The 72,089-nt window shown below is 48.1% G+C and overlaps 1 protein-coding gene across 1 annotated transcript; it reads right to left on the bottom strand.

Annotated features, from left to right (window-relative positions):
- Positions 1 to 23,593: 23,593 nt before the first annotated feature.
- LOC132390508 (NACHT, LRR and PYD domains-containing protein 3-like) lies at positions 23,594 to 51,002 on the bottom strand. Its single transcript, XM_059963118.1, has 6 exons — positions 50,859 to 51,002; positions 49,377 to 49,473; positions 45,945 to 46,111; positions 39,116 to 39,287; positions 38,943 to 39,008; positions 23,594 to 25,335 (listed from the first exon to the last, which is right to left on the bottom strand). Exons 2-6 carry the CDS (start codon positions 49,384 to 49,386, stop codon positions 23,594 to 23,596), a joined length of 2,157 nt encoding a protein of 718 aa, XP_059819101.1. The 5' UTR covers positions 49,387 to 49,473; positions 50,859 to 51,002.
- Positions 51,003 to 72,089: the final 21,087 nt, after the last annotated feature.

The raw sequence follows: 72,089 nt of genomic DNA, 5'->3' as shown, positions 1-72,089 counted from the left end.
TGGAGGAAGGGGGAGGGGGGAGGGAGATCCCACAGGAAGGGGGACGGGGGAGGGAGATACCACAGGAGGAAGGGGGATGGGGGAGTGAGATCCTACAGGAGGAAGTAGGACGGGGGAGGGAGATCCCACAGGAGGAAGGGGGACGGGGGAGGGAGATCCCACAGGAGGAAGGGGGACGGGGGAGGGAGATACCACAGGAGGAAGGGGGACGGGGGAGGGAGATCCCACAGGAGGAAGGGGGATGGGGGTGGGAGATCCCACAGGGGGAAGGGGATCCCACAGGAGGAAGGGGGACGGGGGAGGGAGATCCCACAGGAGGAAGGGGGAGGGAGATACCACAGGAGGAAGGGGGACGGGGGATGGAGATACCACAGGAGGAAGGGGGACGGGGGAGGGAGATCCCACAGGAGGGTGGGGGACGGTGGAGGGAGATACCACAGGGGAAGTGGGACGGGGGGTGAGAGATCCCACAGGAGGAAGGGGGACGGGGGAGAGAGATCCCACAGGAGGAAGGGGGACGAGGGAGAGAGATCCCACAGGGGGGAAGGGGGATGGGGGAGGGAGATACCACAGGAGGAAGGGGGACGATGGAGAGAAATCCCACAGGGGGGAAGCTGGTCGTGGCAGAGAGATCCAAGAGGTGGACGGTTGACGGGGCAGAATGATCCACAGGAAGAAGGGGGACGTGGGAGGGAGATCCCACAAGGGTGAAGGGGGACATGGGAGGGAGTTACCACAGGAGGGAAGATGGATGGGTTAATATCCCACAGGGAGAAGGGGACAGTGGAGAGGGATCCCACAGGGGTGAAGAGGGACGCGGGAGGAAGGTCCCACAACAGGAAGCGGGACGGGGGAGGTAGATCCGACAGGAGGAAGGGGGACGGGGGAGAGGGATCCCACAGGGTGGAAGGGGGACGGGGAGAGGGATCCCAAAGGAAAAACGTGCACGGGGGAGGAAGTTGCCACAAGAGGAAGGGGGACGGGGCAGAGAGATCCCACAGGAGGAAGGGGGACTGCGGAGCAGGATCCCACAGGGGGAAGGGGGACGGTGGAGAGGGATTCCACAGGGGTGCAGGGGGACACAGGAGGGAGATCCCTCAGGGGGGAATGGGGAGGTGGGGGGTAGAACCCAGAGGGGGGAAGTGGGACGGGGGAGCAAGATCCCACAGGGGGAAGGGGGACGGTGGAGAGGGATTCCACAGGGGTGCAGGGGGACACAGGAGGGAGATCCCTCAGGGGGGAATGGGGAGGTGGGGGGTAGAACCCAGAGGGGGGAAGTGGGACGGGGGAGCAAGATCCCACAGGGGGAAGGGGGACGGGGGAGAGGGATTCCACAGGGTTGAAGAGGGACACGGGAGGGAGATCCCACAAGGGGGAAGGAGGACTTGGATCCCAAAATTGGGAAGTGGGAGGGGGTTCCCACAGGGGGGAATGTGGACGGGGATGGAGATCCCACAGGAGGAAGGGGGACACGGGAGTCAGATCCCACAGGTGAAAGGGGGACTCGGGGGTCAGATCCCACACGGGGATGGGGGACGGTGGAGAGGGATCCCACAGGGGGGATGGGGGAGGCGGGAGGGAGAACCCACAGGGAGGAAGAGGGACTGGGGAGCAGGATCCCACACGGGGAATGGGGACGGTGGAGAGGGATTCCACAGGGGGGAAGGGGGACAGTAGAGATGGATTCCACAGGGGTGATAGGGGACGGGGATCACAAAATGGGAAAGGGGAAAGGGGGAGGGATATCCCACTGGGGGGAGGGGGATCCCACAGGGGGTAAGGAGGACGGGGCAGAGTGATCCCACAGGAGGAAGGGGGATGGGGCAGAGAGTTCCCACAGGAGGATGGGGGACGAGGAAGAGAGATCCCACAGGAGGAAGGGGGATGTGGCAGAGAGATCCCACAGGAGGAAGGGGGACGGGGGAGAGGGATCCCACAGGGGGTAAGGTGGACGGGCGACGGAGAGTACGCAGGTGGGAAGGGGGAGAGAGATCCCACACGTTGATGGGGGACGGTGGAGAGGGATCCCACAGGGGGGAAGGGGGAGGCGGGAGGGAGAACCCACAGGGAGGAAGAGGGACGGGGGAGCAAGATCCCACAGGGGGAAGGGGGACGGTGGAGAGAGATTTCACAGGGGTGATAGGGGACGGGGATCACAAAATGGGAAAGGGGAAAGGGGGAGGGATATCCCACGGGGGGGAGGGGGATCCCACAGGGGGGAAGGAGGACGGGGCAGAGAGATCCCACAGGAGGCAGGGAGATGGGGCAGAGAGATCCCACAGGTGGATGTGGGATGGGGATGAGAGATCCCACGGTAGGAATGGGAATGTGGCAGAGAGATCCCACAGGAGAGAAGGGGGACTTTGGTAAGGAGATCCCACAGTAGGTAAGGGGGACGGGGGAGTGGGATCCCACAAGGGGGAAGGTGGACGGGGGAGGGGGATCGCAGAGGGGGGAAGGGGGAGGTGGGAGGTAGAACCCACAGGGGGGAAGTTGGACGGGTGAGCAAGATCCCACAGGGGGATTGGGGACGATGGAGAGGGATTCCACAGGGGTGAAGGGGGACATGGGAGGTAGATCCCACAGGGGGAAGGCTGACGGGATCCCAAAATGGGCAAGGGGGAAGGGGAGGGGTATCCCACAGTGGGGAAGGTGGATGGGGGAGGGGGATCCTGCAGCGGGGAAGGGGGACGGGGCAGAGTGATCCCACAGGAGCAAGGGAGACGGGGCCGAGAGATCCCACAGGTGGATGTGGGACGGGGAAGAGAGATCCCACGGTAGGAAGGGGGATGTGGCAGAGAGATCCCAGAGGAGGAAGGGGGATGGGGGAGAGGGATCCCACAGGAGGAGGGGGGACGTGGGAGGAAGATCCCAGAGAAGGGGGAAACGGGGGTCAGATCCTACTGGGGGGAAGGGGGACGGGGATCTCAAAATGGGGTAGGGGCAAGGGGAGGGTGATCCCAAAGGGGGGAAGGTGGACGGGGACGAGAGATCCCACAGGGGCAAGGAGGACGGGGGAGAGGGATCCCACAGGGGTGAAGGTGGACGGGGGACAGAGAGCCCGCAGGTGGGAAGGGGGAGAGAGATCCCACAGGAGGAAGGGGGATGAGGGAGAGGGATCCCACAGGGGGGAAGGTGGACGGGGGAGGGTGATCCCACGGGGAGAATGTGGACGGGGGAGGGGGATTCCACAGGGGAGATAGGGGATGGGGATCACAAAATGGGAAAGGGGAAAGGGGGAGGGATATCCCACGTGGGGGAGGGGGATCCCACAGGGGGGAAGGAGGACGGGGCAGAGTGATCCCACAGGGGGAAGGGGGACGGGGCAGAGAGATCCCACAGGAGGATGGGGAACGAGGAAGAGAGATCCCACAGGAGGAAGGGGGATGTGGCAGAGAGATCCCACAGGAGGAAGGGAGATGGGGCAGAGAGATCCCACAAGTGGATGTGGGACGGGGATGAGAGATCCCACGGTAGGAATGGGAATGTGGCAGAGAGATCCCACAGGAGAGAAGGGGGACTTTGGTAGGGAGATCCCACAGGAGGTAAGTGGGACGGGGGAGTGGGATCCCACATGGGGGATGGTGGACGGGGGAGGGGGATCCCACAGGGTGTAAGGTGGATGGGGAAGAGAGATCCCACAGGGGTATGGGGGAGGGGGATCCCACGGGAGTAAAGGGTTCGGGGGTGGGAGATCCCACAGGTGGAGGTGGGATGGGGCAGAGAGATCCCACAGGAGGAAGGGGGACGTGGGAGGGAGATCCCACAGTAGGAAGGGGGACGGGGGAGTGGGATCCCACATGGGGGAAGGTGGACGGGGGAGGGGGATCCCACAGGAGTAAAGGGGTCGGGGGTGGGATATCCCACAGGTGGATGGGGGACGGGGTAGAGAGATCCCACAGGAGGAAGGGGGACGTGGGAGGGCGTTCCCACATGAGGTAGAGGGACACGGGAGCCAGATCCCACACTGGGATGGGGGACGGTGGAGAGGGATCCCACAGGGGGGAAGGGGGAGGCGGGAGGGAGATCCCACAGGAGGAAGGGGGACGTGGGAGGGCGATCCCACAGGAGCAAGGGGGACACGGGAGTCAGATCCCACACGTTGATGGGGGACGGTGGAGAGGGATCCCACAGGGGGGAAGGGGGAGGCGGGTGGGAGAACCCACAGGGAGGAAAAGGGACGGGGGAGCAGGATCCCACAGGGGGAAGGGGTACAGTTGAGATGGATTCCACAGGGGTGATTGGTGACGGGGATCACAAAATGGGAAAGGGGAAAGGGGGAGGGATATCCCACGGGGGGAAGGTGGACGGGGGTGGGGGATCCCACAGGGGGGAAGGGGGACGGGGCAGAGAGATCCCACAGGAGGATGGGTGACGAGGAAGAGAGATCCCACAGTAGGAAGGGGAATATGGCAGAGAGATATCACAGGAGGAAGGGGGACAGGGGAGGCAGATCCCACAGGAGGAAGGGGGATGGGGGAGAGAGATCCCACAGGGGGTAAGGTGGACGGGGGAGAGAGATCCCACAGGGGTGAAGGTGGACGGGGGAGAGGGATCACACAGGGGTTATTGATCGGGGGAGTGGGATCCCACAGGTGGATGGGGTACGGGGCAGAGAGATCCCACAGGAGGAACGGGGACATGGGAGGGAGATCCCACAGGAGGAAGGGGGACACGGGAGTCAGATCCCACACGGTGAAGGGGGACGGTGGAGAGGGATCCCAAAGGGGGGAAGTGGGAGGCGGGAGGGAGATCCCACAAGGGGGAAGGGAGATGGGGCAGAGAGATCCCACAGGTGGATGTGGGACGGGGATGAGAGATCCCACGGTAGGAATGGGAATGTGGCAGAGAGATCCCACAGGAGAGAAGGGGGACTTTGGTAGGGAGATCCCACAGGAGGTAAGGGGTACGGGGGAGAGGGATCCCACAGGGGGAAGAGGGATGGGGGAGTGGGATCCCACAGGGGGGAATGTGGACGGGGATGGAGATCCCACAGGAGGAAGGGGGACACGGGAGTCAGATCCCACAGGTGAAAGGGGGACTCGGGGGTCAGATCCCACACGGGGATGGGGGACGGGGGAGGTGGATCCCTCGGGGGGAAGGGGGACGGCGCTGAGGGATCCCACAGTAGGAAGGTGGAAGAGGGAGGAATATCTTAGTTGGAAGCCGGACGGGGGAGGGAGATCCCACAGGAGGAAGGGGGACGTGGGAGGGCGTTCCCACAGGAGGAAGAGGGACACGGGAGCCAGATCCCACACTGGGATGGGGGACGGTGGAGAGGGATCCCACAGGGGGGAAGGGGGAGGCGGGAGGGAGATCCCACAGGAGGAAGGGGCGACGGGAGGGCGATCCCACAGGAGCAAGGGGGACACGGGAGTCAGATCCCACACGGGGATGGGGGACGGTGGAGATGGATCCCCCAGGGGGAATGGGGAGGCGGGTGGGAGAACCCACAGGGAGGAAGAGGGACGGGGGAGCAGGATCCCACAGTGGGAAGGGGTACAGTAGAGATGGATTCCACAGGGGGGATTGGGTACGGGGCAGAGAGATCCCACTGGAAGAAGGGGGACGGGGAAGAGAGATCCCATAGGAGGAAGGGAGATGGGGCAGAGAGATCCCACAGGTGGATGTGGGACGGGGATGAGAGATCCCACGGTAGGAATGGGAATGTGGCAGAGAGATCCCACAGGAGAGAAGGGGGACTTTGGTAGGGAGATCCCACAGGGTGCAAGGGGGACGGGGAAGAGAGATCCCAAAGGGGGGAAGGGGGAGGCGGGTGGGAGAACCCACAGGGAGGAAGAGGGACGGGGGAAGCAGGATCCCACAGGGGGAAGGGGGACGGTGGAGAGGGATTCCACAGGGGTGATAGGGGACGGGGATCACAAAATGGGAAAGGGGAAAGGGGGAGGGATATCCCACGGAGGGGAGGGGGGTCCCAGAGGGGGGAAGGAGGACGGGGCAGAGTGATCCCACAGGAGGAAGGGGGACGGGGCAGAGAGATCCCACAGGAGAGAAGGGGGACGGGGCAGAGAGATCCCACAGGAGAGAAGGGGGACTTTGGTAGTGAGATCCCACAGGAGGTAAGGGGGACGGGGGAGAGCGATCCCACAGGGGGAAGAGGGATGGGGGAGTGGGATCCCACATGGGGGAAGGTGGACCGGGGAGGGGGATCCCACAGGGTGTAAGGGGGACGGGGAGGAGAGATCCCACAGGGGAATGGGGGAGGGGGATCCCACGGGAGTAAAGGGGTCGGGGGTGGGAGATCCCACAGGTGGACGGGGGACGGGGCAGAGAGATCCCGCAGGAGGAAGGGGGACGTGGGAGGGAGATCCCACAGGTGGAAGGGGGACACGGGGGGTCAGATCCCACAGTGGGATGGGGGACGGTGGAGAGGGATCCCAGAGGGGGGAAGGGGGAGGCGGGAGGGAGAACCCACAGGGGGGAAGGTGGACGGGTGAGCAAGATCCCACAGGGGGATGGGGGACGGTGGAGAGGGAATCCACAGGGGTGAAGGGGGACACGGAAGGGAGATCCCACAGGGGGCAAGGGGGACGGGGATCCCAAAATGGGGAAGGGGGAAGGAGGAGGGGGATCCCACAGGGGGGATTGGGTACGGGGCAGAGAGATCCCACAGGAAGAAGGGGGACGGGGAAGAGAGATCCCACAGGAGGAAGGGGGATGGGGCAGAGAGATCCCACAGGTGGATGTGGACGGGGATGAGAGATCCCACGGTAGGAATGGGAATGTGGCAGAGAGATCCCACAGGAGAGAAGGGGTACTTTGGTAGGGAGATCCCACAGGAGGGAAGGTGGACGGGGGAGGGGGATCCCACAGGGTGCAAGGGGGACGGGGAAGAGAGATCCCACAGGAGGAAGGGGGACGGGGGAAGGAGATCCCACAGGAGGGAAGGGGGACGTGGGAGGGCGTTCCCACAGGAGGAAGAGGGACACAGGAGCCAGATCCCACACTGGGATGGGGGACGGTGGAGAGGGATCCCACAGGGGGAAGGGGGAGGCGGGAGGAAGATCCCACAGGAGGAAGGGGGACGTGGGAGGGCGATCCCACAGGAGCAAGGGGGACACGGGAGTCAGATCCCACACGTTGATGGGGGACGGTGGAGAGGGATCCCACAGGGGGGAAGGGGGAGGCGGGTGGGAGAACCCACAGGGAGGAAGAGGGACGGGGGAGCAGGATCCCACAGGGGGAAGGGGTACAGTAGAGATGGATTCCACAGGGGTGATTGGTGACGGGGATCACAAAATGGGAAAGGGGAAAGGGGGATGGATATCCCACGGGGGGAAGGTGGACGGGGGAGGGGGATCCCACAGGGGGTAAGGTGGACGGGGGAGAGAGATCCCACAGGGGTGAAGGTGGACGGGGGAGAGGGATCACACAGGGGTTAAGTTGATCGGGGGAGTGGGATCCCACAGGTGGATGGGGTACGGGGCAGAGAGATCCCACAGGAGGAACGGGGACATGGGAGGGAGCTCCCACAGGAGGAAGGGGGACACGGGAATCAGATCCCACAGGAGGAAGGGGGACACGGGAATCAGATCCCACACGGTGAAGGGGGGCGGTGGAGAGGCATCCCACAGGGGGGAAGTGGGAGGCGGGAGGGAGAACCCACATGGGGGAAGGGGGACGGGGGAGGCAAGATCCCACAAGGGGAAGGGGGACGGTGGAGAGGGATTCCACATGGGTGAAGAGGGACACGGGAGTGAGATCCCACAAGGGGGAAGGGAGATGGGGCAGAGAGATCCCACAGGTGGATGTGGGACGGGGATGAGAGATCCCACGGTAGGAATGGGAATGTGGAGAGAAGGGGGACTTTGGTCGGGAGATCCCACACGAGGTAAGGGGTACGGGGGAGAGGGATCCCACAGGGGGAAGAGGGATGGGGGAGTGGGATCCCACAGGGGGGAATGTGGACGGGGGAGGGAGATCCCACAGGAGGAATGGGGACACGGGAGTCAGATCCCACAGGTGAAAGGGGGACTCGGGGGTCAGATCCCACACGGGGATGGGGGACGGTGGAGAGGGATTCCACAGGGGAGATAGGGGACGGGGATCACAAAATGGGAAAGGGGAAAGGGGGAGGGATATCCCACGTGGGGGAGGGGGATCCCACAGGGGGGAAGGAGGACGGGGCAGAGTGATCCCACAGGGGGAAGGGGGACGGGGCAGAGAGATCCCACAGGAGGATGGGGGACGAGGAAGAGAGATCCCACAGGAGGAAGGGAGATGGGGCAGAGAGATCCCACAAGTGGATGTGGGACGGGGATGAGAGATCCCACGGTAGGAATGGGAATGTGGCAGAGAGATCCCACAGGAGAGAAGGGGGACTTTGGTAGGGAGATCCCACAGGAGGTAAGTGGGACGGGGGAGTGGGATCCCACATGGGGGATGGTGGACGGGGGAGCGGGATCCCACAGGGTGTAAGGGGGTCGGGGGTGGGATATCCCACAGGTGGACGGGGGACGGGGTAGATAGATCCCACAGGAGGAAGGGGGACGTGGGAGGGAGATCCCACAGGAGGAAGGGGACACGGGGGTCAGATCCCACAGGTGGATGGGGGACGGTGGAGAGGGATCCCAGAGGGGGGGAAGGGGGAGGCGGGAGGGAGAACCCACAGGGGGGAAGGTGGACGGGTGAGCAAGATCCCACAGGGGGATGGGGGACGACGGAGAGGGATTCCACAGGGGTGAAGAGGGACACGGGAGGAAGATCCCACAGGGGGAAGGCTGACAGGATCCCAAAATGGGCAAGGGGGATGGGGAGGGGGATCCAACAGTGGGGAAGGTGGACGGGGGAAGGGGATCCCACAGCGGGGAAGGGGTACGGGGCAGAGAGATCCCACAGAAAGAAGGGGGACAGTGAAGATAGATCCCACAGGAGGAAGGGAGACGGGGCCGAGAGATCCCACAGGTGGATGTGGGACGGGGAAGAGAGATCCCACAGTAGGAAGGGGGATGTGGCATAGAGATCCCAGAGGAGGAAGGGGGATGGGGGAAAGGGTTCCCACAGGAGGAAGGGGGACGTGGGAGGAAGATCCCACAGGAAGGGGGAAACGGGGGTCAGATCCCACAGGGGGGATGGGGGACGGGGATCTCAAAATGGGGAAGGTGCAAGTGGAGGGGGTCCCAAAGAGGGGAAGGGTGACGGGGCAGAGAGATCCCACAGGAGGTTGGGGGACGGGGACGAGAGATCCCACTGGGGCAAGGAGGACGGGGGAGAGGGATCCCACAGGGGGGAAGGTGGACGGGGGATAGAGAGCCCGCAGGTGGGAAGGGGGAGAGAGATCCCACAGGAGGAAGGGGGACGAGGGAGAGGGATCGCACAGGGGGGAAGGTGGACGGGGGAGGGTGATCCCACGGGGAGAAGGTGGACGGGGGAGGGGGATCCCTCGGGGGGAAGGGGGACGGCGCTGAGGGATCCCACAGGAGGAAGGTGGACGGGGGAGGAATATCTCACAGTTGGAAGCGGGACGGGGGAGGGAGATCCCACAGGAGGAAGGGGGACGTGGGAGGGCGTTCCCACATGAGGAAGAGGGACACGGGAGCCAGATCCCACACTGGGATGGGGGACGGTGTAGAGGGATCCCACAGGGGGGAAGGGGGAGGCGGGAGGGAGAACCCACAGGGGGGAAGTTGGACGGGTGAGCAAGATCCCACAGGGGGATTGGGGACGATGGAGAGGGATTCCACAGGGGGGAAGGGGGACAGTAGAGATGGATTCCACAGGGGTGATAGGGGGCGGGGATCACAAAATGGGAAAGGGGAAAGGGGGAGGGATATCCCACTGGGGGGAGGGGGATCCCACAGGGGGTAAGGAGGACGGGGCAGAGTGATCCCACAGGAGGAAGGGGGATGGGGCAGAGAGTTCCCACAGGAGGATGGGGGACGAGGAAGAGAGATCCCACAGGAGGAAGGGGGATGTGGCAGAGAGATCCCACAGGAGGAAGGGGGACGGGGGAGAGGGATCCCACAGGGGGTAAGGTGGACGGGCGACGGAGAGTACGCAGGTGGGAAGGGGGAGAGAGATCCCACACGTGGATGGGGGACGGTGGAGAGGGATCCCACAGGGGGGAAGGGGGAGGCGGGAGGGAGAACCCACAGGGAGGAAGAGGGACGGGGGAGCAAGATCCCACAGGGGGAAGGGGGACGGTGGAGAGAGATTGCACAGGGGTGATAGGGGACGGGGATCACAAAATGGGAAAGGGGAAAGGGGGAGGGATATCCCATGGGGGGGAGGGGGATCCCACAGGGGGGAAGGAGGACGGGGCAGAGAGATCCCACAGGAGGCAGGGAGATGGGGCAGAGAGATCCCACAGGTGGATGTGGGACGGGGATGAGAGATCCCACGGTAGGAATGGGAATGTGGCAGAGAGATCCCACAGGAGAGAAGGGGGACTTTGGTAGGGAGATCCCACAGGAGGTAAGGGGGACGAGGGAGTGGGGTCCCACATGGGGGATGGTGGACGGGGGAGGGGGATCCCACAAGGTGTAAGGGGGACGGGGAAGAGAGATCCCACAGGGGTATGGGGGAGGGGGATCCCACGGGAGTAAAGGGTTCGGGGGTGGGAGATCCCACAGGTGGTGGGGGGATGGGGCAGAGAGATCCCTTAGGAGGAAGGGGGACGTGGGAGGGAGATCCCACAGGAGGAAGGGGGACGGGGGAGTGGGATCCCACATGGGGGAAGGTGAACAGGGGGGGGGATCCCACGGGAGTAAAGGGGTCGGGGCTGGGAGATCCCACAGGTGGACGGGGGACGGGGCAGAGAGATCCCACAGGAGGAAGGGGGACATGGGAGGGAGATCCCACAGGAGGAAGGGGGACACGGGGGTCATTTGCCACAGGTGGATGGGGGACGGTGGAGAGGGATCCCAGAGGGGGGAAGGGGGAGGCGGGAGGGAGAACCCACAGGGGGGAAGGTGGACGGGTGAGCAAGATCCCACAGGGGGATGGGGGACGATGGAGAGGGATTCCACAGGGGTGAAGGGGGACACGGGAGGGAGATCCCACAGGGGGAAGGCTGACGGGATCCCAAAATGGGCAAGGGGGAAGGGGAGGGGGATCCCACAGTGGGGAAGGTGGACGGGGGAGGGGGATCGCACACGGGGGAAGGGTGACGGGGCAGAGATATCCCACAGGAGGAAGGTGGACGGGGGAGGAATATCTCACAGTTGGAAGCGGGACGGGGGAGGGAGATCCCACAGGAGGAAGGGGGACACGGGAGCCAGATCCCACACTGGGATGGGGGACCGTGGAGAGGGATCCCACAGGGGGGAAGGGGGAGGCGGGAGGGAGATCCCACAGGAGGAAGGGGGACGTGGGAGGGCGATCCCACAGGAGCAAGGGGGACACGGGAGTCAGATCCCACACGGGGATGGGGGACGGTGGAGGGGGATCCCACAGGGGGGAAGGGGAGGCGGGTGGGAGAACCCACAGGGAGGAAGAGGGATGGGGGAGCAAGATCCCACAGGGGGAAGGGGTACAGTAGAGATGGATTCCACAGGGGTGATTGGTGACGGGGATCACAAAATGGGAAAGGGGAAAGGGGGAGGGATATCCCACGGGGGGAAGGTGGACGGGGGAGGGGGATCCCACAGGGGGGAAGGGGGACGGGGCAGAGAGATCCCACAGGAGGATGGGTGACGAGGAAGAGAGATCCCACTGTAGGAAGGGGGATGTGGCAGAGAGATATCACAGGAGGAAGGGGGACAGGGGAGGCAGATCCCAGAGGAGGAAGGGGGACGGGGGAGAGGGATCCCACAGGGGGTAAGGTGGACGGGGGAGAGAGATCCCACAGGGGTGAAGGTGGACGGGGGAGAGGGATCACACAGGGGGGAAGGTGGACGGGGGAGGGGGATCATACAGGGGTGATGTTGATCGGGGGAGGGGGATCCCACAGGTGGATGGGGTACGGGGCAGAGAGATCCCACAGGAGGAACGGGGACATGGGAGGGAGATCCCACAGGAGGAAGGGGGACACGGGAGTCAGATCCCACACGGTGAAGGGGGACGGTGGAGAGGCATCCCAAAGGGGGGAAGTGGGAGGCGGTAGGGAGAAACCACATGGGGGAAGGGGGACGGGGGAGAGAGATCCCACAGGGGGGAAGGGGTATCCCAAAAGGGGGAAGTGAGATGGGGAAGTGTGATCACACAGGGGGGAAGGGGGACAGGGGAGCAAGATCCCACAGGGGGAAGGGGGACGGTGGAGAGGGATTCCACAGGGGTGAAGGGGGACGGGGGAGGGAGATCCCACAGGGGGAAAGGGGGACGGGGAAGTGAGATCCCATGGTAGGAAGGGGTATGTGGCAGAGAGATCCCACAGGAGGAAGGGGGACAGGGGAGGCAGATCCCACAGGGGGAAGGGGGACGGGGAAGAGAGATCCCACAGGAGGAAGGGATATGGGGCAGAGAGATCCCACAGGTGGATGTGGGACGGGGATGAGAGATCCCACGGTAGGAAGGGGGATGTGGCAGAGAGATCCCACAGGAGAGAAGGGGGACTTTGGTAGGGAGATCCCACAGGAGGGAAGGGGGAATGTGGGAGAGAGATCCCACGGGAGGGAAAGGGGTACCGGGGAGGGAGATCCCCCAGGTGGGAAGAGGGACGGGGGAGGGGGATCCCACAGGTGGGATGGGGGACGGCCGAGGGAGATCCCACAGTTGGGAAGGGGGATGGGTTAGGAAGATCCCACTGGAGGGACGGGTGACCAGGGAGGGAGAGCCCACTGGAGGGAAGGGGTACGGGGGAGAGAGATCCCACAGGAGGGGGGATATGGGGGAGGGAGCCCCCAGGAGGGAAGGGACACAGGGGTGAGAGATCCTACGGGGGGGAAGGTGGACGGGGGAGAGGGTTCCCACAGCAGGGAAGCGGGGCGGGGAAGAGGGATCCCACAGGGATGAAGGGGGACTGGGGTGGGAGATCCCACAGGAGGGAAGGGGGACGGGGGAGTGTGAGCCCTCAGGAGGGTAGCGGGACGGGGAAGGGAGATCCCACGGTAGGAAGGGGGACGGGGCAGAGAGATCCCACAGGAGGATGGGGGACGGGGAAGAGAGATCCCATGGTAGGAAGGGGGATGTGGCAGAGAGATATCACAGGAGGAAGGGGGACAGGGGAGGCAGATCCCACAGGGGTGAAGGTGGACGTGGAAGAGGGATCCCACAGTGGGGAAGGGGGACGGGGGAGGGAGATCCCACAGGAGGAAGAGGGACGGGGGAGAGGCATCCCACAGGGGGGATGGTGGACGGGGCAAGGGGATCCCACAGGAGGAAGGGGGACGGGGGAGGGAGATCCCACAGGAGGAAGGGGGACGGAGCAGAGAGATCCCACAGGAGGAAGGGGGATGGGGGAGAGAGATCCCACAGGGGGAAGGGGGATGGGGCAGAGAGATTCCGCAGGAGGAAGGGGGATGGGGGTGAGAGTCCGACAAGAGTAAGGGGGAAGTGGCAGAGAGATCCCACAGGAGGAAGGGAGATGGAGAAGAGGGATCCCACAGGAGGAAGTGGGATGGGGCAAAGAGATCCCTTAGGAGGGTGGGGGAATGGGAAGAGAAATCCCACAGGAGGAAGGGGGATGGGGGAGAGATCCCACAGGAGGAAGGGGGATGGGGAAGACATCCCACAGGAGGAAGGGGGATGGGGAAGAGAGATACTACTGAAGGAAGGGGGATGGGGGAGAGAGATCCCACAGGAGGAAGGGGGATGGGGCAGAGAGATCCCACAGGAGGAAGGGGGATGGGGGAGAGATCCCACAGGTGGAAAGGGGATGGGGGAGAGAGATCCCACAGGAGGAAGGGGGATGGGGGAGAGAGATCCCACAGGAGGATGGGGATGGGAAGGGAGATCCCACAAGAGGAAAGGATGAGGGAGAGAGATCCCACAGGAAGAAGGGGGATGGGGGAGAGAGATCCCACAGGAGGAAGGAGCATGGGGAAGTGAGATCCAACAGGAAGAGGGGGCAAAGGAGCTGAGGACTCACAGGAGGAAGGGGTTAGGAAAGAGTGATCCCTCGGAAGGAAGGGTGATCGGGAAGAGAGATCCCTCGGAAGGAAGGGGGATTGGGAACAGAGGCCCAACAGCAGGAAGCAGGATGCGGAAGAGAGATACCTCAGGATGAATGTGTATGGAAAGGACAGATCCCACAGGAGGAAGGGGGATGCTGCAGAGAGATCCCACAGGAGGAAGGGGGATGGGGGAGAGAGATCCCACAGGAGGAAGGGGGATGGGGGAGAGAGATCCCACAGGAGGAAGGAGCATGGGGAAGTGAGATCCGACAGGAAGAGGGGGCAAAGGAGCTGAGGACTCACAGGAGGAAGGGGTTAGGAAAGAGAGATCCCTCGGAAGGAAGGGGGATCGGGAAGAGAGATCCCACTAGAGGAAGGGGGATTGGGAACAGAGGCCCAACAGCAGGAAGCGGGATGCGGAAGAGAGATACCTCAGGATGAATGTGTATGGAAAAGACAGATCCCACAGGAGGAAGGGGGATGGGGGAGAGAGATCCCACAGGAGGAAGGGGATGGGAAGGGAGATTCCACAAGAGGAAAGGATGAGGGAGAGAGATCCCACAGGATGAATGTGTATGGAAAAGACAGATCCCACAGGAGGAAGGGGGATGGGCAGAGAGATCCCACAGGATGAATGTGTATGGAAAAGACAGATCCCACTGGAGGAAGGGGGATGCGGCAGAGAGATCCCACAGGAGGAAGGGGGATGGGGGAGAGAGATCCCACAGGAGGAAAGGGATGGGAAGCGAGATTCCACAAGAGGAAAGGATGAGGGAGAGAGATCCCACAGGATGAATGTGTATGGAAAAGACAGATCCCACAGGAGGAAGGGGGATTGGCAGAGAGATTCCACAGGAGGAAGGGGGATTGGGAACAGAGGCCCAAAGCAGGAAGCTGGATGCGGAAGAGAGATACCTCAGGATGAATGTGTATGGAAAAGACAGATCCCACTGGAGGAAGGGGGATGCGGCAGAGAGATCCCACAGGAGGAAGGGGGATGGGGGAGAGAGATCCCACAGGAGGAAGGGGATGGGAAGGGAGATTCCACAAGAGGAAAGGATGAGGGAGAGAGATCCCACAGGATGAATGTGTATGGAAAAGACAGATCCCACTGGAGGAAGGGGGATGCGGCAGAGAGATCCCACAGGAGGAAGGGGGATGGGGGAGAGAGATTCCACAGGAGGAAGGAGCATGGGGAAGTGAGATCCGACAGGAAGAGGGGGCAAGGAGCTGAGGACTCACAGGAGGAAGGGGTTAGGAAAGAGAGATCTCTCGGAAGGAAGGGGGATCGGGAAGAGAGATCCCACTAGAGGAAGGGGGATTGGGAACAGAGGCCCAACAGCAGGAAGCAGGATGCAGAAGAGAGATACCTCAGGATGAATGTGTATGGAAAAGACAGATCCCACAGGAGGAAGGGGGATGCGGCAGAGAGATCCCACAGGAGGAAGGGGGATGGGGGAGAGAGATCCCACAGGAGGAAGGAGCATGGGGAAGTGAGATCCGACAGGAAGAGGGGGCAAGGAGCTGAGGACTCACAGGAGGAAGGGGTTAGGAAAGAGAGATCTCTCGGAAGGAAGGGGGATCGGGAAGAGAGATCCCACTAGAGGAAGGGGGATTGGGAACAGAGGCCCAACAGCAGGAAGCAGGATGCAGAAGAGAGATACCTCAGGATACCTCAGGAAAAGACAGATCCCAAAGGAGGAAGGGGGATGTGGAAGAGAGATCCCACAAGAGGAAGGGGGATTGGGGAGAGAGATCCCACAGGAGGAAGGGGGATGCTGAGGAGAGATCCAACAGCAGAAAGGGGGAGTGGAAACAGAGAGCCCAGAGAATGAATGGGGGATGGGAACGTGAGATCCCACAGGTGGTTTGCTACCCGTGCCACGTGATGGTGAGGCTAGAAATAATGCAGCTAAATACGTGGCTGAGGGGATGGTACATGATGGAGGGGTTCATGTTTCTGGACAATTGGGCTTTTTCCAGGGGAGGTGAGACCAGTTCGAATTGGGCAGTTTGCACCTGAACTGGAGGGGAACTAACATCCTTATCGGTAGGCTAGCAAGTTCTGCTCTGGGGGTTTTAAACAAGGTTGCAGGGGGACGGGGCAGAGTTTTAGAGCAGATAGTGATGTGGAGGAGGATAATGGTCTTGCGAGGACTGCCTGTTTCGATGGTTGGTACGTGATAGAAATGTTCTCAGGTGCATCTATTTCAATGCAAGGAGTATTGTGTGTAAGGCAGATGAGTTTAGGGCGTGGATTGACACATGATGATCTCGACATTATTGCTATTAGTAAGACTTGGTTTGCAGGAGGGGCAGGACTGGCAGCTTCATGTTCCGAGGTTATGTTGTTTCAGACGTGATAGAGGGGGAGGGATGAAAGGGGGAGGAGTGGCATTACTCGTCAGGGGAATCTCACAGCTGTGTGCAGACGGGACAGCCCGGAGGTCTCGTCTACAGAGGCCGTATGGGTGGAGCTGAGGAACGGGAAAGCTGTGACCACACTAATAGGGTATTATTATATAAGGCCCAATCGGAGGAGCAAGTCAGTTGAGAGTTAGCACACCAATGTAAGAAACAGAAATTTGTAATCGTAGGGGATTTTAACTTCCCACATATTGACCTGGACTCCCACTCTGTGAAAGGGTTAGATGGCGTGGAGTTTGTCAAATGTGTTCAGGAAAGTTTTCTAAATCAATATATTGAGTTACCAACAAGAGAGGGTGCAGTACCTGATCTATTAGGGAATCAGACAGGTCAGGTGACAGAAGTATGTGTCAGCGAACATTTTGGGTCCAGTGACCATAATGTCATTAGTTTTAAGATAATTATGGATAAGGATAGGACTGGTCTGCCAGTTAAGGTTTTGAATTGGAGAAGGGTCAATTTGGTGGAAATGAGAGAGGATCTGTGAAGAGTGGATTGGGATAAGTTGTTTTCTGGCAGTGATGTATTCAGTAAGTGGAGTTACTGAACTGCGCTTACATCCTGAGTTTGCATGTTACTGCCAGGATTAAAGGCAAAGTTAACAGGGATAGGGAACCTTGTTTTTCAAGGGATATTGGCGATCTGGTTAAGTACGTGTTTAGCAGGTACAGGCAACAAGGAACAAATGAGATACTTGAAGAGTATAGAGAATGTAAGGGAATACTAAAGAAGGAAATCAGGAAGGCAAAAAGAAGACATGAGGTTGCGTTGGCAGATAATGTGAAGGTAAACCCGAAGGGTTTCTACAAGTATATTAAGAGTAAAAGGATAGTAAAGGACAAAATTGGTCCCCTAGAAGATCAGAGTGGTTGTCTATGTGTGGAGCATCACGAGACGGGGAAGATCTTAAACAGTTTTTTGCATCAGTGTCTACTTAGAAAACTGGCATAGTGGATATGGAATTAAAGGAAACAAACAGTAGTGTCATGGAACGCGGCCAGTGAGTGAGTGGGCCAGTGAAGGAGTGGAAATATGAGGCTTTGACTTGAGAGATTCTGGCAGTTTTGGCAATTGGACTGTGCAAATCAAGACAACCAAGATTTGAATAGCTCAGACTCAGCAGAAAACAGCTGATTATCCAAGCAGTTTGAAAAGCTCGAACAAATAAATAGAGGGGTAGCTCAAGCTGAGCGGCCCGTGGAAAGTGGCCAGTGAGTGAGTGGAGATTTGAGGCTTTGACAGGTCTTTACAATGCCTCCTGAGACGGTGATGTGCCTCTCCTGTGAGATGAGGCAGTCTTGGGGAAATCCCCTCTTCTGCAGAGTCACATCTGCCAGAAGTGCTTGCGGCTGGGCGATCTGGAAGACCGTGTGAGGAATCCGGAGCCGCAGCTGGATGACCTTCGACTCATAAGGGAGAATGAGGCTGCCATAGATGAGAGCTACAGGGGGGTAGTCACACCTAGGCTGCCGGAAGCAGGTCGTTGGGTGACAGTCCGAGGCGGGAAAGCGAAGGAGAGTAGACAGGTTGTGCAGAGCACCCGTGTAGCCATTCCCATGAATAATAAGTTTACCGTCCTGGATACTGTTGGTGAGGACGACCGACCAGGTGTGAGCCACGGTGGCAGGGCCTCTGGCACTGAGTCTGACCCTGTGGTGTAGAAGGGTGGGACGGAGTGGAGGAGAGCTGTCGTCATTGGAGACTCTATAGTCAGGGGAGCAGAGAGGAGATTTTGTGGACGTGAGAAGGAAACCCGCATGGTTTGTTGCCTCCCGGGTGCCAGGGTCCGGGTTGTCTCTGACCGGGTACATGACATCCTGGTACGAGAGGGAAAGCAACCAGAAGTCGTGATACATGTTGGGACCAACGACATAGGCAGGAAGAGGGATGAGGTCCTGAAGTGTGAGTTTCGGGAACTCGGCAGAAGGTTGAAGAACAGGACCTCAAGGGTGGTGTTCTCAGGATTGCTGCCGGTAATGCGTGATAGTGATGGTAAGAATTGGAGGAGATGGCAGTTGAGGAGTTGGTGCAGGGGGCAGGGTTTTAGATTTTTGGACAACTGGGATCTCTTCTGGGGAAGGTGGGACCTGTACAGATTGGATGGGTTGCACCGCAACTCAAGGGGGAGCAATATCCTTGCTGGTAGGTTTGCTAGCATGGTTCGGGAGGGTTTAAACTAATTTGCAAGGGGGATGGGACCCAGAGCGATAAAGTAGTGAAAGAAGTGCATGGAGTAAAGCCAGATCTGACACATAGAGAGGCTTTGAGGAAAGGGCAGCAGAATAAAGGGTATAAAGGCAGTAACGTAGAAGGGCTAAAGTGCGTGTACTTCAATGCAAGGAGCATGAGGAACAAAAGTGATGAACTGAGAGCTTGGATATTTATATGCAATTATGATGTAGTGGCCATTACGGAGACTTGGCTGGCACCAGGACAGGAATGGATTCTCAGTATTCCTGGATTTCAGTGCTTTCAAAGGGATAGAGAGGGGGGAAAAGGGCAGGACGGGTGGCATTACTGGTCAGGAATACTATTGCAGCTACAGAAACGGTGGGTAACATAGCAGGATCCTCTTTTGAGTCAGTATGCGTGGAAGTCAGGTACAGGAAGCAAGCAGTTACTCTACCAGGGTATTCTACAGGCCCCCAGGTTGCAGCAGAGATACCGAGGAGCAGATTGGGAGGCAGATTTGTGCCAAAATAACACGGTTGTTATCATGGGTGACTTTAACTTCCCTAATATTGATTGGCACTTGATTAGTTCCAAGGGTTCAGATGGGGCAGAGTTTGTTAAGTGTGTCCTAGATGGACTCCTGTCACAGTATATTGACAAGCCGACGAGGGGGAATGCCATACCAGATCTAGTATTAGGTAACGAACCGGGTCAGGTCACAGATCTGTCAGTGGGTGAGCATCTGGGGGACAGTGACCACCGCTCCCTGGCCTTTAGCATTATCATGAAAAAGGATAGAATCAGAGAGGACAGGAATATTTTTAATTGGGGAAGGGGAAATTCTGAGGCTATAAGACGAGAACTTGCGGGTGTGAATTGGGATGATGTTTTTGCAGGGAAATGTACTATGGAGATGTGGTCGATGTTTAAGGATCTGTTGTCGGATGTTAGGGATTAATTTCTCCCGCTGAGGAAGATAACGAATGGTAGGGTGAAGAAACCATGGGTGACAAGTGAAGTGGAAAATCTAGTAAGGTGGAAGAAGGCAGCATACATGAGGTTTAGGAAGCAAGGATCAGATGGGTCTATTGAGGAATATAGGGTAGCAAGAAAGGAGCTTAAGAAGGGGCTGCGAAGAGCAAGAAGGGGGATGAGAAGGCCTTGGAAAACCCCAAGGCATTCTTCAATTATGTGAGGAACAATAGGATGACAGGAGTGAAGGCAGGACCGATTGGAGATAAGAGTGGGAAGGAGTCCCTAGAGGCTGTGGAAGTGAGCGAGGTTCTCAGTGAATACTTCTGTTTGGTATTCACCACTGAGAGGGAACTTGATGACGGTGTGGACAATGTGAGTGAGGTTGATGTTCTGGAGCATGTGGATATTAAGCTCGAGGAGGTGTTGGAGTTGTTGGGATGGATAAGTCCCCGGGGCCTGTCGGAATATTCCCCTGGCTGCTCCACGAGGCAAGGGAAGAGATTGCTGAAACTCTGGCTAGGATCTTTATGTTCTCGTTGTCCACGGGAATGGTACGGGAGGATTGGAGGGAGGCAAATGCTGTCCCCTTGTTCAGAAAAGGTAGTAGGGGTAGTCCGGGTATTTATAGACCAGTGAGCCTTACATCTGTGGTGGGAAAGCTGTTGGAAAAGATTCTTAAAGATAGGATCTATGGGCATTTAGAGCATCATGGTCTGATCGGGGACAGTCAGCATGGATTTGTGAAGGGCAGATTGTGCCTAACAAGCCTGATAGAGTTCTTTGAGGAGGTGACCAGGCATATAGATGAGGGTAGTGCAGTGGATGTGATCTACAAGGAGGTTAATAAGGCATTTGACAAAGTTGCACATGGTAGGCTTAGTCAGAAAGTCAGAAGGCATGGGATCCAGGGAAGTTTGACATGTGGATTTAGAATTGGCTAGCCTGCAGAAGGCAGATGGTCATGGAGGAGGTAGAAAAATCAGATTGGAGGGTTGTGACTAGTGGCGTCCCACTAGGATCTGTTCTGGGACCTCTACTTTTTGTGATTTTTATTAACGACCTGGATGTGGGGGTAGAAGGGTGGGTTGGCAAGTTTGCAGACGACACAAAGGTTGGTGGTGTTGTAGGTAGTCTAGAGGATTGTCGACGATTACAGAGAGACATTGATAGGATGCAGAAGTGGGCTGAGAAGTGGCAGATGGAGTTCAACCCGGAGAAGTGTGAGGTGGTACACTTCGGAAGGACAAACTCCAAGGCAGAGTACAAAGTAAATGGCAGGATAGTTGGTAGTGTGGAGGAGCAGAGGGATCTGGGGGTACATGTCCACAGATCCCTGAAAGTTGCCTCACAGGTAGACAGGGTAGTTAAGAAAGTTTATGGGGTGTTAGCTTTCATATGTCAAGGGATAGAGTTTAAGAGATGCGATGTAATGATGCAGCTCTATAAAACTCCAGTTAGGCCACACTTGGAGTACTGTGTCCAGTTCTGGTCACCTCACTATAGGAAGGATGTGGAAGCATTGGAAAGGGTACAGAGGAGATTTACCAGGATTTTGCCTGGTTTAGAGAGTATGGATTATGATCAGAGATGAAGGGAGCACGGGCTTTACTCTTTGGAGAGAAGGAGGATGAGAGGAGACGTGATAGAGGTGCGCAAGATATTAAGAGGAATAGACAGAGTGGACAGCCAGCGCCTCTTCCCCAGGGCACCACTGCTCAGTACAAGAGGACATGGCTTTAAGGTGAGGGGAGGGAAGTTCAAGGGGGATATTAGAGGAAGGTTTTTCACTCAGAGAGTGGTTGGTGCGTGGAATGCACTGCTTGAGTCAGTGGTGGAGGCAGATACGCAAGTGAAGTTTAAGAGACCACTAGTCAGGCATATGGAGGAATTTAAAGTGGGGGTTTATATCGCAGGCAGAGTTTGAGGTTCGGCACAACATTGTGGGCCGAAGGGCCTGTAATGTGCTGTACTATTCTATGTTTTATGAAACATATAGAGATTAAAGAGGAGGAGGTGCGTACTGCCTTACAGCAAATAAAGGTAAATAAATCCCCCAGGCCTGACATGATATTTTCTCGGACCTTGGGAGAGACGAGAGTAGAAATTTCAGGGGTCCTGGCAGAAATATTTAAAATATATTTTGCCACAAGTGCATTGCCGGAGGATTGGAGGGTAGCTCATGTTGTTCCGTTGTTTGAAAAAGTCTCCAAAAGTGCACCAGGTAATTACAGGCCAGTGAGCCTGACATCGGTATTAGGTAAATTATTGGAAAGTGTTCTGAGAGATCGGATATACAAGGATTTGGACAACCAAGGGCTGATTAAAGATAGTCAGCATGGCTTTGTTCATGGAAGATCGTGTTTAATGAATCCTGTAGAGTTTTTCGAGGAGGTTACCAAGAATGCACATGAAGGAATGGCTGTGGATGTTGTCTACATGAACTTTAGTAACGCTTTTGACAAGATCCCACATGGGAGGTTAGTTCAGAAGTTTCAGACAGTAGGTATCCATGGAGAGTTTGTAGATTGGATTCAAAATTGGCTGTGTGTGAGAAGACAGAGAGTCTTAGTGGATCATTGCTTCTGAGACTGGAGGCCTGTGACTAGTGGTGTGTCTCAGGGATCTGTGCTGGGACCATTGTTGTTTGTTGTCTATATCAATGTACTAGATGATAGTGTGATAAGTTGGATCAGCCAGTTTGCTGATGACACTAAGATTGGAGGCGTTGTGGACAGCGAGGAAGGCTTTCAAAGCTTGCAGAGTGATCTGCACCAACTGGCAACATGTGCCAGAAAATGGCAGATGGAAATGAATGCAGACAAGTGTGAGGTGTTCCATTTTGTAAGGACAAATCAAGGTAGGACATAGACAGTAAAGGGTAGGGCACTGAGGAATGCGCAGGAAGAAAGGGATCTGGGAGTTCAGATACATAATTCCCTGAAAGTGGCATCACTGGGAGACAGGGTTGTAAAGAAGGCTTTTGGCATCCGGGCATTCATAAATCAAAGTTGAGTATAGGAGTTGGAAAGTTATGGTGAGGTTGTACAAGACATTGGTGAAGCCAAATTTGGAGTATTGTGTGCAGTTCTGGTCACTGAACTATAGGACGGATATCAGTAAGACTGAAAGTGTGCAGAAAAGATCTGCGAGGATGTTGCCGGCTCTTCAGGAGTTGAGTTACAAGGAAAGATTGAACAGGTTAGGACTTTAATACTTGGAGTGCAGAAGAATGAGGGGAGATTTGATAAAAGTTTACACAATTACGAGGGGCATAGACAGGGTAGATGCGAATGGGCTCTTTCCACACGGATTAGGAGAGATAAATTACAAAAGGACTTGGCTTCAGGGTGAAAGGGGAAAGGTTTAGGGGGAACGTCCTCACTCAGATCCCTAAGAATCGAAAGGGGATTGGGATAAAAAGTCCCACAGGAGGATTCCAAGGGTAAACGATAATCCTACAAGACGAGAGAATGCAGAAATTTTTGTATGTGTGTTGGGTCTGAACAGAGACCCAGAGGAGATGCGGCCTCGCTCTCTGTGTATCTGGTAGTGAGCAAAGTCACAAACAGGAAAGGGCAGGGGAGGGCAATCTGACAATGGTATTTCTTTCCTTCTCACTGGGACAGTCTGCAGACAGTCTCTTGTCCCTCACCGGGAAGGGGGTGTGAATCTCTGACCCACCTCCTGCAGTCAGTGTCGGTCTGGGTGTCAGTAACAGTGAGAAGGAACATTTTCAATGGACGTGTCACAGGCAGCAGGAAACACGGCCATTCCTGTGATTTACTACCATTAAACCAATGGTCGTTGTTCACTGATCTGATGAAGTCTCCAACATCCCTTCACAAGGAACCACAGAACCCTCCCGTCCTTGGGGAATTACTGACCGATCCCCTGGCCATTTGTCACAATTCTTCACAATCTGATTTATCACAGTTTATCCGAAATCCATTTACATTGAAATGACACAATAGAACAGTTTCACTGTTCCGAGTGAGAGATAAATCAAGTTACCTCAACTCCTGGCACTTGTGTAGCCCGGATCCCAGCCGCTGGATTCCTTCACACTGAATGTGGCAGTCCTGCAGGTTGAGGTGTTTTATTGTATCACAGAGTACGATGGCATGAGACAGGACCGCGCAGTCAATCGGGGTCAGTGTCATTCCACTGAATGAAAGTGTTTCCACAGATCCCAGTGTTTCCTGAGCCAGTCCACGATTCTGAGACTCAAACAGGTAGTGCAATGTGTTCAGGAGGCTCCTTTTACCAGCTTCACTCCCTGTGTTTCCAATCTGACGTTTAACCTCCTCCTTCACCCAGTCAATCACCCGGCAGGTTGTTTCATTTGGAAATGGACCCAGAAACTCCACCAGGCCCCGAGTTGTCATTGGGGAGGAGAGACCAGCAAAAAAACGGAGAAATACCTCAAATTGTCCATCTCTCCTGTTGTGGGCATCAGTAAGGAATTTCAGGATTTCCTCGGGATGTATAGTTAGGAATTGTGCGACTGCAGCTACAAACTCTTGGATGGTGAGGTGTGGGAATGTGTACACCACGCTCTGGGCAGAATCCTCTCTCTCCAAAAGCTCCATCAGGAACCCGGACAGGAACTGGGAAGGCTGAAGATTGTACTTGATCAAATCTCCATCTGTAAACACAATCTTGTTCTCGGACACTCCTCTGAAGGCCATCTGACCAACCCTGAGTAACACATCACGGGGTCTCTCAATCTCACGGCCGTGGTTTTTCAGGATGTTGTAAATATAGTAGGAGTACAGTTGGGTGATGGTCTTGGGAACTCGCTGTGGGTCCCTGACTCTTTGTGTGAAGAAGGGGCCCAGTGCCAGAGCGAGGATCCAGCAGTAGGAGGGGTTGTAGGTCATGGTGTACAGGATCTCGTTCTCCTTCACATGTTTGAAAACAGCTTCCGCAACCATCTGATCTTCAAAATGTCTGATAAAGTATTCCTTCCGTTCCTCATCAACAAACCCCAGGATTTCAGCCCGGACACTGATATCCGCCTTTTCCAATAAATGTAACGCAGTGGGGCGGGTGGTCACCAGCACTGAACACCCTGGGAGCAGCTTGCCCTGGATTAAACTGTACACAATGACAGACACTTCACACCTCCACTCGGGATCTGGGCACTGGTGCTTTGGTTCTGTATCTCTCCGACTGTCCGCAAAATCGATTTTGTGTTTGAATTCATCTAAACCATCGAATATAAACAGTAATCCCTCTGCGTTCTTCCAGACTTCTCTCAGGAAATTCCCAAAGTAAGGATACTGATCCAGAATCAGTTCCCTCAGGTTTATTCTACAATTAATGGTGTTTAAATCTCGGAATTTGAAACTGAAGACAAACTGGAACTGTTGGTATATTTTCCCCATGGCCCAGTCATAAACAATCTTTTGTACCATCGTTGTTTTCCCGATCCCCGGGACTCCGGCCACTGCTGCTGAGCTCCCAGATTTGGATTTACTCCGGGAAAAACTGCTCTGGAATAACTGATCAGTACGGATTTTTTCCAGCTGTCTGCGGAGTTGTTTCTCTCTATATTCCTCATGGTCTCTGCCTCTTGCCAGCAGCTCATGTTCCACCAGTCTCCGATCTCGAACAGTAGAAATGACCGTGAGCTCAGCGTAACGATCAGCCAGCTGGAAAACCTTCACCTTCTCCGTCATCAGGATCGTGTTCACTCTCAGTGTTTCAGTTCGTGTCCGCAGAGTCTCCTTGTGTTTCTGTTGGACATCTTCCATGGGAACAGAGAACATATTCAAAACGTTAAATGGCTCATCTGACAAAGAACTTTATAACGGTATTTCAGCATTCAGTGTTTGAGATTACATGAATCAATTCAATGCTTCCATGGATATTAGGACAGAAAGTAAAATTCTGTTCGCAGACACGGAATTGACAGCAATGGATGTCCCTGAAAATGTCCAATCCTCAGGTTCTGGTTCTAGTTATTTGTGAAGGTGAACATTCCCCTGATTGCACTTTCTCAGGAAGCTTAAACAAGCATCACTCCCCACTAACATCTTAACTACATTCTACAGAGGCGTGGTTGAGAGTGTGCTGACCTTTTGCATCACAACCTGGTACTCCAGCTGCAGTGCTGCCGACAAGAAAGCCTTGCAGGGGGTGGTTAGGGGAGCAGAGAAGGTTATTGGTGTCTCCCCACCTTCTTCCAAGATCTCTTTCAGAGTCGATGCCTCCATTAGACACGGTACATAATTAAAAACCCCTCACACCCTCTCCATGAACTGTTTGTTCTTCTGCTATCAGGTAAACGTTACAGGAGCATCAAAACTAAAACCACAAGGCTGCTAAACAGCTTCCTCCCACAGGCAGTCAGACTGTTAAATAGCTGCTCTATCTGACTCTGCTTTGGACACTTTTAACTTGCATCGGACACTTATAACTCGATTTAAAGCAACATGTGGCTGTTGTGTTTTATTATTTATTGTTGTGTTTATTATTTAGTGTTGTGTTTGTTATGTTATGATTGCACTGCTCCTGGGAAACGCTGTCTCATTCTACCCTGCAGAGCTGATGTACGGTTGGAACGACAATAAAGTTTTTGAATCTTAAATACCCTATTGCAATCCTGACTGCACTCCCGTTACAACAATTCACTATATTTAAAGCATTGTTTGACTCATTAACAGACGATGTTAATGTTGATCTGGTTTGGAACTATGGAGAGCAGGTCACTGTGCATTTTGGCAAGGCTGCACACTGGGGAGTCACAGGTGTCCACTGCTCTTGCATCAAAACAGGAGCAGAATACGCGGGAAATACTCAAGTCGGGCAGCGTCTGGGGGAGAATCACAGTGAAGTTGTGGATCGATAACCCATCGGAATGACAGTAATGAAAAAGGGTAGTTTTCAATCGCAGTGATGGAGGATTGGTGGAAAGATGGAATCTCTGTTAATGGAAGAAGCCACAAGGGTCTGTCTCAGTGATGTACATCGTGTCTGTGGGAGAGGGTGGTGAAGTCTTGGCAACTGCTACTCATCAGTCTTGCTGTGGGGGTGTGGGGCTCTGTCTAATGAGGCCTCCGTCTGTCAGAGTCGACCATGGATGTCCTGCCCCTGCAAGCCGGGACACTCCGATATGGAGAGGAAGCTTCTGCCGAAGTAGCAAGCTCCCTCTCTCCATGCATCTGATGTGCACAAAGGAACAGCAGAGACTGACACAGCTTGGCACCAGAGGTGTCGCAGGAGATGCCAGTCTGCGTTGAACACCATTTAACACTGACTCAGGGTCTCCAGCTCCAGGCTTTCCCACTGGGTTTACTCCCAAGCTCTTCCCCATGAGGGGTTACAGTTGCAAAGCAGTGGAGTTTTGAGATCAGAGTTTTCTTGTTCCTGGGTGAGCTGCCAATCACAGCCGACAAGCCCCATCTGCCCAAAGCGACTGGTTGTAAGGCACCAGTAACCCACCTCTGCCCCTTCTCCTGTCAGAAGAAACGCTTCCACCGGGATTAGTGGCTAAACCGCACGTGAAGGCCAAGAGCTGGACAGAGGCTACTCGACACAGGGAGCATTTAATAGGTCGTGGCAGCTCATCCGCACTGTCACCCCCCCTCCCCCCCCCGGTTATAACAATCTTAAGCAACCGAGGGGCGCTGTATTATTGACAACGAATTGATAAATTGGTTTATTATTGTGACATGCACCACTGTAAAATGGAAAACTTTTCTGCATGCGATCCAAATAGATCATTACATCACATCGGTGCAATGAGGTTGTACAAGGAAAAATGGAACAGAATAATTCAGGGAAACAGTGTTTCAGTTGCCGAGAAAATGCAGTGCAGGCAGACGATAAGGTAGAAGGCTAAAGGATCATTGGGAGGTCAGCGTTGAGTTTTTTTGGGACTATGTTACTAAACTGTAGAATTCAACAGCTTAAACTACAGTACTGTGCAGAAGTCTGAGGTGTATATTAGGACTGACACATTCTGTCTTTTGTTTTCTAGTTTGCACGTTATCCCGTTGTGATGCGGTTTGAACGGCATCGTCTGGATGAAAGGTGCTTTATAAATAAGTCATTATTATTATTATTATTATTATTATTATTATTATTATTATTATTATTATTATTATTATTATTATTATTATTATCTTAGCCTAAACTGGTAAAACTTGAGGCCCAGGCATAGCCAAGCACACTCATGTCTCAATTGATAGGAGATTTCAGACTATTCTCGTGGTGTATAATGCTATGGGTTTGCGAAGATTTACACGAGTATCGCCGTGTGGGCCTAATTTATTAACACTTTTCTGTAAAGCCTTTAGGATGATACCAGTTATCGATATTACGATTGGGATAAATAATACCCTGTTCGTGTTCCATAGTCTTTCATTTTGCCCTTTCAATTCAACATATTTCTGGTATATTTTTTATACTAATTCATTTCTGTAAGTTTGTGTGTTTGGAATGGCTATATCTATTTAAAAGGTTGCTTTTGCTTGTTTATCCTGTAAAATTACATCCGAACACAGATCATATATTATCCTATCTGAAATAATGATTGGATGCAGTATGATATGAAGGACTCCAAAAGTGGAAGAGGCTTGTATATTTAGTAAATTATGGGGTTTTTCATCAGTTGCAGTTTAAGCAACGTTTTTGTGAATGTTGTTCACCATTTTATTTTGCTTGTGCAAGTAATGAGATTCAGTTGAACTACTGCAGGATCTTTTAAAGTCGGATTGTTTGTAGTTTCTCTTATAATTTTCAGCATATATCATCATGGACCTATTAGTCGTTTATTCTGTATTATTGATAACTACATGTGTAAACAACCTTGTCCTGTATTGCTACAGTGATCTCTTCTGTTTCTGGGAAGAAGTCTCCAACTCTGAGCCAGGAGCTCGACGCTTCCTTGTCGACATCTATGTCAATGGAGCTAATTGTGGATTTCAGAAAAGGCGAGATGAGGGAGCACGACACACCAGTCCTCACAGAGGGATTTGATGTGGAAAGAGTGAGCAATTCCAAATTCCTGGCTGTCAATATCTCCGAGTATCTAACCTGGACCGAATATATCGATACAGCTACAGGGAAGGCACAACAGTGGCAATATTTCATCCGGAGTTTCCAACATCACTCGAATATTTCTGCAGATGTAACTTGCCGAGCATTGTAACTGGCTGCATCACCGTGGCAGTCCGAATGGACATTGAACCCATCGATACTGCCTCACTAATCTCTTTTTTAAATTTCTATTTCTGCACTACTTATTTAGTTTAATATTTCACATAAACACACAGACATGCACAGCTATATATGTTCAACATCCAGGCCCTGAAGCCACTTCGCTGCTCAGCCAGATCCACCGTCTGACAGGCCACATGTCTCGCATGGACAACTCCAGGTTACCGAAAGCAGTACACTACGGAGAACTCTCTCAGGGCAAGAGAGATCGTGGTGCCCCGCGCAGGAGGTACAAGGGCCAAATTAAGCAGAGGCTCTCTCAGGCAAATATGGAGGTCAACGAGTGGCAGCCGCTGATCCACGGAAAAGCCAGGAATTTTGAGGAACCCAGAAGAGCGAGTGCTGAAAAGAAGAGGGGATACAAGAAGATTCCAACTACCCAAGCGCCTGCATCCCAGCTGTCCCTCTGTCCCAACTGCTCCCGAGTCCACAGATTCGGAATTGGCCCCTACCGTCACCAACAATCGTATCGTCATCCAGTACCACCAACCCCCACTCACAGAGACACACACACACACACACACACACACACACACACACACACACACACACACACACCACACACACACACACACACACACACACACCACACACACACACACACACACACACACACACACACACACACACCTATTTGGGAAGAGAACAGGATTTAGGGTATGTTTCATGATCATTAATGCTTGGTGGAACCCCGGAATGTCCATGCCCTCAAACCCTTTTGTTCCCCGGATCTGGAGTACCTGGTGCTGCTGTGTAAACCTTTCCGGCTGCCAAGGGAGTTCCCGGATGTTATTATCACAGCTGTGTAATAACAACATCCCCCGGTTGTGTGTTATTGTCACAGAGGGGAGATGATTTCCTTCAGAAATCGGTCAGGACTTTCCAAACCACAAAATTTGTATCAACAGTTCCGTGTGAACAGCACTTGCCGTGTGACCGACTGGTTACATTGCCGGTGATCAGCAGGAGCTCAAGAAATTCAGCTCCGATCTGTGTAAAGTCATCCAGGCAGCGAAACGACAATACAGAGATCGTATTCAGGCACAGCTCTCCACCAACAACACACACAGCTTATGGCAAGCTCTGCACCCCAATGCAGACTTCAGAGCTAAGTGCAATGGTGCTGCCAACATCGCTGCCTGTCTCCCAGAGGATCTAAGTCTCTTTACGTTCGGTTCGATATCGCCAACACTGAGACCCCGGGGAGAGCCGACAAAGCGACCTGCACATTGGTCATCTCTGAGGCTGAAGTTCGCAGGTGTTTCCAACGAGTGAACAGTCGCAAGCCTGCGGGACCGGACGGCGTCCCAGGGCGGGTACTCAGGATGCGCGCGCCACAACTGGCAGGTGTATTTACGGATATTTTTAATCTCACCCTCTCCCAGTGTAGAGTTCCCTTCAGCTTCAAATCATCCACCATTGTTCCTGTACCTAAAACAACTAAGGCAACATGTCTGAACGTCTGGCGTCCTGTCGCACTCAACTCAATAATAAGCAAATGCTTTGAGAGACTGGTCAACGACTGCATCTGCAGCTTGTTACCACCCACACTGGATCCCCTACAATTCACCTACCGACACAACCGATCAACAGATGACACAACAGCCACTGCTCTGCACACCTCCTTAAACTTCTGGAGAAGAGGGATGCTTGTGTGAGAATGATGTTATTAGACTACAGTTCAGCATTCAATACCATCATTCCCTCCAGGCTTGACAAGAAGCTCAGAGACCTCGGCCTTCACCCTGCCTTGTGCAGCTGGGTCCTGGACTTCCTGTCAGATCACCGGCAAGTGGTAAGAGTGGGCTCCCTCACCTCTGCCCCTCTGACCCTCAACACAGGTGCCCCTTAGGGCTGTGTCCTAAGCTCCCTCCTTTACTCTCTGTATGCGCATGACTGTGTCGCCACCCACAGCTCCAATCTGCTAATTAAATTTGCTGAGGATACTATATTTATTGGCCAAATCTCAAATAATAACGAGGCAGCCTACACAGAAGAAGTCATCACCCCGACACAGTGTTGACAAGAAAACAACTTCTCCCTCAATGTCGCAAAAACAAAGGAGCTGGATGCAATGTTGCAAAGACAAGAGGAATGGAGACGGGCTAACCCCTATTGACATCAATGGATCTGGGGATGAGAGAGTGAACAGCTTCAAGTTCCTCGGCATTCACATCACTGAGGACCTCATGTGGTCTGTACACATCAACTGTGTGGTGAAAAAGGGCACAACAGCACCTCTTTCACCTCAGATAGAACCATAGAACATTACAGCACAGAAACAGGCATTTTGGTCCTTCTTGGCTGTGCCGAACCATTTTTCTGCCTAGTCCCACTGACCTGCACCTGGACGATATCTCTCCAGACCCCTCTCATCCATATACCTGTCCAGGTTTTCCTTAAATGTCAAAGTGATCCCGTATTCACCACTCCATCTGACAGCTCATTCCACACTCCCACCACTCTCTGTGTGAAGCAGCTCCCCCCTTAATGTTCCCTTTAAATGTTTCCCCTTTCACCCTTAACCCATGACCTCTGATTTCTTTTCTCCCCTAGCCTCAGTGGAAAAAGTCAGCTTGTATTCTCTCTATCTGTACCCATCATAATTTTATACACCTCTATCAAATCACCTCCCATTCTCCTACATGCCAGGGAATAAAGTCCTAACCTATTCAAACTTTCCCTGTAACTCTGTTTCTCAAGTCCCGGCAACATCTTTGTAAACCTTCTCCGCACTCTTTCAACATTATTAATATCTTTCCTGTAATTAGGTGACCAAAACTGCATACATTACTCCACATTCGGTCTCACCAATGTCTTATACAACCTCACCATTACATTCCAACTCTTATACTCAGTACTTTGATTTATGTTTTATGATTTATAAAGCTCTCTTTATGACCCTATCTACTTGTGACGCCACTTTTAGGGAATTATGTATCTATACTCCCAGATCCCTCTGTTCTACTGCCCTCCTCAGTGTCCTACCATTTACCTTGTATGTTCTAACTTGGTTTGAGCTTCCGAAGTGCAATACCTCACACTTGTCCGCATTAAACTCCATCTGCGGTTTTCCAGTCAATTCCTCCAACTGGTCCAAATCCCTCTGCAAGCTTTGAAAACCTTCCTCATCGTCCACTACACCTCCAATCTTTGTATCATCAGCAAATTTGCTGATCCAATTTGCCACATTCTCATCCAGATCATTGAGATAGATGACAAATAACTGGACCAAGCACTGATCCCCATGGCACATCACTAGTCTCAGGCCTCCACTCAGAGTAGCAATCCACCACTACCACTCTCTGGCTTCTTCCATTGAGCCAATGTTTAATCCAATTTACTACCTCTCCATGTATATCTAGCGACTGAATCTTCCTAACTAACCTCCCATGCGGGACCTTATCAAAGGCTTTACTGAAGTCCATGTATACAACATCGACTGCCTTCCCTTCATCCACTTTCCTGGTAACTTCCTCGAAAAACTCTAATAGATTGGTTAACCATGATCTACCACGCACAAGGCCATACTGACTTTTTCTAATAAGTCCCTGTCTATCCAAATACCTGGAGACCCTATCTCTTAGTATTCCTTCCATTAATTTACCTACTACCGATGTCAAACTTAGCAGCCTATAATTTCACGGCTTACTTTTTGAGCCTTTTTTAAACAACGGAACTACATGAGCTATCCTCCAATCCTCTGGCACTCGATCCGTGGATATCGACATCAGGTCATGCGGATTTATCTACTCTGATTTGCCGCAAGCACCTCCTCTTATTTAATCTGTATAAGTTCCATAACCTCCCTACTTGTTTGCCTTGTTTCCATAGACTCCATTCCATTTTCCTTAGTAAATACAGATGCAAAAAACCCATTTAACATCTCTCCCATTTCTTTTGGTTCCATACATAGCCGACCACTCTGATCTTCAAGAGGATCAATTTTATGTCTTATTATCCTTTTGCTCTTAACATACCTGTAGTTCTTAAAATTATCGTTCACCCTGACTGCCAAAGAAACCTCATGTCCTCTTTTAGCCCTCCTGATTTCTTTTTTAAGTATTTTCTTACTCTTTTTATACTCCTCAAGCATCTTATTTCCTCCCTGTTGCCTATACATGTTATACATCTCTCTTCTTCTTTATCAGAGTTCCAATATCCCTCGATAGCCAAGGCTCCTTATTCTTATTCATTTTGTCTTCAACCCTGACAGGAACATACAAACTCTGCACTCTCAAAATTTCTCCTTTGAAGGTCTCCCACTTACCAATCACAATCACAACCTGTCCCAATCTACGATTTTTAGATCCCTTCTCATTTCTTCAAATTTGGCCCTTTTCAGGTTTAGAACGTCAAGCCGAGGACCAGATCTATCTTTATCCATGATCAAGTTGAAACTAATGACGTTATGATCACTGGAACGAATGTGCTCCCCTACGCACACTTCCGTCACCTGCCCTAACCCATTTCCTAATAGGAGATCTAATATTGCATCTTCCCTCGTTGGTACATCTATATATTGTTTTAGAAAACGTTCCTGAACACATTTTACAAACTCTAACCCATCTAGACGTTTAACAGTATGGGAGTCCCAATACTTGTGTGGAAAATTAAAATTTCTGTCTCCTGCAGTTGTCTGTTATCTCTCTGCAGATTTGCTCCTCCAATTCTCTCTGACTATTGGGTAGCCCATAATACAACCCTATTAATGTGGTCATACCTGCCTGTTTCTCAACTCCACCCATATGGCCTCAGTAGACAAGCCATCTAATCTGTCCTGCTGAATCACTGCTGTAATATTTTCCCACCACCCACCCTTCATCCCTCTGTCTCTATCACGTCTGAAACATCGGAACCCTGGAACACTGAGCTGCCAGTCCTGCCCCTCCTGTAGCCAAGGTTCAGTAATGGCTATGATGTCATAACTCCATGTGTCAATCCAGGCCCTCAGCTCATCTGCCTTTCCCACAATACTCCTCGCATTGAAATAGACACACCTCAGAAGATTATTACCAACACACACAACCTTGCTATTTGTGACTTTGCATGAACTACCAACATCATTTATTTTTACCCCCGTTCCACTATCGACTCTGGCACTCTAGTTCCCATCTAGTTTAAACCCTCCCCAATAAAACTAGCAAACCTCCCTGCAAGTGTATTGGTGTCCTTGTAGTTCATGTGTAACCCGTCTCTCTTGTACAGGTCCCACCTGCCCCTGAAGAGGTCCCGATGATCTAGAAATCTGAAACCCTGCCCCCTACACCAGTTTCTCAGCCACGTGTTCATCTGCCAGAGCATCGCACTCTTACCCTCACTGGCACGTGATCCAGGCAGCAATCCGAAGATTACTACCCTCTATCTCCTGTTTTTCAATTTCCTACCAAGCTCTCTGTCCTCACTCTTCAGGACATCCTGACTATTTCTACCTATGTCATTGGTACCGATGTGTACCACGACATCTGGCTGATCACCCTCCCACCTCAGAATGCTATGCACGCGATCAGAGATATCCCTGACCATGGCACCCTGGAGGCAACAAACCATCCGGGAGTCTCTGTCACAACCACAGTATCTCCTGTCTGTACCCCTGACTCTGGAATCCCCTATCACTACCGCTCTCCTCTTCCTCCTCCCTCCGTTCTGCACTGCAGAACCAGACTCAGTGCCAGAGATCTGGCTGCCGCAGCTTGTCCCAGGTAAGCCATCCTCCCCACGCCCCCCAACGGTATCCAAATTGGTATACATATTTTGGAGTGGAATGGCCACAAAAGAACCCTGCATTAACTGCCCTTCCCCCTTCACTCAACTGACGGTAATCCAATTACCTGTGCCCTGTTCCTTAGGTGTAACTACCTCCTGGAAGCTACTATCTATAACCTGCTCAGTCTCCCGAATGATCCGGAGGTCATCCAGCTCCTGCTCCAGTTCCCTAAAGCGCTATGTTAGGAGCTGCAGCTGGATGCACTTCTTGCAGGGATCATTGTCAGGAACACTGGAGGTCTCCCTGACTTCCCACATCCTGCAAGAGGAGCATTCCGACATCCTGCCTGGCATATTCTCTCATCTGAACAAAAAAAAACAGAAAAACAGTTCGGTGAGATGGTTGAGGACGTTGGGATGGGCCCCTAAATGCAAACGATTTTCTATAAGGGCACCATTTTGTGTATCCTGACTGGCTGCATCACTGCCTGATATGGGAACTGTACTTCTCTCAATTGCAGTACTCTGCAGAGAGTGGTGCGGACAGCCCAGTGCATCTGTAGATGTGAACCTCCTACTACTAAGGTCATTTCGGACGGGGTAAAAAGGGCCCGAAGGATCATTCTGGACCCAAGTCTCACCAAGCACAAACTGTTCCAGCTGCTACCATTCGGGAAATGGTACCACAGCTTAATAGCCAGGACCAACAGGCTCCGGTACAGCTTCTTCCACCAGGCCATCAGACTGATTAATTCACGCTGATACAATTCTATTTCCACAATTGTGTACATAAATACAGACTCACTGCACACACTTTACTGTAATCGTGCTGATGGCGCAGAAAAACAACTTTCACGACATGTGTCCATGATATTAACCCTGATCCTGAAAATTTTTATCTGGCTGCTGTCTCATTTTTTTTAGATCTGTTATTCATCATCCTCATACTGTCCTCATTGATATCAATCCAAGTGCACTCCAGTGCACATGGTGTTTTCCAGAAATTGTTATTTAAATTCTTATTTTTTTGCATATTTTCCAGATCTGTTTCAGAGCAGGATAATTTACCAAAATTACACATCAAAATGGGCACAGTGAGTGTTTACTACCTTCGTTATATTTTTACTGTTCAGCTCTGTTTGGCAGATTTTCTTGATCCTTGATGTAAATTCAAAGTTTGTTCAGCCAAGCAGTAAATTCAGATTTTCTTCAGCCTTGAAGTAAATTTTGTTAGAAGGTTTTCCTTTATCACACGATGATCTATTTTCTTTGCTTATTGATATCCTAAATATCCGTTTCATATTCTGTTGCATTGCATCCCGATGCTCTGTTTGATATTCTACCGGCTCTATTGCACCTTTCTTTATGTTTAATCATGTTCTGTACTTTCCTAGTCTGAAGTTCATGCTTATATATTTGGAAATTAGTTCCAGTATTTGAAATGTTTGTTTCAGCTTTACTGATGCAAGAGCAAATAATTTCAAATCCTCAATGTATAGCTGTGTCAAGGTAAAATTTGTATTTTTTTCTGATTAGATACCTGATTTTTGTCTGTTTCAGTAAATTATGAGTGGGCTTAAAACCAGACAAAACCACAGTGGGCTTAGTGAGTCGCTCTGGAAAACCCCTCCATTTATTTTGATAGTGGTCGTTGTTCCTCTGTGGTTGTTAATAGGACGATTATTTTATGCGAATGCTTCATCAGTTCTAGAAATTTCACAAGCATTGTATGAATTTTATATATATTTGGAACTTCTCTTAAACACACGAGGAACAGAATCAGATGTGTTTTTTTAATTGACAATATAACACTGTAAGTTTTCTGCTTTCCACAGTGTTTGAAATAGAATTACATAATCTGTTATCTGTTGTTCAAACCCAAACAGTATTCTGTCTGCTCTCCTGTGAGTATATTGTGATTATCGAAGTTGTTATCTGAGTTGTTATTAGTTATGAGATGTACGATGCTATCATTTTCGATATAAAATTGTCTTATTATTGTTAAGAGCCAATAATAACATAGTAGGTGACCATTTAGCAGTCTTATAAATGCAGAAAAAAGCTGTCTTTGAGGCTGGTGGTATATACCTTCAGCCTTTTATATGTTCTCCCCCATGGGAGTATGACAGAGAGGATATATGAGGCGGTTTGGGGTTCAGTAGCAAGGCTTTGGTTCGGGTTTGTGTCTTGCCAGCTTGATTGAGCTCCTCCAGGAGGTGACAAAGGTGATGGATGCAGTTACACATGGATATTGTCTACTTGTATATTGGTAGAGTGTTTGACAAAGTTCCACATGGGAGGCTCATACAGAATATTGACATGCTTGAGAACTGTGGGGAATTGTCCTGGCTGCCGGGGACACAAACTGGGAGAAATTTCTTGGCAGCCGGGTGGTGAATCTGTGAAGTTATTGTCATAGACGGCTGAGTGAGGCACTTGATTGAATATATTTAACATGCAGCTCGATATGTTCCTGATTATGAAGAATGTCAACGTTTACTGGGAAAATGGGGTAGAGAGGAATTGAAGAATAAATTCACTGAGCCGAATGGCTTAGTTCTGCTACTAGGTCTTATGGTTTTAGTGAACATCGGGAGTCTTGTGTTCACTTCTGATTGTCCAGCTCTTGGAAGGATTGGAGAGGGTGCAGAACAGGTTCATCAGGATCTTGCCTGGAGTCGGTGACATGTGCTACAAGTAGAAGTTCGATAAACTTGGTTTGTTTATTCTGGAGTTAAAATAGAGATCTGACAGAGGTGTACAAGTTTGAGAGATGAGAGTTTGGTCGACAGCCTATATTTTGTTGTTTTATTTTTACATATGACTGGTGTCTGGTACCAGAGGGCATTTGGTTAAGGTGAGATGGGGTAAATTTACAACAATTGTGAGTAGTTTTTTAACATAGTTGTGGGTGCCTGGAATTTACTGTCTGAGTCAACATGGCTTTGTGAAGGGAAGGTCGTGCCTCACGAGGCTAATTGAGTTTTTTGAAGAGGTAACAAAAAGCAATTGATGAAGGTACGGTAGTAAATGTGGTCGACATGGAGACACTCACGAGAGACTCATCCAGAAAGTCATGAGGCACGGGATAGGTGGAACCTTGGCTGTTTGGATAAATAATTGGCTTACAGGAAAAAAGCAGAGGGTAGTAGTGGAAGGAAAGTATTCTGCCTGGAGGTCTGTGACTAGTGGAGTGCCGCAGGGATCTGTCCTGGGGCCCCTTCTATTTGTGATTTTTATAAATGACCTGGATGTAGAGGAGAAAGAATGGGTGAGTAAATTTGTGGATGACATGAAGATTGGAGGAGTTGTGGATGGAGCTGTAGGTTGTCGAAGGTTACAAGAGGATATAGACGGTGCAGATTTGGGCAGAAAAGTGGCAGATGGGGTTCAATCCGGATAAGTGTGAGGTGATGCATTTTGGAAGGACAAACCAGAATGTTGAGTACAAGTTTAATTGTTGGTTACTTAAGAGTGTGGATGAACAGAGGGACCTAGGGGTTCAAATCCATACATCCCTTAAGATCGCTGCACGGGTTGACAGGATAGTTAAGAACTCCTATGGGATGTTAGGCTTCATTAATTGGGGGATTGAGTTCAAGAGTAGAGAGGCCAAGATGCAAATTTACAAATCTCTGGTGAGACCGCACTTAGAGTATTGTGTTCAATTCCGGTCACCTCATTATAGGAAGGATGTGGAAGCTATGGAGAGGGTGCAGAGGAGATTTACCAGGATGTCGCCTGGTTTGGAGAACAAGTCATGTGAAGCAAGGTTAGCAGAGCTGGGACTTTTCTCTTTGGAGCGTAGAAGGATAGAGGTCTAATGAATTATGAGAGGCAGAGATAAGGTGGATTGCTGGAGCCTGTTTCCCAGGCACCAATGGTCAATAATATAAGAAAGGATACCAAAGTATATTTTTTTCTTTCCCGGTTATATAAAGAGTGAAAAAAGGGAGAGGGTCGATATCGCACCACTAGAAACTGCTGTTGTAGTTGCAGTAACGGGTGAAAAGGAAATGCCAGACAAACTCTGTGCAAGTCACTGGCAGAATTCCAAAAGGTAAAGAACATCAGCGAACAGAATTGCATGTAGTGCTATTACAAAGGAAAAGGGGCTTGAAAGATTAAAGTTCTGAAGATAGAAAAGTCACCTGGACTGGGTCATACAGTGCATCAGGAGTCTGCCTAAGGTGTGTTGGGATTCCCAGAGCGTTAGGACCTGGAGTGAAGGCTTCAGCAGAACCAACAGCTGGATTAATAGAAAAATATATTGTAGAATATTCAGGCTGCAAAGAGACACTCGTTGAACTGTTACTAAAATCCAGAGATCAGTGAATGATTAATGGCGAACTTTGATTCCCAGGTTTTGCCAAGTCACAGACTAACACTTGAGATGTGGTTTGAACTGTGCATTTCATCACTCACCTATCAGCTGAGTGGGTAATTCAGATAAACCTTGGCCGATGTTGAAGTATTCTTGTGGATCAGGACCTGTTTAAATATGAAAAAAAATCCATGGAAACAGAGCTAAAATAATTAAAATAACTAAAATGTTTATCTCAATGTGCCTTTGTGTTCAGTGCGTGGTTTTAACATACCGAGTTCCTGTATTTCCCTCAGTATTCTGTCCAACTTCGGTAACTCAGTCCTCCACATCAGAAAGGATTCCCACATCGCCCTCCGGGCCCGGGAGCCTTTGCCATTCACCAGACTGAGGAAGAGTCTGGAACTCTCTGCCCGGTTTCCCTTCTCTGTCAGTTCAGTGACTTTCTACAAAAGGAAACAATGAATTTATTGTGGAGCAGACAGACATACATGGAGAATGTGCAGGAAAGTATCTGTTCATGGCCCCCGTAGCTTCAGAACAGATGCAGTCACTGGGCTGCTGCCTCATCCTCTCTGGGTTCAGTCATTAACAGAGAAACAATAACTGAAGGAAATTCTAAATCAATAGTGTGTAAGAATAAGGATTTCCTGACACCCTGCAGTAGATGCAATGGATTAATTTCCTCGATCTGTCAATGTGCAGCATTACATCAACAAGATGTGACAACAAGAACGGGAGAGAGGGGAGAGAGAGAGCAAAAACAAATGGATGGCGGGCATCACTGAATCGTGGCTGACAAAAGTTTATAGTTGGGTGCTTAAATCCAAGGATAAATATTTAATCGAAAGGATACGCAGGTAGGTGAAAGTGTTGGGTCGAAGCTGCTGTCATTAAAAATGAAAAGTCCTGAGAAAGAGGTGATGTCGGATTAGACGATGTGGATGTTAAGTAACTGCGTAGGTAAAATGACCCTGATGGAAATTATATACAGGCATGTTAACAGTAGCCAGGATGTGGGCTACAAATTACAACGGGGGAGAGAAGAGTCATTCAAAAAAGTCAATGCTAAAATTCTCACGGGGAGTTTCAATATGCAGGTAGCTTTGGAATATCAGTTCAGTGCTGAATCCCAAGTGAGGGAATTTGTAGAATGCCTATGAGATGGCTTTTGAGAGAAGCCTATGGTTTTTTTTAAAACTTTTTTTATTGCATTTTTAAATGATTACAAAGTATGAAAAAACAATGTATATAACCCATACCCCCTCCCCTTAACCCCTCCCCCCTAACTGCCCTATAGAAAAAAAAGAAAGAAAGAAAGAAAGAAAGAAAGAAAGAAAGAAAGAAAGAAAGAAAGAAAGAAAGAAAGAATGAATGAATGAATGAATGAATGAATGAATGAATGAATGAATGAATGAATGAATGCCTGGTGGTTGGAAGATCTCCACATGCTCCATGGAATTCGTAATAATTTTAATATGTATATTTATTTCTTTCCCCTAATAACCAATTGTTTCATCTTCAAAGCATCTATATATTTAATCCTGTCTTTTGTAAATAAGGGCTCCAAATTTTCAAAAATGTTTCATATTTATCTCTTAAATTATAAGTATTTTTTCTAATGGAATACAACCATAGATTTCTTTCTTCCAAGAATCTATACTTAAATGTGTATCCGATTTCCAAGTAACTGCAATAGCTTTTTTGGCTACTGCCAGTGCAATTTTTATAAATTCTTTCTGATACTTATTTAGTTTGAGTTTCGGTTTTATCCCTTCAATATCACCTAGTAAAAATAATATTGGATTATGAGGAAATTGTGTTCCTGTAATTTGTTCCAGTAAAAGTCTTAAATTTGTCCAAAAAGGTTGAATTTTAGAGCAAGACCATGTCGAATGTAAAAAAGTACCAGTTTCCTGGTTACATCGGAAACACTGATCCGATAAATTTGGATTAATTTTTTTTATTTTTTGTGGTGTAATATATAATTGATGTAGAAAATTATACTGCACTAATCTTAACCGAACATTTATTGTATTTGTCATACTGTCAAGACATAGTCTTGACCAATTTGTTTCTTCAATTTTAATATTCAAATCACTTTCCCATTTTTGTCTTGACTTATGGACTCCTTGCTTAATTACCTGTCTTTGAATCAAATTATACATGCAAGATATAAATTTTTTGATATTTCCTTTTTGAATTAAAATTTCTATTTCATTAGATTTCGGCAATAACATTGTTTGACCTAATTTTTCTCTTAAATAAGCCCTTAATTGAAAGTAACAAAATAAAGTGTTGTTTGATATTTTATATTTATTCTTTAATTGTTCAAATGACATTAATATACCTCCTTCAAAACAATTCCCTATATATCTAATCCCATTTTGAATCCAATTATATAAAAGTTGATTGTCCATTGTAAAAGGAATAAGTCTATTTTGAATTAAAGATCTCTTTGCTAATAAAGATTTTTTTATCTCATCATCAACATTTATCTTATTCCATAAATCAATCAAATGTTTTAATATAGGAGATTCTTTCTTTTCCCGTATCCATTTAGATTCCCATTTGTATATAAAATCTTCTGGTACATTTTCTCCTATTTTATCTAATTCTATTCTAATCCATGCCGGTTTATCTTTCTCGAAAAAAGATGCAATAAATCTAAGTTGATTTGCTTTATAATAATTCTTAAAATATCGGGTTATAAAATAAATTGGGATAAAAGTGAAATTTTACCTCTTACTAAAGGAGATTATAATCAATGTCGATTAATAACTCAATTTAGATGGCCAGCAAATGGTATAAAATATTTAGGTATAAGAGTTGATAATGATATAAAAAACTTATACAAATTAAATTATTACCACTTTTGAAAAACATTCAGGAAGATCTTGAAAAATGGATGGCATTACCAATAACATTAGTAGGTAGAGTAAATATTATAAAAATGAATATATTCCCTAGATTACAATATTTATTTCAATCATTACCAATACAATTACCCCAGAAGTTTTTTCAAGAGTTAAACAAATATCTGAGGAAATTCCTCTGGAAAGGTAAGATGTCCAGAATATCGTTGGAAAAATTGACATGGAAATTTGATCTAGGAGGATTACAACTTCCAAATTTTGAGAGAAGCCTATGGTTGAGCCCACTACAGGAAAGGCGGATCTGGATTCTGTGTTGTGAATTGAACCAGATTTGATTAGGGAGCTTCAGCTGAATAAACCCTTAAGAGGCAGTGATCATAAAATAGCAAAACTCAGCCAGCAGGTTGAAAGGGAGAAAGTAAATTTAGAGGTATCAGTGCGACACGAGAATAAAGGAATTACCTCAGCATGAGAGAGGAGCTGGGCAATAATAAATTCGGAAGTGACAATAACGGGGACAATGGCAGAGCAGGAATGGCTGAAGTTTCTCGGAGGACAAACAATCACAATGATGAAGAATTATTCTAAAGAGAGGATGATCAACCGTGGCTGACGAGGTAGTCAAAGCAGCACAAAAGCAAAGGTGAGGGCAAGATTTGTCTGACTGCCAGGAAGCACAGAATGGGAACACATAGGGCTTTCTCTGGTCGAATGTTGGTGACCAGAGGTGTTCTGCAGTGGTTGGTTTTGGGACAGTTTCTTTTTCCGTTATGTCAATGATTTGTAGGCTTTATGGCCGTTATTGTAGGCATTACGAAGATATGGGGAGGGAGGGGACGTGTTGAGGAAGCAGGGATTTCGCTGGAGGACATGGACCTATGAAGAAATGGACACATCAGTGGCAATTGGAATGTAGTATAGTGAGGTACATGGCCATATAGTTTAGCAGAAATAATGAAGACGGAGACTATTTTTGAATCTGGGAGAAAATTCAGAAATCGGAGTTGTAAAGAATCTCTGGAGATCCGGTGCAGGATTCCGTGCAGTTTGATTCTGTGTTCGGAAAGGCAAATACAATGCTAGCATTCACTTCGAGAGGATCAGAATATAAGAACAAGCACTGGCCAGACCGCACTCGCATATTTTGATCCCCTGATCGGAGAAAATGTGTGATGGCATTGTGAAAAATCCAGAGAGGAATCTAAACGAACAGAACCTGTGATATTAAACCAGATTTTGATGGGAATGGATCCTGGATGCACTGGTAATAGCCGGAGTGTGAGAGGATGAGGGGGAATCTAATTGTAACCTGTGGAATATCGGAAGACATTGAGAGGATGTGGAGATGATGTTTCTAGGTGGCGGAGTTTATAACCAGACGGAACAGCCTCAGATTAGAGGGAAGTCCATTTGGAACAGAAATGAGGATATTATTTAGCTGAGGAGTAGTGAAACTGCAGAATCCATTGGAACTGACAGCTGTGGAGACCAGGTCATTGAGGATATTTAAAACAGAGGTTGGTATCTTCTTGACGGGTCAGGTGAGCAAAGTTCACTGGGAGAAGGCAGGAGAATGGGGTTGAGAGGGATAGTAAATGACTCATGATGTAATGGGGGAGCAGAATTGATAGGCCTAATGGCCAATTGTGCTCTGATGCCTTATGGTCTCATGATGTATAAAGACAAAAGAAGACAAAGAAATGTCAGTGCGGCTATCTTATAATGGAGATGGTTACTGCCTGGCACTCATACCGTAAAATGGTAATGACTTCCTGAATGCAGGCATGGGTTTCCTGATTAACTGAGGAATTATGAATTAAATATTGAATAGTCTTCAAGCAACATACACCTATGATAGGATTAAGGTAACTGACTATGGATGGGCTTAGGATATTGCTCTGAGAAATAAGAGAGGCAGCGTTTAAGGGTAAGCACAACATTGTGGGCCGAAGGGCCTGTACTGTGCTGTACTGAAATAAATCAGCAAACTTCCCTGATGGCCCACTGCACTGTAAAATAATCCTTCAGTTTCACTGCTACCAGGTCTGAGGAGTTACAGTTGTGAAAGAAATTTAACCAGTAAAGCAGACGTCTCCAGATGATGAATTTATAGATCAGCATCATATTTACAGATTACCTCTTGCCTGTGTTTGAATAATGCTTGTGTGATTCATTACAGACAGAGCCAATGAATCCCAACGAGAACAGAGTTACTCACTGGTGTAACACACTTGATTTTCTAATACCACTCATGGCTGAATAGGTCAGATCTCGGACAAGACAATCACTGTTTGTGAGCTCCAAGGAGAGTGACCTGAAATGCTGTGTCCCTGTCTCTCATTAGTCAGATATTCAGAAAGTTAGCAGATTTTTTTTTTGTTTGCCCATTCCCTTTCAGGAAATCCTATTGAACTTCTTCCCTTTCAGGACAACCTGTTGATTTTTTGGGATCATGGGTTATCAGCAAGTCACCAGATTTATTTTATGTTTTGTGCTTTCTTCTGCTCTTTTAAATCAAACTATTGATGTTTCTGGTCATAAGATATCAGCTTTGTGCGTGATCTTTCACATCCAATCAATCTCAGAGTTTATCGAGGAAGTTACCAGGAAAAGGGATGAAGGCAAGGTTGTGGATATTGTCTACATGGACTTCAGCACGGTATTTTACAAGGGCCCGTATAGGAGGTCGGTCTAGAAGATTCAGTTGCTTAGCATTCAAGAAAAAGTAGTAAACTGGATTAAACACTAACTTTTTGTAAATAATCCGGAGTGTCACTATAGACTGTTGCATTTCTGTTCGGTGCCTGTATCTCGTGCAGTGTCACGGGGATCGGTGCTGTGCCTGTTGTTGTTTGTCATCTATATCAATGATCTGGATGAAATTACGGTTAAGAGCATCAGCAAATTTGCTGATGACTCCAACATTGGGAAGGAGCAGTGGACAAAGAGGAAGATTACACGAGCTTTCAGTGAGGTCTGGACCAACTGAAGAATGGACTTAAAAGAGGCCGATTCAATTTAATGCAGACAGGTGCAAGATGTTGCACTTTGGATGGACCGATCAGGGTAGATCTTACAGAGAGACTGGTAGAACAAAGTGATCGGGAATACAGGTACATAATTAATTGAAAGTGGCATCAAATGTTGATAGGCTCTGAAAGAAAGTTTGTTAGCGCATTAACCTTGGTAAATGAAAATATCGTGTACGATATGATGTTGTATAAGACGTTGGAGAGGCCTCATTTGGATATTATGTGCAGTTCTGCACACCTAACTGCAGGACAGATGGAAATAAGTTTGAAAGAGTACAGAAAAAAAAATCATTACAAGGATGTTACCTGGACTGGAAGACCTAAATTATAAGAAAAGAGTGAACTGATTAGGACTTTATTCATTGGAACATGAAAGACTGAGCGGAGATTTGATAGAAGTGTACACAATTACATTGGGACATAGGTAGGATAAATGCAAGCAGGCATTTTGTACTGAGGTAAAGAGGTCCTACAACAAGAGGTTATCAGTAAAAGGTGAAAAGTGAAAAGTTCAAAGGGTACAAAGGTGAAACCGGTTTACTCAGAGGGTGATGAGAGTGCAAAACTAGCTAGCAGGGCAAGTAGTGCAAGTGCTGAAGAGAATTCTGAATAGATGCTTGCGTAATGAGCGTATAGAGCGCCATGGCCCGGTGCAGGTCAATGGGAATAAGTGGATTCTGTGGTCTGGCATGGAATAGATGGGCCAAAAGGCCTGTTTCTGTACTGTACTTTGCTGTGACTATGACAAGTCAGCCACACATTGTTTGGGAACTCACGGAGCCAAGACAAGCTATGGTTAGCTGGTTTCCCTCCCCCAGGTACCGCAGTGAAGCCGGTTGGCCCAATTGACAGTTTAATACTCATCCTGTATTAATGAGATGAGGTGAAGCTACCCGCCGGTTCAGCCAAGATTTGAAATTAGTTTCAGACCGAATGCCTTTTGGAAGTCCAGATATGCAGCCACTGCTCTTACTTCACACTGATAAATACAGCAGGTGATACAGGAAAAGGTGATGCTAAACCTGCAGTTCCCAGTGCTCCCCACCTTAAAAACTGAAACCAGATCTGCGAGAGGCAAGTCAGAGATCAAAGTCTCCATTCCCAAGTTGATCTCCTAAAACATGCAGGAGATTAATGTTGATCACTATTCCCTCTGATACCAGCAGATCAGTGACAATGCACGAACTGCACTCACCTCATTTTCTTCTCTACTGAAATGTCCCTCCTTTGTCAACATCCAACCCAGTCTCTCAACCTTTTCTTCAATTGCTTGTTTGAGTCTGTCCCTGTAGAACTTTGTCAGTTGGTACAGTCGATATTCCTCCCCTTGTGCCAGGAGGTCGGAGATTGTAAACTCTGGCTCTGTGAATATAAAAAGGAAAATGTAAGCTTGAACTCAGATATCCCTCGTCTCCACCGCTCTCACCCAACTCAACAAAAAAACCGTGTCTTGAACCTGCCAACAGATACAAAACTGAATTAATTCTCCATCTCCAACACCATCACACTGAGCACGGATTCCCCCTCCGGCTGTGTGCACAGACCACTGCTGTTCACTCTGCTGACCCACGACTGTGCTGCAACACACAGCAAGAACGACGAGTCAGCTTACAGAGAGGAGGTGCAGCAGCTAACGGACTGGTGCAGAGCCAGCAAACTGTCTCTCAATGTGAACAAAACAAAAGAGATGGTTGTTGACTTCAGGGGGGCACGGAGCGACCACTCCCCGCTGAACATCGGCGGCTCCTCAGTAGAGATCGTTAAGAGCAACAAATGTCTTGGTGTTCACCTGGCGGAGAATCTCACCTGGTCCCTCAACACCATCTCCATAGCAAAGAAAGCCCAGCAGCGTCTCTACTTTCTGCGAAGGCTGAGGAAAGTCCATCTCCTACACCCCCCCATCTTCATCACATTCTACAGGGGTTGTATTGAGAGCATCCTGAGCAGCTGCACCACTGCCTGGTTCGGAAATTGAACCGTCTCCGATCGCAAGACTCTGCAGCGTATAGTGAGGTCAGCTGAGAAAATCATCAGGGTCTCTCTTCCCACCATTACGGACATTTACACCACACGCTGCATCCGTAAAGCCAGCAGCATTATAAAGGATCCATGCACCCCTCAAACAATCTCTTCTCCCTCCTGCCATCTGAGAAAATGCACCGAAGCATTGGGCCTCTCACGGCCAGACCAAATAACAGTTGCTTCCCCCAAGCTATCAGACTCCTCAATACCCAGAGCCTGGCATGACACCTTACTGCCCTATTGTCACGTATATTATTTATTGTAATGTCTGCACTGTTTTGTGCACTTTATGCAGTCCTAGATAGGTGTGTAGTTTAGTGTAGATGTTGTGTGTTTTTTTTTCTTTTCCTCTGTTGTGTTTTTTTATGTAGTTCAGTCTAGTTTGTGTAATATGTCATCTAACACCATGGTCCTGAAAAACGACTCATTTTCACTATGTACTGTATCAGCAGTTATGGTTGAAATGGCAATATAAAAGTGACTTGACTTGACTTGAATCTAACACTTGCCTTAAAGCCCACCCAACAATGTTCTAGGCATTACGTAATAGAAGGACCAAATTTAATATAAGCCAGTCTATCCCCCATACGACCCATTCACATATTTAAATTTGGATGGGCATAAAAGTTGGGACTGTTGGTAATATTCGCTTCCCGGAGTTACTCTCTCCATCCAGGCGCACACATTTCCCCGAATGTGAACCGTACATCCTGTCAGGTGATCATCCTGATAAGCCGGTGACCGGACACATTTACTCCCAGTAAAATAGCAGGATAGGCACAGTAATACTAATCACAGCAGTTGAACGCACGGATGACCACGGGATGCACCTGTGTCCGGTGATACTGGGAAATATCACTGTGATTATCTTCCACAAGCTAAAATCTCCCTCGGTCACTAACTGTCCAGTAGTCTGTGTCACACAAAGACCAGCAACGGGATTACACATGGTCCAGTCTGCTGGATCACACATTCTCCAGTTGCTTTGTCACACGAGGAGCTGGAGACTGGACAAGGGGACTGGAGTCCCCTTGGTCACCGACTGACCATTCCCTTGAGACACACGTTGTCCAGTCCCCGGGTCGCAGGCTGAACATTCCCTTGCGATCTATGCTGTCCTCTCCACTGGTTGCCATCTTCTCCCCCACCTGCTGATCATCATGTAACAACTATGCAGTTCATTGGCAAAGTCTTGGTTATAGAGCTTTGTGTGTAGTTGCAGTTGCTAATCTATAGGATGGAGGTGATGAAGCTGGAAAGTGTGAAGTGAAGAATGAACACTACGGTACTGGGCTAGGGTGTTGTTTTTTGTGTTGTATGGTTGGGCTGGGACAGCTTGCCCTGGAGCTCAGGAGCTTGAAGGGTAATCTTACACATACACCTACACACAAACACAAACACACACACACACACACACACACACACACACACACACACACACACACACACACACACACACACACACACAGTAATAAGGGGTGCAGATAGGGTAGATGGTCACAGTCTTTTTCCCCGCGTAGGGGAGTCTGAGACTCGAGGGCAGAGATTTAAAAGGGACCAAAGGGGCACTTTTTCACGTGGTGGCTGATGGATATAAATTGCATTCATCCGGAAGAGGCCACAATCACAAATAAAATTACAAAATGGAGAGCATGTGGGCAGGAAAAAGGGGAGTGGAAGTTTACGAGGGAAGTTTGGGCAAACTGCAGGAAAATGGGAAATCTAGATCAGCTTGAATTATATGGGCCGAACGATCCGTTTCCAGGCTGCAGCATCGTTTTTATTCCAGCTGGAATCTCAGATTTGAGCACAATCACAATGTCTACAGGTGACACAGACATTTGGTCATTGGGTATGCCGGATTTCCCAGCCAAGATCCTGGGAATTTAAATTCAGGTAGAAGATCGCATCAAGAGGGAAATACTTAGAAACTCAGGTTCACCATTTCTCCACAGCCCAGACATTCACTGGGGTGTTAAAACTCCGAAGCAGACCAGAAATGTATCTACAATGAGCTGCCTCCTGTTCCTCAGCCATTCCCAGCACCGGCAATGATCTCCACTCCGCTACAGAAAACAGATTTCGGTGACACCCCTCCTCCTTTGCGTAGCAGGCAAGAAAAACCAGGGGGGAGTTGTTAGCTTTCCTTCCAAAACCTGAAATGCTGTATTATCATGGAATCTCTGAAATACCGGAAATGCTCCTATCATCTGGTTCTGAATTTTATAAGTGAAAGTTGAGGATGTCTTACATATCAGGGCTTGTCTGGAGGTGAAATGGACCCTGACCCTGAACATTCACATAAACCACAAGATCGCTGTCACATTCCTGTCTGTGTTTCACTCACGACCACCTGATTCAGGAGTCCCTGCTCCTTTCACTCAGCTGAAGGTTTGTGTGGTGAGCGGAGTGATTCGACCATTACTGGTGTCAGGTCCCTGCGCTGGAACTGTTGTGTTGATCAATTACTCAAGGCCGCTTTACCAGTGGGATAAATGACACTGCTTTCTATGCACTGTTAACACCTCTGTCAGCTTTTTTTTTCATCTGAACTATTGTGTACAAACGCGACAAAAGATTAATTCAAAGATCCCTCTGATCATACCTTTGTCCATTCTGATTCTGACTGGCGATTGTTGATTGTCGTCGTCTTGTTCACACTTTGGTCGCTCTGCAGGACAGCTCCACCTGCTGGTGATGCTCTAAATTTCACAACAAGCAGACTTTTAGTCAGAGAGTACGACTACTTTGCAAATATGACAGTTTTTCCATCCCCTGTAGCATTTGGCATTGGGACCAAACCTTCCCTGTTAGTAACCACGTCCACACCATATCTGTCCACTGATACCTGGCGCATCTGCTGACAGAGTCACAGAGCAATAAAGTCCAAATTTAGAGCGTTCGGCCCAACGAGACAATGCCAACCACAGTGCCCACTGAGATGGTCACAATTTCCTGTGATGGCGCCATCTCCCTCCTGGCCTCTTCACTCCATCTACACACCCCAACTGCTTTTTGATTTATGGAACTGCACCTGCCTCATCCACTTCCTCTGGCTGTTTCATCCACATGATCCCCAACATCTGCATGAATCCGCTGCTGATCAGATAGGGTTTGCAATCTCTTTACCAGCTCCTGTCCATTTAGATCCCCTAGATGCTAGGATAATCTTCTCTGTGAACAGCAACTGCTAATGTTGTGCATTCTGCACAAGTAATCCTTGTGCAACCGCATCCAAATCATTGCTATAAAATAACGAATATCAAAGGTCCCAACTTGTAGCCTCACGGCACACCGCTAATTACTCGCCTCCATTGCGAGGAGAAATCTTCAACCAGCACTCTTTGCTTGCTACCTTGAAGCTAATTTTGAATACATCCAATTTGCTCTCTCCGGACAGCATGGGACCTAATCATCGAGACCAAGCTGCCATGTGACACCTTGTCAAATGCTTTGCTGAAGTCCCGCGCACAACATCTATGGGAACATAACTTTGAATTTCCAACTCTGTTAATGTCACGTTCACAGGTTCTGACAATGTAATTAGCAGAAAAGTACTTGATGAGACCAAGGTATGTCAATGTAAATTATGAGTTGTCATGTGCTAGTTAGGACTGAATAAAATGCAGTGTTGGGATATTTTGCTTTATAAATGATCTGCTCTCAGCAGAGGCCGAAGCGATGATATATTCGAGGGTAAGTATATCACTGCAGATTGCAATAGCCAGTGGTATCAGGGGAATGTTGCTGCAGTTCATGGTAATTCCACATTTCTACAATCACTGCCACACGACACACTTGGGGCTTCTTATAAAGGGAGGAAATTGTCAGCGCATTTTAAGATGATTATAACGTAACAAGGAAACATCGGAACTAACCAAAAGCTACTTCAGATGATGCAGCACCTTCAAATGAGCAAACACTCAGAGGATGTGAGTGACTGTAAAGAACTGGGCTTCTGAAAGCACATTACCAGACCTGGAGTGATTGCAACTTGCTCTGACCGAGGCATTCCACCTATTTCGTTCCTTCCTTTGTAAAGATATGTAATGTTTACAGGACCAGTGTTCGAGTGAATGAGACTCACCAGACTTTCTCCTGACTGAATCAATGAAAACTCTGAGTCAGAGGGTTCTCTTCAGTTGGTACTCTCAGTCCTCGGGCTGGTTCACTTGTCGCTGTTCCCTCGGTCTCAGTCGTGGCTTCTTTCCAGCTGTCGGCTTTTCTTCCAATAAATCTCTCACCGCAGGTCTAACTTTAACCAGAGAGATAATGAAACACATTAACGATACAAAGGAGAAAAAAATATTTCTGCTCATTTTTTTTTCAAAAGCGAATCTCACTGAAATTTAAACGCTGAAGACATATAAAAGATCTCATTGAACAAATTTGTAATTGTCTCTCACGCGTCGCAAATCCTGATACGGGATACGAAGGACTCATCATTCAGTCATGATGAGATATCAGAGCAGAATGAAGTGATTCAGTCCATCGAGTCTCCTGCATCATTCAATCATGGCTGATATTTTTTTCGCCTCAATGCCATATTCCTGCTTCCTCTTATAAATTGCTGGAAACTCGGTACAGCAGATTGCATCTGTGGAAGACCCAGTATCAGAACTGGGATTATGCAGGATGGTGCGTGATATGCTGAACGCTTAATTGCGTAATTTGGCCCAGATCGAATCCTGGCTCATACCTATAATGGGGGAGGTACAACACACAGTGTTCTGAAACGGTACTAAAAGTGATTATCGGGGCATTAATAGTCATATTTCGAGAAACGAAAACGAAAAGCTCTTGAATTTATAGTAAATGGACCGTCTAGTTATTCGCTGTTCAAAATTATTTCTGTATTGTTAAGCACCTGAGTGTCTTTGCCTCACTGTACGCTCCCACGGACAAGGCGAAATTATTATTAATTTTTCTTGCGTTATTCATTACTATTTCCTGGATACCAGAGAGGCTCCCGGTAAAACTGTTTTGTCCACTCTATTGACTTTTAACATCTCCTCTATAACAGGAAGTACGATAATGTACCATATTCAATCGTGATTAATATGCATAGTATGTAACGTGGTTCGTCTCCAATGATCCCTCTAATTACTATTTTTGCCGCTGCATGGATCAACAATTACTCTGAGCCGGAAATTTTCACACAGCCTGAAAAAAGCACAACATCATAGATGTGTCCTCTTTTGTAAAATGCATCTATGGACATTTAAGGATGAAGACAGACAAGAGAAAAAAAAAACAAACATTCTATTGATTTTAATTACTAGATAAAGTATAGGATAAAAATGCAGTACAAAAAGAAAAAACTTTCAGGTTCCATAAACGTTTATCCAACAGTGTTTAATTCCATCTGCGCTGCAACAAAGGCTCCGTTCGCGGGAGCATTTTGGTTCTGCAGACACGCAGTGCAGAGGGAACAGTGACGGGTCTCTCTCTCCAGATTATCCCTACCTTATAACAGTGTTTTGTCCACTGACTTGCCAGAGACAGCCTGTTGTTACAAACATGCAAATCATCAACAATCAGGCCCAGATCTCATCCGTGTTCATATTCGAGATGGGTGAAGTTTTGTATAAATGGGAAATGCACTAAATGGCCTCTTTGTTAGGTACAACTCTATACCAGCTCATTAATACGAATCTGTTAATCATCTGCTTGCAACTCAAAGCACAAACACATGCAGATATGTTCAACGGGTTCAGTTGTTATTCAGGCCAAACATCTGAAGAGGAAATAAATGTGAGGTAAGTGACGTTGACCGTGGAATGACTTCCATACCTTTATCAACTGCCGGTTAGATTGATTATAGGAATTTTTATCCTCAATATCACTTCTAGATATATAAAGTATTTGTTAAAAAACACGCAAACAGAATAAAGCACACATATTCGTTAATCCACGTAATGTAACCATATAACCAGATAACAATCACAGCACGGAAACAGGCCATCTCTGCCCTCCTAGTCCGTGTCGAACTCTTAATCTCACCTAGTCCCACCTACCCGCACTCAGCCCATAACCCTCCACTCCTTTCCTGTCCATATACCTATCCAATTTTACCTTAAATGACACAACTGAACTGGCCTCTACTACTTCTACAAGAAGCTCATTCCACACAGCTATCACTCTCTGAGTAAAGAAATACCCCCTCGTGTTTCCCTTAAACTTCTGCCCCCTAACTCTCAAATCATGTCCTCTCGTTTGAATCTCCACTACTCTCAATGGAAACAGCCTATTCACGTCAACTCTATCTATCCCTCTCAAAATTTTAAATACCTCGATCAAATCCCCCCTCAACCTTCTACGCTCCAATGAATAGAGACCTAACTTGTTCAACCTTTCTCTGTAACTTAAGTGCTGAAACCCAGGTAACTTCCTGGTAAATCGTCTCTGCACTCTCTCAAATTTATTGATATCTTTCCTATAATTCGGTGACCAGAACTGCACACAATATTCTAAATTTGGCCTTACCAATGCCTTGTACAATTTTATCATTACATCCCAACTTCTGTACTCAATGCTTTGATTTATAAAGGCCAGCTTTCCAAAAGCCTTCTTCACCACCCTATCTACATGAGACACCACCTTCAGGGAACTATGCACTGTTATTCCTAGATCTCTCTGTTCCTCTGCATTCCTCAATGCCCTACCATTTACCCTGTATGTTCTATTTGGATTATTCCTGCCAAAATGTAGAACCTCACACTTCTCAGCATTAAACTCCATCTGCCAACGTTCAGCCCATTCTTCTAACCGGCATAAATCTCCCTGCAAGCTTTGAAAACCCACGTCGTTATCCACAACACCTCTTACCTTAGTATCATCGGCATACTTATTAATCCAATTTACTACCCCATCATCCAGATCATTTATGTATATTACAAACAACATTGGGCCCAAAACAGATCCCTGAGGCACCCCGCTAGTCACCGGCCTCCATCCCGATAAACAATTATCCACCACTACTCTCTGGCATCTCCCATCTTGCCACTGTTGAATCCATTTTATTACTCCAGCATTAATACCTAACGACTGAACCTTCTTAACTAACCTTCCATGTGGAACTTTGTCAAAGGCTTTGCTGAAGTCCATATAGACTACATCCACTGCCTTACTCCCGTCAACATTCCTCGTAACCTCTTCAAAAAATTCAATAGGGTTTGTCAAACACGACATTCCACGCATCAATCCATGCTGGCTGCTCCTAATCAGATCCTGTCTATCCAGATAATTATTAATACTATCTCTAAGAATACTTTTAATACTAAGGACAATATTGAACTGATAGAAACAATAGCATTACTAGGGCAACCAGTGGGCGTAATAAAGCACCATAGCATTTCCGCTATGACCCTGTCCTAACCTGATGCTGGACTCCTGATTCTGTATCCAGCGAATCCGAGCATCAGAATTTTATGTCACTACCAGTAAGTGAACACACCCTGAGCAATGTTCAGTTGATAACACGCTCATGAACCTGAACTTCAGTCTATTCAGCATGTAACGCCACACTTTGTTCCACAACGCTTGTGCTAAACCGCATAAAAGCTTAATGTCCATGAACAAGTCACTCTTACAAGTGGCCGGAACCAGAATTAATACTATACTGCAAGCGGTGCAGTAATTTCCTCTCTCCAGATCACTTGATCTGCTCTGGAGATCCCGCATCCTGGTCCGGTTGAGGTGGCGTCGACACTTTAATTTATTGTACCAGTTAGGGCCAGTTCATTGTCAGATTATAAACTCCAGCGACAGCTCAGGGCAAAGATCGCTGTGGGTTTATTGCACAGAGACAGCAGAAGGAAGGGCGCTCTCAACTCTGATGGAATATTATGTATTTGGAATAATGATCTCTTTTGAACAGGAGGCATTCCTTTTCTCCAGATTTAACTGTGTCCCCTCTGCCCGGAGCAGACTTCAAGGTCACCCCGTTTATAACGAGCCATCTTTAACAGTTGTCCGCAGTTGGACCATTGCAGTAATGGGCCGACTGGAGAGCAGCTGTCCCGAGATAACCATCTCCCAGAGATAACTACCGGTCAAAGTCAACAGCGAGATATGGACGCCCTTCTCCTTCAGCTTATTGCTCACTTACTCGAAACAAGTTACCACATCAGAGTAGCAATCATATGAAATTATCATCATATCCCGCTGGAGAATTTGCCTGACAACCCGTTTATTTCACACATACACCCACCAGCATCGCATTTATTTTACAAGAACTTGTATCGTTCCTCCTCAGAAAACGATGGGTAAAAAGATTAATTTCACTGCCTTTCATCTCTGTCGGAGTGTGCTGCTGGTATGTTGAATTAGGAACAGGGCATTCGCCCCCTCAGTCCTGTTCCATCATTCTCTATGATGACAGGGGACTGTGATCTCAGCGACTCATCCCTGCGACAGTCTGCAACATCTCTCTCCCTTGCCTGTCAAGAATCTCTCCGCTGCGGAATTAAACTCACTGAAAATAATCCGTGCTTCTCGTTTCCTTTCAGGAAGAGAATTCCAAATACACACAAGTTCCACCACATAGGGTGTGGAATTAGTAACAGGACATTCACTCCCTCATACTGTTCCGCCATTCTCTATGATCACAGCTGGACTAAGAACTCAGAGACACGTCCCTGCGACGGCCTGCAACACTTCACTCCCTTGCCTGTCCAGAACCTGTGCCCTGTGGAATTTACAACATTGAAAAAACAAAACCCTGCTTCTCTTTCCTTTGAAACCAGTTCCGCCTCATAACAATAACCTCATCTATCTTCACCTGTTTCAGCTTCCACTGGAACAGCAACTGATAGTATTGATACGGTAGAAAAACTAGAAATACTTGCCGTGACAAGTGGGCTTATTGAAACACCATAACACAGCCCAGTACAGTCCCTGTTCTTACCCGGTGCTGGACTCCTGAGTCTGGTTTCAGTGAATCCGAGCATCTGAATTTTATTGGCCCGAACAGTAAGTGAACACACCCTGAGCAATGTTCAGTTGATAACACGCTCATAAACCTGAACTTCAGTCTATTCAGCATGTAACACCGCATCTCGCTCCACAACGCTTGCAGTGAAAATCGCAAAAACGCGTTTCTGACTTGGTTCGAGCCAAAAGTGCGACTTCACTGCCCGATGCAATGATTACCGTTCTCTCGAAAATTTGATCTGCTCCAGGGAGGGAGCACTACCCGTATCCTGGTTCGGTTCTGTTGGTGTTGTCCCTTTGATTTATTGTTCGCCTTGGGAGCAGTTTATTGTCGGGTTATAAACTCCAGGTACAGCTCAGGGCAAAGATCGCTGTGGTTTTATTGCACAGAGAGAGCAGAAGGAAGGGCGATTGTAAAATATTATGCATTTGGAGTCATTTATATATATATATATATATATATTTCCTTTTGAACACTGGGAATTCCCTAAGTCTTCCCCAGCTGCCTGGAGCTGACTTGAAGCTCAGCCTGTTCAGAGAGAACAATTTTTAACAGAAGTCCACAGTTGGTCCATTACAGTAATGGGCCGATTGTGGAGCAACTGTGCCGAGATAACCATCTCCCAGAGATAACAACCGGTCAAAGTCAACAGCGAGATAAGAACGCCCTTCCCCTTCAGATTATTGCTCACTTACCGGAAACAAGTTACCATGGCAAAGTAGAGTTATATGAAATTATGATCATATCCCGCTGGCCAATTTGGCAGGCATTGCACTTATTTTACAAATACATCTACCGTTCCTCGTCTGAGATCGAAGGAAAAACATCAAATGTTAAATACACCGGGTCTCTTATTTGTCAGAATGTGCTACTGGTCTATTGAAGTAGTAACAGGACATTCGTCCCGTCAGTCCTGTTCCGCCATTCTCTATGATCACAGCTGGACCGTGATCTCAGTGACACATCCCTGCGACCGTCTGCAACACTTCACTCCCTTGTCTGTCGAGGATCTGTGAGCTGCCGAATTAAACACATTGACAGAAAACTCTTCTTCTCTTTTCCTCTGAGGAAAAGTGACACTAGTTCCACCTCAGTGGATAAAAAACAGTTTCCCCTTACAGCAGCAAACATGTTCCCCACATTCCTGTTCGGAATCCAGGTGATGTTCGATGTCTCCAGCATCAGCTTAATTCATTTATGAAACCACCAGCGGATAAAATCTCCTCACATTCATCTAAATGGCAGCGAAGACAATCAACTTCCCATCTTTATCGAGTTCCAGCGAACACAGAGCAGAGGTCAGCATTGAAGCGGACTGGTAACAGCAGCAGATGCTCCCGGACATGCATTCAGTGGCCACATTATTAGGTACAGTAGGTACACAGTAAAGCGCCTACTGAGTGTAGAATTTGCCAGTAAGAATTATCACATTATTTGTTAATATAAATATCACCGTCAGATCTACCTCGTCTTCGCTGAGAAAATACATACAGAATAATCGAGGTCGCAGATCCGTAAAGCCGCGCGATTTCAGTGGTAATATTGATATGGTAGAAATATTAGAAGTACTGCCGTTACAAGTAGGATTATTAAAACACCATAACATACCCGAAAACAGTCCATGTTCCTACCTGTTGCAGGACTCCTAGGTCTGGTTTCAGTGAATCCGAGTATCTGAATTTTATGTCCCTACCAGTAAGTGAACACACCCTGAGCAAAGTTCAGTTGATAACACGCTCATAAACCAGAACTTCAGTCTATTCAGCATGTAACGTCACACCCTGTTCCACAACGCTTGTGTTAAACCACACAAAAACTCACCTTGCTTGAATGAGTTTTTCTAACTTGTGGTCCGAACTAGAATTAATACTTCAGTGCGCGACATTTTACCAGCTCCAGAGAGGAATCATAACCCGTATCCTGGTTCCGTTCGGCTGGTGCCGTCGCTTTGAGTTATTGTTCACCTTGGGACCAGTTTATTGTCAGATTATAAACTCCAGCGACAGCTCAGGGCAAAGATCGCTGTGGGTTTATTACACAGAGTGAGCAGAAGCAAGGGCGCTCTCAACTCTGATGAAATATTATGCATTTGGAATAATGTTCTCTTTTGATCAGCGGACATTCCCTTTCTACCGATTTAATTGTGCCCCCTTAGCCTGGGCTTGCACTGATTTTAAGTTGGCCAATTTAAAAGCCATCTTTAACAGTTGCCCGCAGTTGTAAACTTCGGGTACTGAGCAATGGGGAGAGACTGTGGTGAGATTGCGTCTCCCAGAGATAACAACCGGTCAAAGTTGACAGCGAGATATGGATGCCCTTCTCCTTCAGTGTATTTTTCACTTACTGGAAGCAAATTGCAGGGTCGCAGCGCCATCATTTGCATTTGAGACCATTTCCCGCTGCTGAATTTGCCTGACATCGCATTTACTTTGCACATACATCAATCGTTTTCAATCAGTGAACGATTAAAAAACTCGAAACATTAAATTCACGGGGTCTCTTATTTGTCGGAGGTTGTTGCTGGCTTATTGAATTAGTAGCAGGATGTTCGGCTATTTTTATTTGAAGAAAGAACAAGCAGGACAGAGAGAGGTGACTACGTTGATGTTGGGTACTTGGATTTTCGAAAGGCCTGTGACAAGTTGCCACACTTGAGGCTGCTGAACAAGCCAGGAGCCCATGGTATCACAGGAAAGGTTCCAGCATTGATGAATCAGTGCCTGATTGGAAGGAGGTTTTCTGGTCTTACGGAAATGCAGCTTCCCTGGAGGTGGAGGAAAGAGGCGGAAGAGGCAGTGGGAAGACACGGTTTGTCAGCTCTGAGAACGAGTTGAATGTACCATAACCTTCAGGGTGAATCGGAAAACCATCTGATGGAATTGGAAATGACAGAAGCAGGGGAGATGTGATCACATGTGTTGAGGGCAGGGGTTGTGTCTCCATCAGACCCTCAGTGAGATGGTTCAAGTTACAATGTGCAAGTAATGTGCAGATGAAATCATAGTGTTTGGGACAGGTTTAATCACTGATTCTGACCCAGCGAGAGGGTTAGTTTTGCTGTAAGGAAGCAACATTAATCGAAGTAGACACAGGAACTTCATCAATTGACAGTTGTTTAGCTGAAGTGTCCGAACTGTATATTACCTTGACAGAAACAGATATTCGCAGTGGTGACAAAGGGATTCAGTTCAGTCTGGTTTATTTCAAATTGGAATGGGATGTGGAGTTTTGAAATCAATGCCTTGTGGTGCCACCATCTTTAATTCAGCGTGTTCGGAGCGGTGGATCACACAGCACGGGAACAGCCTTTGGCTGTCCTTAACTGTTCTGACCATCCACTCACTGTCTACACTGGTCCCATTTATCAGCACTTGGTTCATAGCCGACTGTCTCTCGGCAGTTTCAATGTTCATTAGGATTATTCCCTGTATCACGTCTTGAATGACGGATCAAGATGAGGTACTAGCCAGTTCTCCCGGAGTTTGCTTGTGGCTAGGCTGGTCACAAGTATATTGCTCAAGGGCCCAGCAATCTCTTCACTTGCCACTCGTTGTAACTTGGGGTATATCCCATCAGGGCCTGGAGACGTATACGCCTTAATGCGCTCTAAGAGACCCAACACTGTCTCCTCCCTTACTTCAAAATGCCTGTGTATACTTGTACTCTCCGCACTGATCTCCCTATCCTCCTTGTCTTTCTCCTTGGTAAATACTGATGTGAGTTACTCATTAAGGACCTCACACACATTCTCGACGGCTCTGTTTGATTTGACCTTCCTGAGCTTTACATACTTTTCCTTTTCCTGATTGACTAAATTCATCACTTCTCACGATATTTTAGGTTCTCTGACGCTGCCAATCTTGTCATTTCGTCATACTGGAATATACCCGTCCTATACTCGGTGCAGATGGATTATAAACACACTCCCTATGTCAGATGTGGACGCCAGAGTTACGAAGAATGAACAGCTCTGATGGGCAGAAGGGTGCAGAGTTGCCCATGACCCCCCCCCCTTGGAGAATCACAAACCGTTACTGTTGCTATCCTGCTAATGAGAGAGAGAGAGATGTAAGAGAAAACATGCTAAAATTGGAACATCTGCTACAGATAAGAGAGATAAAGCAGGGGAGTGAACTTGTTGATCTACCATATTATGACTTCTGAAAAACTTATGGGTTCTGAGAGTGTTGTTCACCTTGTACCATCCTGTTCATTAAAATTCCTCAGTGGACTGCCGCAGTGGGCTGGTTTGATGGACACAGTCATTCAAAATTGATGGACAACTGAGACCACGTGAGTAAGGATAAAAGTGAGTTCTGGGGAGACACCCCTCAGGCACACCAGGAGAAAAACTATTGAGCGCTGCTTGAGTGTTGGAATCCACGTGAAGGTGTGGGGCATCGGAGACCGAACAAAGGATCGGTCAGTTTAACCCACAGCTTTATAGCAGGGCCGGTGGGGGCTTGTGTGTGTGTCCACTCATGCCAGAGTGACGAGTCCACCACAGGAGAACGATCTAGCTGAAGGACAGAGGGGTGATACCTGAATGGCCACAACACATCGACGGATCAAGAACGTAAAGGAAGGTTTGCCTGCCTGTAGTTGTTACATCTTGCTCTCTCTCTCTCTCCAACAATTACAACACAACGACCAACATCTACCTCAGCATGTGTGAACTGAACTGAACCTTATATTGACATTTGACAATTCATTATCCACTAGACATTGACAGAGCTTGTTTATTATTGATTATTATTATACCCACACTTTTAGGTTTAGTTTTGCTAACGTGTATTATCAATATATTTGCATTATTGATATTGATTTGTGTATCTTACTAATAAACACTATTTGAAAATAGTACCAGCAGATTCCAACGGATACTTCCTTCTCTGCTGGTTAGACACCCAGTTAAGGGGCACGTAACAAATTGGGGGCTCGTCCGGGATTTATTTAACAAATAGGGAGCCAGTGATTCGGGGTATATGTCCATTATCTGATCTGGTTGCGTAGGTAACCAGACGGGAAACCAGAAGAGATGGAAATAGACAAATTTATAAAGAACCCGACTTTGGGGGCATTGGAGAATGCCGGGAAGGTTGTTTTGGAGAGTGTTGCGAGACGATTAAATCTCTCGGCGGTGGTCTCATTTTCTCAGCCGCCTTTCTCGACATGCTGCGAGTGATTGCGCATGCGGGAGAGATCTTAGAATTTAGGGCCGGGTCTAAAAGTTAATACACTTTTTGAGGATGTTGGTTTATTTGATATATGGAGGGACCTTTTCCCCGTCAGAAGGGATTACATTCATTATTCTGCTCCTTATTCTGTATATACCAGAATAGATTTTCATAACATTTGGAAAAGATAAAGACAAAATAATCACCTGTGTAATTTGAACAATAGATGTAAGTGACAATGCACCTATATATTTATCTGTTGATTTTGACCTACAACCAAAGAATGCTATTTAGAAACTAAATTCAAGTCTACTCAATGATCCGTACTTTGAGAAACAAATTAAAAGAGAAATTGGTCTCTACTTAGAGTTCAATGATAATGGAGAGGTTACACCTCTAAATTGATGGGATATTCTAAAGGCTGTCTTAAGACGGAAAATTACAGCGATATCCCCATATAAGAGAAAAAAATAAGGAATAAAACATCGGAGGAATTACAAAATAGGCTGAAGGAATTAGAGAAAAAGCACAGATTGAATTTGGCACAGGATACATTAGTGGAAATTCTTTAAAAATAGGAATGAAATTAATAGTTTGGCTGTGCAAGAAATCAAGAAAAGAATAATGTTTCTGAAACAGACAATACATGAAATTCGATCTAAGTCTACTGGCGTGGAAACTGAAAAAAAAAGATAGCAGAAAATACAATTCATAGAATTAGAGATCCAAGAACAAAAATGTTTAAAAAAAGCTAAGTGAAATTCAAGAAGCTTTTGAAGGGTATTACAAACCGCTATATTCCAGAGTTCCAGAGGGAAGCATAACCCAAATGGACACCTTCCTGAATTCTATAGAGTTACCCACTTTAAGCGAAGAACAAAATAGAACGATGACGGCTGACATAACTGAAGTTGAATTTAAAAACTGCAATTAGTAGGCTTAAGTTAAGCCAGTCGCCAGGATCAGATGGGTATACGGCAGAGTGGTACAACGGATTTAAAAATGAGTTAATTCCTGTTTTACTCCCCACACTGAACTGGGCTATAAAAAAGGCACAAATGCCACCCAGTTGGAAGGAAGCGATAATCTCAGCTATACCGAAAAAAGGCAAGAATAAAATGGAATGCAGGTCATTTAGTCCAATATCTACTTTAATGCGGATTACAGATTATTTACCTCCATCATGGCCAAACGATTAGAGGAGTTTCTAACCATACTGATACGTGACGATCAGACAAGCTTTATCCGACAACGTCAAACACAAGACAGTATACGAAGGACACTTCATTTTATGGATGACATACAAAAAAAATCGAAGCAATAGTGATAAGCGTGGACGCTGAAAAGCATTTGATTCGGTTAATTAGAATTTTCTTTACAGAGTTTTACATAGATTTGTTTTCCAAGACACAATTGTTAAAACTATACAGACACTCCATGATAACCCTACTGCTAGGATTAAAATCAATGGATATTTATCAAATAGTCTTACCCTAGAAAACAGCACGAGACAGGGTTGTGCATCGTCACCGCTACTCTGCGCGTTATATCTGGAACCATTAGCTCAATACATCAGACAAAATGAAGATATCGGGGAATTACTATTAAAGGGACAGAGCATAAATTGGCTTGTTACACGGATGACATTTTGATCTATCTAGGGCAACCAACATGCTCTTTACCTAATTGTTGCAGTCCTTTGTACAATATGGTCAATTATCAAGATACAAGATCAACATAGATAAAACCTAATTACTTTCATATTACTATAGCCCAGCAAGAGAAATTGAAAGTAGATATCCCTGGGCATGGCAAACAGAGTCTTTCAAATACTTTGGCATCATTTCGCCAAAAGATTTGGCAAAATTATCAGAATGCAATTATCAGCCTTTATATAAAAAAATATGGAAGAAATGGCTTGATTGAACCTGATTCCTTTTTGCAGTCTCAGTTCAAGAACTGAGTCTATTAAAATGAATATACCGCCCAGACTGTTATATCTCTTTCAGACCCCACCAATAGAGAGTAATTAAAATCAATTCAATGAATGCTATCTGGCAGGGCAAAAAGCCTCGGGTTCGTCTCAAAACTTTGCAATTAGCAACGGAAAAGGTGGGATGGAGCCTACCTTCTCTTAGAGATTATTATTTTGCAGCACAGTTGAGAGCTGTAATATGTTGGTGCAACCCGTCATATGACGCTCAATGCAAAAACATTGAGGAGAGAGTACTGCCATCCCCATACAAGCAATTTTGTCTGATAACAACCTGCAGAAGTAGATAAATACTATTGAAAACCCATTGGTGAAATTGAATCTTAAAATATGGAAAACTACTATAAAAGAATATAATCTAGATGGAGATATTGCAATTCTTAAATGGTGTGCATATGACTCGGATTTTACGCCAAATAAACTGGATGCTGGATTTAATGACTGGTCAGATAAAGGAATAACAGTTCTTTGCAACATAATGAAAGAAGGAACACTGTTCAGATTTGAAATGCTTAAAGAGAAAGATTTATTAGAAAAACAAGGTTTTTATCGGTATTTACAGATGCGACAATATGTTAATAGGAAGTCTAAAAATGTAACCAAGGCTTGTACATGCTTGATAGAGCTACTTAGAAGAGCATATAATTCAGATAACGGTAGTAGAATCATTTCAAGTATGTATAAGGGTTTGTCAAATGTTAGCACACATTCTACTTCATACTTTAAAACAAAATGGGAGAAGGAAGGAGGGATAATTATATCTGAGGATGAATGGACAATAATATGGAGATATAAATGGAAGTGTACCAATTCATCGAAATGGAGGGAGTTCGGATGGAAAAACTTAATAATGTGTAATCCCATTATGATAGTAACCTCCCTGGTTGCTATAGAAATTGTGGAAATCAAAATGCAAATCAGTATCATAATTTTAGGGACTGCCCTGTTATCAAAGACTATCGGAGGGGGATACACAATGCCCTACAAGACATCTTTAAATGTGAAATACCTTTAGAGAGTAAGACCATATATTTTGTGTATATACCTCAAGAATAGTTGAAAAGAGATAAATATTTAATGAATATACTGTTGGTGGCTGGTAAGAAGACTCTTACTAGGAAATGGTTATCACAGGGGAGCCCAACTTTAAATACATGGATGGAAATTACAATGGACATTTCCAAAATGAGGAAGATAACAGCATCTGTTAATCATAAGCTGGAACAATTTGATTTATACTGAGAAAAGTAGTTTAACTACATAATGCCTCATTTTATTCTCACACAGTAATGAATATATTGTACAAAAAAGATTACTCCTTACTTGTACATAGTTTTCTTTTTTTCCTTTTGCCTGTTTTTTATTTCCACTCGTTTCTATGAGTGTAAACCTCAGATAAATACTTTGTGGAGATCTGTGACATATATGATTATATGATATATATGTACAATGTGTGAAATGCATCTTATGGAAATGTTTGCTTGATGTTGAAACACAATTTTAAAAAATTACAAAAACTTAGAAAGAGCCTTGGATTAAAAGCATCATATGCCATTGGAATGCACTTTGGCATGGTCCAGTAGGGGAGACTGTGAAAATTTAAGGACTTGAAAGAATCACAGATAGTGTGGAATATTTCCCCGCCTAAACTATACGGGCGGTAATAATTGCCTTCCTCATTTGAAATAACCTGTGAGAATCCGTGGTTTTCACAGCTTCTTTACTACACAACCAACGCGGCTTCAACTCCTACCGCTAACTGCAAGGAGTACGTACGTTCCCCGGCGGCTGCGCCGCTTTCCTCCCACCGGTTGGTGGGTCATTTGGTCGCTGTAAGTTGTCCCGCGATTGGGCAGCGCAGCTCGAAGGGCCGGCCGGCCCTATGCTTAAATAAATAACTCGACAAGCTGTGGGTCCAGAGCACAATTGGATAGTACTGGCGGTTGTCTGAGGTCCGAGTCCAGTGATACGATCAGTTGTCTGAATCTGCGGTCATCCTTGCTTGCAGTGGATGACCATCAGGTCTGGGACCCGGCATGCCCTGCGCTCTCCAGGGACTGTTGCAACTCCACCTTCCTGGCCGATGGATCTCACTATAGATCTCACACGTACATGTGATGGGGCAGAACACGTGGAAACCCGCGAGGAATCTCTGGGTTGCAGGACAAGTTATTTAAACTTCGGTTGCAAGCTATGAACATTACGAGATCGCGGTAAACGTAATAAAAGTAGTTAAAAATACGATCCAATTAAAACAATAACCAAATCTGTGAAACGTACTAAGAGCTCCCACCTGAATAAATCATTTTCATTTTTAGAATCTTTTCATTGGTACATGATCTTCTACAGCTGTATAATGTTACAAAACATCAACAGATTAATATGTAGACAATTAATAAAGCTGAAGAAAAATAAAAGCTGATCGTAGTACATACAAATGGAATATATATTTTTCGGAAAAAGATTGAAAAAAAGAACCCCGTCTAACCATCGTCTCAGTTTTATAAAAATTAATGAAAGCAGAAGACAGAAATGCCGCCATTGTAAGGTTATTAAGAATAGGCTGAAATCCAGAGAATTCCTGAGGGTGAGTGAGAACCGGGAATATGTAATTTGGAGATAAGACCGTGAGGTCAGTTTCATCAACAGTGGGCAGATGAAGAGGCGAGTGAAGAGACTGATCGGTTGGGAAAGAAGCGCAAAAGCCCACGACGCGCTGCAGAACCAGCAGCATTGAGCCAGTACAGAGCCCAGAGAGCAGGTCGCTGCATTCACCGAACGAGCGAAAGACAAACATTATGATTACAATTCAATCGAAGTGAACTGTGCGGAGCTCCGAAGCAAACTGAATGATTATGAAAAGAAAACTAAGCAGGGACTTCAAAGGGGCGGGGTCCTGCCGGTGACGCTTATAGTGACGCCACTTTGAAGCTCCAGCCTGGGAATCACCCGACCCCGCCCCCTCCACCGCACCGTCGCCGGTCCCGTCCGAAATTCCGAATTATTTCAGCCCGCTCTTGGGCAGTCTCCCGAGACAGTGACACCATCCGAACTCAGAGGAATTGCAGTCCAGACATGACGTGGGCACTACAGCGACCCCTAGCGCGTCAGGTGAGGAGGACAGCGATAATACAGTAAGACTGACAAACGTGTCATAGCTTGATTGAATACAGACCAAGAGAGTGAGCACACCCAGGATTGAAGGTGAAACTGTTGTCAATCAATGTATTAACAAGCTAACACCAGTGGTGGCAGTTCTAACAGCAATTGGCTAGATGATTGGCAATCTCCTGAGAGACTTTCAGTGCTCAGCCGAATCTGTGGCTATTGATGAAGAAGAACTGAAAGTGTTTCAAACATTTAAACCGTCATTGTCCGCACCTGAATTAAGATTCACTGCTACATATAAACCATTTATCCGAGATGTTAACGATAAACACATGATGGAAGTCACACAGAAAAATATAGTCTGAGACCCTGTGTCCATGGATGTTGCAGAAATCTGCTGTCTAACACAATATAGCTTGACATCTCACTAGGCGGCAACATCGTCCGTTTGCTTCTCATTTGGCGGGTATTTTCTCTCCATTTATAGTCAACCCGTTCAATTCGTCTACATTTTATGACCCTGTATTCTAGATGCCATTTCTTTGCCAATTCTCATAATCTGTCTGAGTAGTGGTGCAGTCTCTCTAATTCCCCAAAACAAAACATCAGCCGATTCACTTCTGACTCTTCCGCTTGTTGTTTCATCAAAGAACCCCAACAGATTTGACAGGCAAGATTTTCCCCTGAAGAAATCATGCTGACTAAAGCATATTTCACCATGTGTCTCCAGGTAACCTGAGATCTCATCCTTAATAATGGACGCCAACAACTTCCCCACCACTGAGTTTAGACTATCTGGCCAAGAAGTTGCTTTCTTCTGCCTCTCTCCCTTCCTGAAGTCTGGAGAGCTGACCCAGAGATTCTTGATAAGAATGCCTCCACAATCTCTCCGGCCACCTCTTTCAGAAACCTGCGGTGTCACCATCTGGTCCAGGTGGCGAGCCTCCCTTCAGACCTTCAGGTTTCTAGGAACCTCTCACTTCTAAAGGTGACCACTCATTTCATGATCCCAGACACCTGGAACTTCCACCAAACCGCTGGTGTCTTCCACAATGTAAAACATCGCAAAACAATTTCTCACTTCTCACTTCCGCTATTTCCTTGTCCCCCATTGCTACCGCTTCAGCATCTTTTTCCTGCGGTCCGATATCCTCTCTCACCGCTCTTTTACACTTTATGCATCTGAAGAAACTTTTAGCATCCTGGTTAATTTTATTGACTGACGTAATTTCGCATTCCACCTTTACCATAAGTAATGACCTTTTCAGTTGCCTTCTGTTAAGTTTTAAAAGTTTTCCGAATAATCTGACGGCCCATTAATTTGGCTCTATTATATGCCCGCTGTTTCTTTTGTGTGCTGCCTTTGACGTCTCTTGTTGTCTACGTTTCTGTCACCTTTCCTTTAGAATAATTCTTCCTCTTTGGCATGTATATACCCTGTGCCTTCCGAGTTGCTCCCGGATAATCCTGCCATTGCTGCTCTGCCGTCACCCCTGCCAGTGTTCTTTTCCGATCAATTCTGGCCCAATACTTCTCATGGCTTTGTAATTCCCCCTAACTCCACTGTAGTACTGACTCATCTCACTTCAGGTTCTCCTTCTCAAATTTCTGAATGAATCCGAATTGTGATCACTCACCCCTAAGGTTGCTTTAACCTTAAGCTCTCTAAACAATTCTGGTTCGTTGGCGGGCAGCATTGCGTAAAACACCAAGACATTCTACAGGTATGTGAAGAGCAAGAGGATGAGATGTAAAAGAATAGGACCTATCAATTGTGACATTGGGAAAGTGTGTATGGGACTGGAAGAAATAACAGACGTACTTAATGAATTCTTTGTTTCAGTATTCACTATGGGAAAGGATCATGTTGATTATAGTGATGACTTGCAGCAGACTGAAAAACTTCTGCGTGCAGATATTATGAAAGAGGATGTGCTGGAGCTTTTGGAAGGCATTAAGTCGGATAAGTCGCCGGGAGAGAATGAGATGTACCCCAGGCTACAGTGGGAGGCGAGGAGGGAGATTGCTGAGCCTCTGGCGATGATCTTTGTCTCATCAATGAGGACGGGAGAGGTTCCGGAGGATTGGAGGGTTGCAGATGTTGTTCCTCTATTCAAGAAAGAGTTCAGAGAAAGCCCAGGAAATTATAGACCAGTGAGTCTTACCTCTGTGGTTGGTAGGTTGATGGAGAATATCCTGAGAGTCAGGATTTATGAACATTTGGATAAGTATAATATGATTAGGAATAGTCAGCATGGCTTTCTCAAGGGCAGGTCGTGCCTTACAAGACTGATTAATTTTTTTGAGGATGTGACTAAACACGTTGATGAAGGTAGAGCAGTAGATCCTGTGTATATGGATTTCAGCAAGACATTTGATAACGTACCCCATGCAAGGCTTATTGAGAAAGTAAGAAGGCACGGGATCCAAGGGGCCATTGCTTTGTGGATACAGAACTGCCTTGCCCACAGAAGGCAAACATTGGTTTTAGAGGGGTCATATCCTGCATGGAGGTCGGTGCCCACTGGAGTGCCTCAGGGATCTGTCCTGGGAACCATACTTTTCGTGATTATTATACATAACCTGGATGAGGCAGTGGAGAGATTGGTCATTAATTTTGCTGATGACACAAAGGTTGGAGGTGTTATGGATAGTGTGGAGGGCTGCCAGAGGTTGCAGCGGGTCATTGATTGGACGCAAACCAGGGCAGGAAGTGGCAGATGAAGTTCAACCAAGGTAAGTGCGAAGTGGTTCGTTTTGGTAGGTCAAATATGAATATAGCATTACTGGTAAGACCCTTGGCAGTGTGGAGGATCAGCGGGATCTTGGGGTCAGCGTCCACTGGACGCTCAAAGCAACTGCGCAGGTTGCCTCTGAAGTTAAGAAGACGTACGGTTTGTTTCATCAATCGTAGGATTGAATTTAGGAGCTGAGGGGTAATGTTGCGGCTATACAGGACCCTGGTCAGACCCCACTCGGAGTACTGTGCTCAGTTCTGGTCGCCTCACTACAGGAAGAACGTGGAAACCATAGAGAGGGTGCAGCGAGATTTATGATGATGTTGCCTGGATTGGGGAGCATGCCTTATGAGAATAGGTTGTGTGAACTCGGCCTTTTCTCCTTGGAGTGACGGAAGGTGAGAGATGACCTGATAGAGGTGTACAAGATGATGAGAGGTATTGATCGTGGGGACAGTCAGAGGCATTTCCCTGGGCTGAAATGGCTTCCACAAGTGGACACAGGTTTCAGGTTTTAGGAGGAGGTACAGAGGGGATGTCAGGGTAATTGTTTTAGTCAGAGAGTGGTGAGTGCGTGGAATGGGCAGCCGGCAACGGTGTTGGACGCGGATACGATCGGGACTTTTATGACACTATTTGATAGGTACATGGAGCTTAGAAAAATAGAGAACTATAGGTAAGGCTAATAATTTCTAAGGTAGTGACCGTTGTGGGCCGAAGGCCCTGTATTCTGCTGTCGGTTTTCTGTGTATCTTTGTCTCTATCACGTGATCATGGCAATCCAACACCGTGGACCAGAGCGCCGCCCGCTGGCAGAACAACAGCGGTGCATCACAACAGAAGTCCTCCGCTCCTTTCAATGCTTGACCTGCCGCTGCCCACGAGGGCAATTAGCGGACTGGTCTTCACTGCAAGACCGTTGAAGTTCAGGAAGCGGGATGTAATGATAGACTTGCAGAGGGTGAGGCCACGCCTGGAGCACTCAGCACAGTTCTGGGCCCACTGTTTGGAAATGATGGGCAGTCTTCACTTGAGATGAGGTTATTGCGGCTGCTCTTCAGACTGAGAGGCAACGCTATCACAAGAGTGCAGAGGGTTCCCACAATATTCTCCGGAGTTTAAATGAATGAAAGGGGAAATAATTAAAATAAACAACGTCCCCAGGAGACAACGGCCCTGGGTCGCTCAACCATGATCGTATTGAAAGATTGATGGGCCGAGCGGCCCGCTGCTGCTCTCTGATCTGATAGTGCGTGCATTCAGTGGTGTGGGTCAGTGCACGGAGAGCGGGGGTGGGGGGAGTGAAACAGAGTCTGTGAAGGACGTTGTTGCTGAGAGGAGAGAGAAAGCGGAGCGGAGAGAGAATATCAGACGCTGAAGTGAGTGTGGGGGACACATGCTGCGATTTCAGAGCGAGGAGCATTAATCACAGGCAGAGTTTGGAAATGGAAAAAAGGGAATTACAGAGGCATGAGAGAGGAGCTTGCCCAGGTGGGTTGGAGGGGGATGCTGATGGGGGTGACGGCGGAACAGAGGGAGCTGCAGTCTGTGGCAATAGTTCACAAGTGGCAGCACAAAAGCGTCCCACTGAATATGCAGGGGAGGCAACCGTGGCTGACAAGGGAAGCCTAGGACGACTTAAAAGCCCAAGGAAAGGACGTACATGGAAACAAAGGGGAGTGAACATTTGAACGACTGGGAAGCTGTGAGTCCAACAAGAGGCAATTTTTATTAAAACGGCCTGCTCCTCTCACTGAGCGTGCTCCCTTCTCCTTCGCATATCGACCCTCCTGCCATCGATGCAGGAACCTCCTTTCACTAACCCTGCCCCTAATCTACGAGTAGATCCCACAGTCGACTGTCCCCTCTTGTAACATATCGCCCTGCTGCCGGGAGCAGGCCAGGCCGCTTCCCAGCTGTCCCCGCGGGGGGCGGTGGAAACCGCGTCGCCCGAAGACCCTGGTTCTCCTTTTATAGATACACTGTTCTTCCGTCAAAAAGTCCTAGGGATCTCCGAAAAGTGAAGATATTTTTATTCCGAATAGTTAATATTTTCCGAATATGTAATAGTTCACAAAGCGCAGGACAGATACGTCCCACTGAAGAACTTCTCAAAACGCAGTGTAGGCCACCGTGGCTGACAAGGGAAGGTGAGGACGGCAGGAGAGCCCAAGGAAAGGACGGAAATGGCAACAAAGGGGAGTGGACAGTTGAATGATTGGGAAGCTGTGAAAGTCCAGCAAGAGGCAATTTTTCTGAAAGGCGGTAAGTAATGAAAAAGTGAAATGTGAAGGCTAACTCGGCAATAAGATAAAGTGGCATACCAGAAGTTTATTTTTCAGTTCTATGAAGAATAAAAGAATATGAGAATTGATATTGGACCATTCCAGAATGATGCTGCTGAGGTAGTAATGGACGACAACGAAATGGCGGATGAACTGAATGGGAAATCCGCATCAGTCTCCACGGTGCGAGTCACTATCAGTGTGCCCGAGCCCCCGGAGTGCGATCACTACTGCAAAGGAAAAGGTGCGAGTCAAACACGAAGGCCTTACGTCACCGGGACCAGATGGACTACATCACAGAGTCCGGAGAGAGGTTGCTCATAGTTACTGAATGCATGGGTCATGATCTTTCCAGAATCACTCGATCCCGGCATGGCCCAGGAGGACGGGAAATTTCCAGCTGTCACACCACTCTTTAAGGAGGCAGGAGGGCAAAAGAGGGGACATTGCAGCCGGACCTCAGTGGCTGGGGAAGTGTTGGGAGTCCATTATTTAGTGCGAGGTTTTGGAGACGAATGATAAAATAAGCCAAAGTCAGGATGTCATCTGTGAAGGGAAATCTCACCTGACACAAAAAGTGAACAGAAGTAAGAGGGATGTTTCTGGTCAAACAACGGTGACTCTGTGGGATGCTCTGCCACTGTCTGCGGTGGAGGGCAAGTCCGTGGGAATACTGGAGCGGGGGTTAATAGATGCGTGATGGCCCGGGGCATCACGGGATATGTTGAGAGGGCGGGTGTATGGAGGTGAATGGGATCCGGTATCAGCCGTGATGAAATGGCGGTGAGACTGGAGGGCCTGAATGACTAACTCTACCCCTATGTCTTATCGTCTTTTCGTCTTTCCACACTGTGCCCAGAGACGCGGAGAGGGGTAGGGAGCTCCAGCTAAGATGGGCTCAAAGAGAGAGTGAGATTCCGGAGGAGGGAGTGAGGAAGGCGGAGTGTGAGAGGAGGTGCAATGTGGGAGGAGGAGGAGAGGGAGATGGACGCGAAGAGGGAAGGAGCGAGGGAGAGTGAAGTTAAAAGGAGAGTAGAGGGAGGGTGAGGGGGGGAGGAAACATTAGGGTCTCTGACACGATT

This window comes from Hypanus sabinus, unplaced genomic scaffold, assembly GCF_030144855.1.
Source record: "Hypanus sabinus isolate sHypSab1 unplaced genomic scaffold, sHypSab1.hap1 scaffold_930, whole genome shotgun sequence".
In the NCBI taxonomy this organism is placed as follows: domain Eukaryota; kingdom Metazoa; phylum Chordata; class Chondrichthyes; order Myliobatiformes; family Dasyatidae; genus Hypanus; species Hypanus sabinus.
The sequence above is the reverse complement of the archived record's forward strand: the minus strand, read 5'-3'. Positions and strand labels throughout refer to the sequence as shown.

Coding starts and splice junctions, on each gene's coding strand:
- LOC132390508 (XM_059963118.1), bottom strand. Junction 39,288..45,944: donor TCAGTAGAGAAGAAAATGAG/GTGAGTGCAGTT, acceptor TTCCTTTTGTAG/AAAGTCACTGAACTGACAGA. Junction 39,009..39,115: donor GAGGGAAATACAGGAACTCG/GTATGTTAAAAC, acceptor ATATTTAAACAG/GTCCTGATCCACAAGAATAC.